Source organism: Rhincodon typus, chromosome 17, assembly GCF_021869965.1.
Source record: "Rhincodon typus isolate 14 chromosome 17, sRhiTyp1.1, whole genome shotgun sequence".
NCBI classification, from domain to species: Eukaryota; Metazoa; Chordata; class Chondrichthyes; order Orectolobiformes; family Rhincodontidae; genus Rhincodon; species Rhincodon typus.
Genome location: NC_063348.1, coordinates 59,300,202 through 59,372,290, shown reverse-complemented (window position 1 = coordinate 59,372,290; position 72,089 = coordinate 59,300,202). Strand labels below are relative to the sequence as shown.

At 42.1% G+C, this 72,089-nt stretch overlaps 2 protein-coding genes and 1 long non-coding RNA gene across 3 annotated transcripts in view; 1 reads left to right on the top strand and 2 right to left on the bottom strand.

The window, feature by feature from the left end:
* Positions 1–3,292, bottom strand: part of ano1a (anoctamin 1, calcium activated chloride channel a) — a 159,881-nt gene extending 156,589 nt beyond the window's left edge. The window contains exon 1 of the mRNA XM_048607149.1: positions 3,030–3,292. Coding sequence (XP_048463106.1) covers positions 3,030–3,039 — 10 coding nt within the window. The 5' untranslated portion in view covers positions 3,040–3,292. The remainder of the gene's footprint in view (positions 1–3,029) is intronic.
* Positions 3,293–24,023: 20,731 nt separating this feature from the next.
* Positions 24,024–36,525, bottom strand: LOC125485235. Its single transcript, XR_007263971.1, has 2 exons — positions 36,471–36,525; positions 24,024–24,234 (listed from the first exon to the last, which is right to left on the bottom strand). It is a non-coding gene; the product is annotated as an uncharacterized LOC125485235 (long non-coding RNA).
* Positions 36,526–36,580: 55 nt separating this feature from the next.
* zgc:153993 (uncharacterized protein LOC767645 homolog) lies at positions 36,581–58,571 on the top strand. The gene is made up of 6 exons (XM_020518792.2): positions 36,581–36,869; positions 45,061–45,109; positions 46,587–46,748; positions 48,721–48,856; positions 50,220–50,321; positions 56,419–58,571. Exons 1-6 carry the CDS (start codon positions 36,818–36,820, stop codon positions 56,518–56,520), a joined length of 603 nt encoding a protein of 200 aa, XP_020374381.1. The 5' UTR covers positions 36,581–36,817; the 3' UTR covers positions 56,521–58,571.
* The last annotated feature ends 13,518 nt before the right edge of the window (positions 58,572–72,089 follow it).

The following is a 72,089-nucleotide window of genomic DNA, read 5'->3' as shown; positions in this document are numbered from 1 at the left end:
TTTCTGTGGGGAGGGTTATGAGGAAGGGTCACTGGAGCCGAAACGTTAACTCTGATTTTTTTCTTCACAGATGCTGCCAGACCTGCTGAGCTTTTCCAGCAACTTCTGCTTTTGTTCCTATTTCTGTGGGGAGTGGTTTCCTTGTATAACCCTGTAAGTCAGTCCACTTCATGTACAAGCCTAGATGACTTTGAAACTTCCAGTGGAATCTGATTCCACTGCCTTTTCAGGCTGTGTTTTAGACTTTCACAGGAATGTGAAGAAAATATAACTTTCCAATTTCTCCCTTTGTTGTTTTATCAACTATTTGAAACCCTGAAATTGGGTCGCAGACTCACTTGCCAGAGGAAAGCTTTTGCCCACAATTTTGAACACCAGTCTTCATATTTTCCTTTGACCTTCTGAAAACCATCACACTTAGAATTGCACATAATGCTCCAGCTGAGACCTAATCAGTGCTTTATAAAAGATTTTAGGATGACATCCCTGTTTTACAATTCTATGCACACACAGACACAAAACCATGTATCCCATTCACTTTTTGAAAAATCCTACCAGTTTGCCTAGCCATCTTCAAAGTTCTTGTAAATACATACTTTGCTCCCACTGTCCCCTACAGCACAATGCCATTTCACTTATTCCCCATATTGTTTTTCTCAAACTGCATCACTCATTGATGTTTCATTGCATTTGCCATCTGTCTGCCCTTTCCATGAGCCGATCTCAGTCATCCATATTTTCTTCACTATTTACTATGTTGGGGTTACATCTATATGTAGTCCAAGTTTCACAGCCATATAGAAGAGTCAGAAGGATGACTATCTTATACACAAGGATCTCTGTCTCATCACAGATGCCACAGTTATTGAATAGGAGAAAATAAGGATTGCAGATGTTGGAAGCCAGAGTCATTAACATGGAACTGCACAAACACAGCAAGTCAAACAGCATCAGAGGAGCAGGAACATCAATGTTTCAGGCCAAAACTCTTCATCAGGACTGAAGACTCTCATCAGAAGATGGTACTCACAGACTGGATGAGCTGTTGAATCTCTGCATTGATGTCAAACTTAGATGAGAGTTGGCTGTCCAGGTAGGGGACTTGTTCCACAGTTGGGAGGATTTCTCTGTTGATCTTAATGAAGGGATAGACCAGAACATGACCTGGGACTTGAGTCTTCTTGAGGTTGAGGCTGAGATCAATTCTTCTGTGAAGGTGATAAGCACAGTTTGAAGATTCCTTCCTCGAGTGCGGAGATGATATTGTCATCCATATACTGAAGTTCCACAAGCGAGTTTGGTGTCATTTCCTTCTTGGGTTTCAACCGATTGACATTGGAAAGTTTCCCATTCATCCTGTCAATAATACCTCCCCTGCTGGGAAGCTTGTTGTTGACAAGATGAAGTTTGGTGGTGAGGATAATAGAGAAAAGGGTGGGGGTGATCACACATCCCTGCTTGACTCTGTCTTGACCTGAAAGGATTCTGACAGATCACTGTCAGTGAGGACCGTCACTGACATCTTGTTATGGGGGAGATGGGGGATATTGGTGAATTTTGCATCATGTTCGGCGCAACATTGTGGGCCGATGGGCCTGGTCCTATGTTGTACTGTTCTGTGTTCTATGTTCTAATTTCACCGGACAGCTAGTCCTTAACAGGATCTTTCATAGCACTTCCTGATTTACTGAGTAAAAAATGTTGGTCAGGTGGATGAAGGCCACATAGAGTGGTTGGTGTTATTCCTGGCATTTCTCTTCGAGTTACCAAGCAGTGAAAATCATATTTGTAGTTCCAATGTTTAGTTGCAAGCCACACTGACTTTCAAGAGGATTTCCTCAGACAAAAAAAACCCAAAATAACTGCGGATGCTGGAAATCAGAAACAAAAATAAAAATTGCTGGAAAATCTCAGCAGCATTTGTGGAGATAAATCAGAGTTAACATTTCGGGTTTAGCGAGCCTCCTTCAGAACCATGTCTCCAGAACATTACCTGGGTCTTGGGATTAATAGTCTCACGATAATATCAGTAGGCCATCACTTCCCCTTGGTCGTAACCCATTCACTGTTTCAGCTTCCTTTAGTAGTTAATTCTTTTGTTGTAGATAGACTTTGATTCATATTTCATATTGTCTCAGAGTATTAAAAAATTCCATCCAGAAAAGGACTCCTTGATAGATTTCACGTGTGAAATAGCTAATTCCATATGAAAGCACAATATGGGAATGTTAGGAAGCTCTGAACCAGGGCTTGTGGTATTATCTCAAACTTGCCAATATCCTGATGGAACTTCAGGTGAAGTGGCAATGCCTCTGGCAGTAGATCCTGAAGTCATTTGCATTTTCATAGCACCTTTCACGACTTGAGGGTGGCCCAAACTAGTCAACAGATAATAAAGAACAGTTGTTGATGTATCATAGGGAAATATGGCAGGGTGATCTTTGCATAGCAAATTGCCAGAAACAGGAATGGGACAAGTGACTGGATACTGGTAATCTGTTTTAATGATGTGGTTTTGGGCGGTGGGGGTTTGGGGGGGTGGGTGCGGGTGGGTTGTGGTGGTGAGGGAGTGGTAGACTCCAACAGTTTGAGAAGGCAGCTCAGCATCACTTTCTCCAGGGCATCTAAAGACAGGTAACAAATGCTGGCGAGGCAGAAATGCCCACACCCACAAATGAATTAAAAAAAAATGCTTGCCAGAGCACCAGGAGAACTCACCTACTGTTCAATTCATCTTGTGAAAATCTTTTACATTCACAGGAAAGTAGGTTTAAACTCTCATCTGAAAGGCAGCCCCTGTGACACAGTAACATTGTCCTGTGCAGCAGACTGCAGTCCTAGATCCTATAAGTATATGCAGTGAGGTGTGAAGCTGAAATCTCTGTCTCAAAGATAAGAACGCTATCATTGAGTCAAGATTTACACTGGTCAATTAATTCTTCATACAAAACCTGATGTAACCATCACTGTAAACATAACCCCTTCTCAGCTTGGAGCCTATGATCTTGCATTTCCCTAGAGGGACTTACTAATATTCATTGGCCCTTACAGGCAGTTTATGTCCATCTGGGCTCTTCGTGAACAGAGTAAGAGTGAATTTTTTCTTCAGTTGTTCTACAGATAACCAGTAGGGTTTCCTCAGATTTTTGGATGAAAGTGCCTGGCAAGGATTCGGGGATGATCTTCTCACTGATGGAGAGTAGATGGTTCCTTAAGTCCACTTTCTTGCTTTCTTGAAGACCGGTGGCCCTTGAGAAGTATCTTCAATGCTGTTTGTGATAGAATCTCTGTATCATCTGTGAGGACAGACACACAAACATCAGCATCTTTGACGTACCAATAGCTATTGAATGAGAGGAGGACAAAGAAAACAATTCAAAGTGTCCCTAAAGGCTTGACTCAAGAAATAGAGCATATATATGAATGCATGGGAGACCTTGTTCAGAAAAAACCAGCTCAGAGGAAGCACTTTTATGAAGGAACACAGTTCTTCAGGAATACCCAACAGCAAGAGGATGTATGGAAAGGGAAATGGAGAAAGGAATGCCAACGATCTCAAGTCCAAGTACCAATTGCATCTCCTGGAAACACCTGCCAAATATGTAGTGGGAGATGTGGCTCTAAGATCAGGCTCATCAACCACACAAGGACCTAGAGAACCCACGACCAGTGACACGGAATTTCCTCGGAGGACAATCGTCCTCATTTAGCAAGTGATTGCTGATGACGACTATATCAAAAAGTTCCATTTGATCATCAAACTTTGAAATCATAATACCTATACTGAAGTCTAGGTCATGTAATTATAACAAGAGTAGTAAAGGTACTAGTACCAATCCCCATGTTGTCACTCCATCCCTTTCTCCACTTGGAAAACATCTGTTCACCACTGCATTCTCCAGCCCTTAGCCAATATGTTCTCAAATTGCCACTCTCTCTTTGATATCATTTTTTTTTCTACTTCCGAGGCACATTTGATATGTGCTTAAGAGGGCTGAACAGGACATTGCTCGTGTTTGTCATGGAATCTCAGAAATGTTCCAGTGCAGAAAGAGGCTATTCAGCCCATTGTTAATGCACTGGCTCCCTGAGCATTGCAACTTAGCTGGTCTTCTATCTTTTTGCCGTACCTGCATATTGTTTGTGTCTGCAAAATCCTCCACTCCCACTACCCTCTTCAAAGCTTTGAACCTGTGTCACCACATTTCAAAGCAGTGAATTCCATACCCTAACTGTTTGCTGTGTTTAAAAAGGTTTTTCTCAAATTATATTTTCTTCTTACAACACTTTGAAATACTCTCAAAACACTTGGAAATTGTTCTAGTTCTTGATCCTTTCACGAGTGGGAATTTTTCCCTTATCCACTCTGTGTAGACCACTTTTGTATTGAAAACTTCTAATGAATCTCCTCTTAGCCTTCCCCTCCCCAGGAAAAACAGTTCCAACTCCTCCAAACTATTCTCACAATTTATAGTGGGAGGCCAAGCAGTAATCTCACTGAACTAGTAATCCAGCTCAGTCCAATGTTCTGGGGACAAGGGTTTGAATCCCACTATAATGGGTGTTGAAATTTTAATTCAATAAAAAGTCTGGAATGAAAAGCTAATCCATTGTTGACCATGTAACCACTTTCATAAAAACCCATTTGGTTCACAGATGTCCTTCAGGGAAGGAAACTACTGCCCTTATATGGCATGGCCTACATCCGACTCCAGCAATTGGATTGACTCGCAACTGTCCTCTGGGCAAATAGGGATGGGTAATAAATGTTGACCCAGCCAGTGACACCCACATCCCATAAACAAATAAAAAAAAACTGAAGTGTCCCATCCCTGGATACATTCTGATTAACGTTTTCTGCTCTCTCTCCAATGCATTCAAATCCTTTGTAAAATGTGATGTCCAGAACTGTACACAGTTAGAACAGAATCAAGAATCGTGGAATTTGACAGTACAGAAGGAGGGTATTGGATACATCATATCTCTATCGGCTCCTGACAGCTACCCAGCTAATCCTGTTCTCCAGCTCTGTCCTCACAGCCCTCTAAATTTGTCACTTTTGAATATATATCCAGCTCTCTTTTGAAACCTCCTATGGAATCCACCTTCACCACTCTCCCAGGCAGCACGTTCCAAATCTTAAAATCTCTCAGAATAAAGAGCTTTCTCCCCATCCCATTCCTAGCTCTCTTGCTGACAAGCTTGAAATTTGGCCCCTAGTCACTGACACATAGTGGAAACAGAATATCCTTCTTTACCCTGTCTACATTGTTCATAATTTTGAACACCTCATTAAGGTCACATCTTAATCTTAGAGTCACAGAGTCATAGAGTTGTCCCGCATGGAGAAAGACCCTTTGGTCCAACACATCCATATCCTAAATTAATCTAGTGCCATTTGCTAGCATTTGGTCCATATCCCTCTAAACCCTTCTTATTCATATACCCATCCAGATGCCTTTTAAATGTTGTAATTGTACCATCCTGCACCACTTCCTCTGCCAGCTCATTTCATACACACACCACCATCTGCCTGAAAAAGTTGCCCCTTAAGTCCCTTTTAAATCTTTCCCCTCTCACCTTAAACCTATGCCCTCTTGGACTCCCCAACCCTGGGGAAAAGACCTTGGCTGTTTACCCTACCCATGCCCCTCACGATTTTATAAACCTCTATAAGGTGAACCCTCAGCCTCGACGCACCAGGGAAAATAGCCCCAGCCTATTCAGCTTCTCCCCATAGCTCAAACTCTCCAACACCGGGAACATCCTTGTAAATATCTTCTGCACACTTTCAAGTTTAATACATCTTTCCTATAGGAGGGAGACCAGAATTGAATGCAGTATTTCAAAAATGGCCTAATCAATGTCCTGTACAGCTGCGACATGCCCCAAGGAGAATAAACCCAACTTCTCTAATCTTTCCCTGCATATAAAATCCCTCATTCCTGGTATCATGCTAGTAAATCTCCTTTGCATTCTCTTCAGGGTTTTAACATTCTTGTTTAAATAAGATGCACAGAACTGAACACAATACTGGTGGTCTGACCAATGATTTGTAGAAGGGTACCATCACTTCCTTGCTTTTATACTCTATGCCTCTGTTTATAAATCCAAGGGTCCTATAAGCCTTCTTAACATCTGTTTTAATTTGCCTGGCCACATTCAGAAAATTATGCACTTGAATGCCCAAGGTCCCTCCGCTTCTGTATTCCTCCTCAAAGTTGTACCATTGAGTTCTCCAGCTAAGGTCTAACCAATGTGTTATATAGGATCATCATAACCCTCTTCCTGCTCTTGTACTCTCTGCCCCTATAATAAAGCCTAGCATACTGTCTGTTTTATTAACACCTCTCTCTAGCTCTTACATCTTTAATAACTTCTGTAAAAATATTCCCAGGTCCCTCTGCTGCTGTACACCCTTGAAAATAGTAATCTTTATTTTATACTGTCTCTCCAAGCTTTTTCTACCAAATACCTCACCTGCTGCTCCTCCATACTGAACTTTATCTGCCACCTATCTGCTCACTCCTCCAATTTGTCAATGTCCTTTTGATATTATCAATTGCGCTCCTCGCAGTTTACAATTCTCCCAGGATTTGTGGCACCCACAAACTTTTAAACCGATCTCTGCATACGAAGATCTAGATCATTAATTTATCATAAAAAGTGAGGGTCTCAATACTGACTCCTGGGGAATTCCATGACAAAAAATGCCCAACAACCATTACAGTCTATTCCTCTCCCTCAGCCAATAGTGTAGCTGTGTTGCTACTATCTCTTTTATTCTACGCTCTATAATTTCCTCACAAGTCTGATGTGTGCTGCTGTATTTTTGCAAGTCCATATACACCACATCAACAGACTTTCCTTCATTAACCTTCTCTGGACCCTTTTCCAAAAATTCCACAGAGTTAGTTAAACACAATTTCCTTAGTAAATCCATGCTGACTCTCCTTATTCACTCCACATTTTTCTATGTGACTATTAACTCTATCCTGAATAATTGTTCCTGGAAGTTTCTTCACCACCAAAGTTAAATTGACTGGTCTATAATGCCTGGGCCGATCTTCACAAACTCTTTTTGAATATGGGATAACGTTTGCAATTCTTCAGTCCTCCAGCACCACCTTCAGGGAAGAATGAAATATTATTGCCACTGCCTCTGAAGTTCCCACTCCCTCTCCTTCGATCCCCTCGGATACCTCTCATCCAATCCTGGTTCTTGATCAATTTTTAGTAACAACAGTTGATCCAGTGCCTCCTCCATATTAATTTTAAACTCTTCTAGTGATTGGGTTTCCTTCTCCGTCACAAGACTTGGTCAGCTTCTGTCTTGTAGGTTAAAGCAGATGCAAAGTATTGATTTAACATCTGGACCATGTTTCTCACTCCAACTGTAAATCCTCTAAATCACCCTACTCCTCCTTTATCACTCTTGTACTATTTATATTTTCTATGAATAAAAATATAAATAATTTGTATTTACAGAAAATGTTGAGATTTCAATGAATGCCTTTCTCGTTGAACTCGACACATCCTACTATAGGAAACTCACATCTAGAAACGCTTGTCCTTTACTGGCCCTCATACTACTATGATGTCAGTCGCTATACGGGTAATTAAAGTCCCCTGTTGTAACTACTCCATCCGTGTCTACACCTCTGTGCAATTTCCTTTTCCTTGCAGACTTGTTCCTGCATATCTCTTTCATTAGCGAGTGACGTTTCCATTACACTGAGCATGGAATGGTATCTTTATTTCTTGGCTCTAGCCAAATCGATTCTGTCCTCTGAAACATCCTTTTTCTCCAGCACTCCAAAATAGTCACTCCCGATTTTATTTCCCTTTCTATCACTCCTGAGCACCTTGTAACTAGGAACATTTAACATCCAGATCCACCCTTTCTTAAGGCAGGTCTCCATTTTTCCACAATGTCATCATCCCAAAGGGCAACCTGCACCTGTAACTCCCCAGTCGTATTAACTATACTCCGTGCGTTCACATCCATGCAGTGTAACCTTGATTTAAACTTCACTGCTTACTCATTTACTCCGACTCCATCTATTAACTTACTCTTCTCTATTTTAGTGTGAATTGTCTCTCCCAGTATTGTGTGCACCCTGATTTACTTTCTAATATTCTCTCTTGGTTCTCACATCCCTGCTGAGTTGGTTTAACTCAAGCCAAGGTAACAGTTGCCCTGAATTTCTAAACCAGCACTTACATCTGGGTGGGGGTAGGTGATATTGACAACATCTTACAGTTGGCATTGATTGCCGCTTTTTGCGGGTGACATAGATTGAGAAGATTCCTCACTAACCAGATAGAAGGGATTATAAGAACCCCTACAGTGCAGAAGGAGGCCATTCAGCCCATTGCAGCCACGTTGACAATCTGAAGAGCATCCCACCCCAACCCAGCCTGCTACCATATCCCATAATCCCACAATTACTATGGCTAATCCACCTAGCCTTCACAACCCTGAACACTACAGACAATTTTCGGCATGGCTAATCCACCCTAACCTGCACATCTTTGGACTGTGGGAGGAAGCTGGGGCACTCGGATGAGCACACAGACAGTAGCCCGAGGGTGGAATTGAACCCAGGTCCCTGGTGCTGTGAGGCAGCAGTGCTAACCACTGAGCCATTGTGCTGCTCATGGAATGTGGATTTAAAAGATCCAGGCATTGTATGCACATGGATCTGGGGGTCTGATATGTCAATGGTGAGTATACAGCAACCACATGGGTATTACATTAATGTACAGTTGGTGTGTGACCATCGTCAGAAGGTCTCTATCATGGTAACAGACACAACGCACTCACACTGCACTACTCAACCTTTCCCCACCATCCTCGGTCCACCACAAAGAACCAGCTGCTGGGCGACAAAGAAAACCAGCTTCAGTCCTGCTCCATGAAACCCCTATTGACTACACGGGGACAGCCTGAGTATAGCGAGAGTTGTCTGATAACCAGACTGTCATCAAGCAAACGACTGCGATACTGGAGGAATGGTCCCAGTACCTGGGCTGCTCTGGGTAAACCCTCACTGGACTCAAAATATTAACTCTGTTTTCTCTCCACTGATGCTGTTGGACCTGCTGAGTTTCTCCAGCAATTTCTGTTTTTGTTTGTTTCAGATGTCCAGTTCTTTGTTTTATTTGCAGGTCTGTGATGTTCTACTACTCCCCCCACTACAATACAGTCATTGCCACCTGGCTACAACATTGCCTGTTTGATAGGAAACAGATGGATGATGATAAATGGGTATTTTTTTTCAGGCTGGAAGAAGCTTTATAGTGAATTTCCCCAAAGGTTGGTATTGAGACCCTTGTTTTTCTAGGTATATATGAATATTCTTGATCTTGGTGTAAAGAGGAAAATTTCAAATTTTATGGATGACATAAATCTTGGGAGAATTGTCAACTGTGGGGAGGATAGTGTAGAACATCAACTGGATATTGACAAGTTGTTGGAATGGGCAGGTAGCAGGCAGATGAGGTTCAATGCAGAGAAGTGCAGGGTAATGCATGGAGAGGCAGGATAAAATAAAGCGTACTATTCTAAGGTGTGTGCAGAAGCAGAAGCAACTGGGTATATACGTACATGAGTCACTAAATGCAGCAGGACAGGTAGAGAGAGCTGTTATAAAATAAGGCTTAATAAAGAGGGGCACTAGTTAGACTTCAACTGCAATACTGTGTACAATTCTGGGCAGCACATTTTAAGAAGGACATGAATGCATTGGTGAGACTGCAGAGGAGTGTTACGAGAATAGTTCCAGAGATGAGGCACTTCAATTATGTGGAGCATAATTGGAGCACTTGGGACTGGTTTCCTTGAAGTTGAAAGGCTAAGAGGAGATTTGATGGAAGTTTTCAAAATTGTGAGGAGTCTGGACAGGGTGGTAAGGGGGAAACTGTTCCTATTCTTAAATGGATCAAGAACCAAAGGGCACAATTTCAAAGTGTTTTGCAAAGAAAGCCAATATGAAGCGAGAAAAATCTTTTACGCCCAGCGAGTGATTAGGATCTGGAGTGCACTGCCTGACAATGTGGTGGAGGCAGGTTTGATAGAAGCATTTAAGAGGGGCATTGGATGATTATTTAAAGAGAAACAATATTCAGGATATGGGGAAAGGGCATAAAAGGCAAGTTAGACTTTTTTTTTATCTATTCATGGGATGTAGGTGTCCAGCATTTGAAGTGAACCAAGTTGATTTTTACAATAATTGGGTGTAGACAGTGGCTCAGTGGTTAGCACTTCTGCCTCACAGCACCAGGGACCGGGGTTTGATTCCACCCTCGGACGACTGTCTGTGTGGAGTTTGCACATTCTCCCCGTGTCTGCGTGGGTTTCCTCCGGGTGCTCCGGTTTTCTCCCACAGTCCAAATGTGTGCAGGTTAGGGTGGGTTGGCCATGTTAAATACTGGGTTACAGGGATAGGGTATGAAATGGGTCTGGGTCTGGGTGTGATGCTGTTTGGAGGGGTTGGTGCGGACTTAATGGGCCAAATGGCCTAGTTCCACACTGAAGGGATTCTATGACAATAATAGCACTTAAAGTCACTCTTTATAATGTGACTATATCCCTTACGAATCTTAAAATCAGATTTGTTTTATATACTGTTAGAATGTTGGCCACAGATACAAAATTATAATTGTTGTCTGTGGTAATCAAATCTGTTTGCTGAATCTTTAATAAACTTAAATATCCACATAAAACCACTGAAATGCAATGGCACATCATGTGTACTATGTTTACAATACACGAGCAGCTTGCTGGAGATCCTTTCTCTGCAAGTGTAATTTATTGAACTTACTTTTACTTTTAATGTGTTTATCTCTAGTGATCATGAGTTGGTGAGGCAAGTGAACTTAATGTCTGAATTAACATCCTGTCTGTCTTTCTTGGTCAGTAGAAAATGTTGTTCAATTCAACTTGAAGCATGACTGCTAGAAATAAGAAAAGTTTGGGAAACATGTCTGGAATCTCCTGCAAAAGACTGCTGTAAGAAGAGTGGCTAGCTGCTGTGACTATGTAAGGAGCTAAATCATGATAAGGTAACAATTTGACCAGGATATTGCCAAGAATTTATTATAACGATCGCACAAATATGATTTGACTGCAATGCAAATTAATAAAAGAAAAGATTAGGGTCTTTATTAAATTCCCAGGGTGTGTATCAAAGATGGTAGAGCAGTGTTCCTGAAACTAAAAGAAAAGGAGGGAAACCAAGTATTTGCATTAAATATAAACTACAGCAAAAAAGTTGGAGTTGGCCCATTTTCAGGCACAGGGGTCACGATGTGTGATTACACAGCACACATCACCCCCCACAGCCCCAACCAGCCAATCCAGTCCTGTGGAGGCAGGAAACACACAAACTTCATCCCAGCTCCCTGTTTTAATGATGACATGGGTAATCAGTGCAGAATGTTCTGAAGAGTCATGTTGGACTCGGAATATTAACTCAGTTTTTTGACTCTCATCAGCTGCTGCCAAACCCGCTGAATTTCTCTCGTGTTCTCTGTTTTCATTTCAGATTTCCAGCACCTGCGGTGTTTTGCTTTAATCAGAAGCTACTGCTGTCAGGTATCACATGTGATATGGAGCCGAGCACCTTGCATGGTTAATGTAACCTTTTCCTATCATGAGCAGCTTGAAGGCAGCCTGCTTCTCTAAACAAAGCTGTACACATTAAACAGAAGCTACAGCAAGGAGAAGTAGTCCAAACGCAGCAACGGGAGAGACAGGACTGCCATGTTTCCCTTTGTGGCATTGGTACAAGAGTTAGAAAGGAACAACATTAGGCTACTCAGCCCTTCAAGCTTGCTCCTCCAATCCTGTTCCACATTCTATAAGGTCATAGCTGATCTACCCGAGGCCTCAATTCCACTTTCATGCCAGTTCCTAACAGCCCTCAACAATTCAACATTTCAAAAATCTTTCTACCTCCTCTTTAAATACTTTCAATGATCGAACTCCACAACTCTCTCGAGTAGAGAATTCCAGACATTTACTATCCTCAGGGAAAAGAAATTCTTTTGCATCTCAGTTTCACATGAGTGTCAGCTAATTCTATAATGAGGTCCCCTGGTTGGAGATTCCCCTGCTGGTGGAAACAATTCTAACATGTTCAGCCTGTTCAGAATCTAATATGTTCAATAAAATAACCCTCATCCTTCTAAACTCTAATGAATAAAGGCCAAACCTGTTTAGCCATTCTTGATAAGTCAACCCTTCATTCCAGGAATCAGCCAAGTGAATCTCTTTTGAACTGCCTGCAATGCCAGTATGTCCTTTTTTAAAAACAGATACTAAAACTGTACACAGTACTACAGGCATGACCTCACCAACACCCCGTACAATTGCAATAAGACTTCTCTGTTTTAAATTCCAATCCTCTAGCAATTATAAGTCAAACATTCATTTTACCTTCTTAATTACTTGTGGCATCTGCATGCAAACTTTTGCGTTTCATGCAGCCACACACAGCCCTCTCTGTGCTGCAATTGTTCATTTCTCTCTTTATTTAAATAATATTTTGATGCATGCTACGAAAGTGTATGACCTAACACTTTCCTACATTAAACCCCAATCTGCCAAGTTTTTGTGCGCTCACTCAATCAATTTAAGACCACAAGAAATAGAAACTAGAGTAGGCCATTCAGCCCTTCAACCCTGCTCCACCATTCAACAGGATCATGGCTGATCCGACATTCCTCACAGCCACTCTCCTACCTTTTCTCCATAACCCTTGATTCCCCGACTGATCAAGAATCTATCTATCTCAGCCTTAAATATACACAAGGATTCTGTCTCCACAGCTCTTTGCGGCAACGAGTTCCAAAGACACTCAACCCTCAGATATTCCTCCTCATCTCAGTCTTAAATTGGCTCCCCTTTATTCTAAGGCAAAGACCCATGGTCCTAGACTCTCCCATGAGGGGAAACATCCTCTCAGCATTTACGCTGTCAAGCCCCTTAAGAATCCAACATGTTTCAATGAGATCACCTCTCATTCTTCTAAACTTCAGTGAGTAGGGTTCCCAACCTGTTTAGCCTTTGCTCTTAAGACAATCCCTCCATAATGGGGATCATCCTAGTGAACATTCTCTGAAATGCCTGAAATGAAACAATATTTTTCCTTAAAAAAGGGACCAAAACTGCTCACAGTACTCCAGATGTGGTCTCACCAGCACCTTGAAAGTTGCAGCAAGGAATAAAGGCAAACTTTCCATTAACCTTCCTGATTAGCTGCTGCACCTGTGTGTTAGCTCTCTGGGTTTCATACACAAATACCCAAATCCCATTTTGTTGCTGTTTTCTGCAATTTCTCTCCATTTAAATAATATTCTGTTTTTCCTTTCAAAATAAACACCACATTTTTCCACATTATACCACATTTGCCAACATTTTGCCCACCTAATTAATCTGCCAATATCTCCCTGTAAACTGTTTGTATTTTCTATATTCTATCCCTTTTGCCTTTCCACCTATTTTTGTGTCACCTGCAAATTTGGCTACAGTACATTCACTTCTTCCTCCAAGTCACAGAGTTATACAGCATGCAAACAAACCCTTTGGTCCTACTCAGCCATGCTAACCAAATATCCTAAATTAATCTAGTTCCATTTGTCAGCATTTGGCCCATATCCCTCTAAACCCTTCCTACCCATGTGCCCATCTGAATGCCTTTTAAATGTTGTGATTGTACCAGCCTCAAACACTTCCTCTGGCAGCTTATTCCATACACGTACCACCCTCTGCGTGAAAAAGTTGCCTCTTGGGTCCCTTTTATATCTTTTCCCTCTCACCTTAAACCTATGCTCTCTAGTTCTGGACTCACCCTATCCTGGGAAAAAGATCTTGGCTATTCACCCTATCCATGCCCCTCATGATGGAAGTTATGCAAATGCATCAGTACTGAAAGAGTTGCCATAAACAGCTATATAGGGTCCCTTAACATTGTGTAGAATAGATTTTATTGTGGGTGTTTATTAAGTCTGTTGACCTTGATTTTTGGAAGATATATTTGGAAAACAACGTTAGTTGGAGGAATATTAACAGTGTAATATCGTAAGTTAGTCAATAATATATATTATAAAGAGTTTTAGTCCCAGCACTGATCCCTGTAGAACCTCACTAGACAGGGGTCACCAACCTGAAAATGAACCCCTCATCTCCATTTGCTGTTTCTTGCTGTGAGCCAATTCTCTATCAATGCCAATATACTACCTCCAACACGAAAGGGTTCTTATCTCATGACTTAACCTTTGGTGAGGTACCTTGGTGAACACCTTCTGGAAGTCCAAATACAGCACATCTACTGGTTCCCCTCTACCCCTCAAAAACTCCAATAAATTAGTCAGATACAATTTCCCTTTCTTGATGCCATGCTGACTCTGCTTGATTAGATGATAATTTTTCAATGTTCTGCTATTACTTTGTTGTAGGGAGAAATATCAAAGTGGGGTCTTGAGTTCTGTGTTCAGCAGTACAAGTGACATTTATTCAGAGTTCTTTTGCTACACGTGTGGGAGAGGCCAGGGACCGATCTGCATCTGGCTCTCAAATGGGGCCGAGGTTCAGAGCTCAGTTCAGAGAGAGGTCAGCGACATTCTAACTTTCCCAGCCCAGCCAAACACAACATTTTTATACCTTTCGCGGTACAATAATTACTTTGATGTCATTGTTAGCCACGTGCCCCTAATCTATACCTCCAATCCAGTAAATGCACGAGTGACTCAGAGGGTGTCTGAGAGTAATCACAACGGAATTCAGGGAGACATCACCACAGTCATCACGACTGTACAGCAGGTCAGGCAGAACCTGGTGCCAAGGTATGGTGCCAATATTCCAAAAGTGACCTAACCAATGTGCTGTACAGCTGTAACATGACTTCCCAACTCCCGCATTGACCAATGAAAGCAACTGTACCAAATGCCTTCTTCACTACCTTGTCTACCTGTGACTGTCATCAGCATCTTTCCATTGGGAATGGGATTGTTTTATGTGGGGAACTTTTGTTGATAGCTGAGAGACTAATCTGTGAGAGACAGGTTCTACACATGAGGTAGTTCCAGGAGTCATTATGCCCTTACCCAGCACCAGAAATCTTTCTTATACATTAACAATGTTATTATTAAGAAGCACCCTGGAAAGACTAGCATTGATAACAAAGTTAAGAAATATGCAAAGTTGCAGAAGAACATTAAAATGCAAGGTGTGAAGAAGTTAGCAGAAGATAAACCAGCAACATGGGCAAGAATCACTCTGGTACTTCATTTTTGTAACCACTTGAATTTTCTTAAAGGTGGGAAGGGCCTGTTAAGCTTTCTTCATCAGTGCATACACAGCTCATGGTGGGCCAATGCTATTACGTAAATGGTACCGAAGGAAATCTGTTTCCACAAGCTAAATGTTTGTTCGCTGGTGTTTTCTACAGATCTAATCATATTCAATTCAGTTCAGCCTTGAAACAAGATCTTTCAACAGCAAACAAATATTTGAGACATTAGAAAATGGGAGTCAGCAACACTTTACAGCATCTAAGACTCACTCTTGTAAATATCCACTTGTGGACAGTAATAACATGGCATTCAGTCTGTACGACCACATAAACAGAAATCGCTGCCTTTGGGGAATTAACCCAATGTGTCTTGACAAGGTTAACATTTGTGGCTATTTCTACAGCGTTTTCAAAATCTGTAAAAATCAAAAGCCTGAAGGGAGGAAATGCTGGATCATGGAATGTGGTTCAATCCTGATCCATGAGGAAAATTCTAAGGTTGACTCAAAATGTTCAGCTTAGTTCATGTTCCTGTGTTTGTTAAAGGAATGCTGCTGTTTATATGCAAAGGAACTGACATCCCTCTGTGCATACACACTGCCATCTTCCATCTCTTGGAGCTTGTGTGTGCTGTGGCCATATGAACCATGATGCATATTTGTGGCCACTTTATGCTTTCTACCACCGTCTACCACTGCCATGTTGGATGGTAGCCAGTTAGCATACAGTGCAATTCATGCTGGCCTGGCATGAAAAATTGAATATAGCAAGGCCCCAGCAACATATTAATTTGCCTTGATGTTGTTTGTTGAAGGATGGCATTTAACTGTGGAGATGATGGCCTAGTGGTATTATCATTGGACTATTAATCCTGAGTCACTGGTAATATTCTGGGGTGTCTTGATTCAAATCCCATCGTGACAGATGATGGAATTAAAGTCTAATAATAACCAAGAAATTAGCAGGTTCACTAATGGAAATCTGGTCTCCGTGTGACTCCAGACCCACTGCAATGTGGGTGGGTAATAACTGCTGGCCTGACCAATGGCACCCAACGTCCTGTGAATGAATATATTAAACAAAATAAAATGTGGGAGAATACCATAAGCAATTGTGCCTCCACCTGACCAGATGTTTGTGACCCTGAACTAAAACCTTGTCTCGCTGTGACAATGCAGAAGTACCCTGTCTTTCTTGAGGATGAGCTCACACAATGTGCTGTCGGCCCACGCTAGGCCCAGAATCCAGGACCTTATAACTCAGGTAAAGGAGAGGTACCATCATGCCAAACTGACTTCCAGCAGAACTTTTGAAAATGGAAATACGCCTTGGCCAGTGAGCATATCTGACCACTCCCTCTTGGTCAGGGTACAAAACTGTATTTTTCAGTTTTTAGGCAGTGTGGTGGCAGGTGTCTTCGAGAGACAAGCCCTCCCTTCCTCCATGCCCCCACCAGGGCCAATGCCCATCAGATCATGTCCCAGTCAGGAAACCACCTGATGACCCATCAGGTGTCTTGGCCAGTCAGGTCTTACGTAGGCATGTCCAACAGGGATGCTGGCCAATCAGATGCCAGTGGTCATTGTAAGCTCCAACAGCTCACTGATGGTCTAAACCAGATGCGGGCAGCACTGAGCAAGGGGAGCAGAGAATGGGAGGGGGAAGGGAGGAATAGCAGGGTGGGAGTCATGAGGAGATGAGGTCTGGGGGTCAGCAGTCACCTCTGTTTCCCATCCAGGCCCCCTATTTCTCCAAAATTGTGGCAAACACAAGCCCTTCCCAACTGGATGGACAGGACACCCTATTTTCTCAGTTGAAAGGTATTAATTGGTCCAAGGCAGTTTGAGGCCTTATGAGGCCATTAATGTTCATTTCAAAAGTCTCAATTAGTGGTGATTGGTAAGGTCCTCAAGGGTCTTCTCATCCAGAACTAAACTGCTGTGTTGATAGTGAAGAGGTGGGTACTTTTCAATATTTTAAATATATGTTCAATATAGTTAACCATGTAGGCTTGAAGGGCTGAGTGGCCTTCTCTCGTTTCTTGTTCCTATGCTCATCTGTCCCTGATACTAAACCACCTGATTATTTGCCCTAAACAAAAATCCAAAGAACTGATGTTGGAAATCAGAAAAATAAATAGAAATCGCTAGAAACATTCAGTAGGTCAGAACCTGAAGATGGGTCACTGGACCTGAAATGTTAACCCTGCTTTCTGTTCATAGGCGTTGCCAGACGTGTTGAGTTTTTCCATCAATTTCTGATTATTTGCCCTTCCTTCCAGTTTCCCCACCACATCCAGAGAGGAAGAACCCCAGCTTTGAATCCATTTTTCCTGGGAAAATGGAAGGGGACGAAGTGAAAGCTATTGGCACAGTAACTTTTTAAAACAAATATGATCCATGACAGAAAGGTGTCACTGGTCATTCATTCTTCATTTACAAATCTGCTCAAACAAGAGTCTTCTGATGTTCTCAGAAAGTAAAGCCCCTTTATAAAATGATGCTTACAGAAATAACTTACATAGGAAAGTGAATAATATTTAAATTAGCCATGTTTCTGAATAATAAGCTGTTAATGTGTCTGGCTTAAGCAAACACTTTTACATTGGAAAGCTAAGGCACATTAATCTGCTCTGAAATGTGTATCCTCACGTAGAAGAGGAATAGGTATCTCTGTTTTAAAAGCTAGTCATGCTGGTAGTAATAAATCACAATGATCTTATTGAATGAAATGCTTGACCTGGGACTGATGTTCATTCATTATGAATGAGATCTCAGAAAAAGCAAGTATTGGGTCCCATATAATACTTTGCCAGAGAAAGTATATTTGTAAAACCCACACTTTTTGTTTACTTTCATTCAGAACAGAGTACAAAATATCAAACTGTGAAAAAGAAGTCAGATATACAAACTATCTCATCAGGAAGTTGATGCTAAGTAGACAGCTTTTTAAGGGAGCAATCAAGAGATGGTGGGCCGAATTGCCTCCATCATATCTGTAAAGTAACAAACTGCAATCTTTTTCAGGCATCAGGGTGTCTCTGGCTGAGAGCCTGCAGTAAGCCAGTGAAGCAGCTTTTTGAGAATGTGTTCTGAACCACACACCAGTCAGGCATTAGCGAAGCCACCCAAGTAAATCAAGACCCCGTGGGTTTGGTGGGAGGGGGAAGGGTTGGACATAAATCTCACCCACCAAGGGCTACTGGCCAACCAGAACTGGCAGCTCCTGTATTCAGCAGCGCCCCCTGGGAGGCTGAGGTTGCAGAAGGACCAGGCCCTTCAGTCCCAACATTGCAAAGTGACCCTAGGCCACAGGTGAGCAATGTGGGAGATGGATTTTGCAGTTGGGGTTGCAAGGTTATAAGTATATGACAGTAAAAAGGTGTGTGTTTGCAAACTCAACATTGTGTTCTGCAATCAGTTGATAGCATTTGATAAATGACCCATTCCTGCTGAAGGGGACAATAAGCTGGCTGCTTGGTTTTAGCTGCTATGCATGCCCCATAGTGACAGGCTGGTCTCCAGCTGGGTTACTCTCAGCAATGGTGAGCCACTCAAGAGCCTCAGGTGGCAGCAGGGCAGGGGTCATGGATCTTCCCCACCTAGCACTTAATTCCAGTGAAGGCACTGGGATTGGGTTTAACCCCATCCAGCATTGTCAGGGGTCGATCCTGCATCTAGGCTCCCTACCAGTGTCATTGAGTCAGGCAATCATAGAGATTTATAACACAGAAAAAAAAGGCCCTTCAGCCCATTGAGTCTGTGCCAGTCAATAACAATCACCTGACCATTCTAACCCAATTTTCCAGCACTTTGGCCCATGGCCTATATGCCCTGGCATCACAAGTGTGCATCTACTAAATGCTTCAATGTGATGAGGGTTTCTGCCTCTCCCACCCTTACAGGTAGTGAGTTCCAGATTCCCACCGGCCTCTGGTGAGAAAATGTTTCCTCACATCCCTTCTGAACCTCCTGCCCCTTCCTGTTCATCTTTGCCCCTAGTCATTGATCCCTCCACCAAGGGGAAATGTTTCATCCTATCTACACCATCTATGTCCCTCATAATGTTGTACACTACAATTATGTTCTCTGTCAACCTCCTCTCCTCTAAGGAAAACAACTCCAGTCTGTCCAATCTTTCTTCATAATTGAATCTCTCCATCCCAGACAACCTCCTGGTAAATCTCCTCTGCACCCTCTCCAGTGTTATCACATCCCTCCTGTAATGTGGATTCTAGAACTGCATACAATAATTGTGACGATATAGCTTTAAGAGGTGTATTTTGTCTTTTTTTAATGAAGAATAGTTGGGATGGAGGTATCATGTGGTCTGCTCAAAGTCAAAAAAGTAAACAGCTTGTGAGGCCTTGGGTTTTTGGAACAGTAGAAGCAGCCTGAATGTGTGGGGTGAAGTTACTATAGAATTGGGACTTTTAATTTTAGCTTTCAGCAGTTGATAGGGTATTGAAGCTGGATGTGGATGCTCTCATTCATCTCTCTGTAAAATCTGGGGTTCTCCTCCTGCTACTAGAATTGCATGTGACATTATCTGTTTTACTGAATTTGCCTTTGCCAAGGGTGTGTTTATGGAATGTTACTATGTTGGCACAGTTGCTGTTTAGTAGTTAAATAATTTATCATGATGTTAAGTTTTCAAATAGTGTTAAGTCATTCCCATTGTTTCTTTTATTGTATTTTAACTATGGTGTATGAATAAAGTGTGTTTTGCTTCAAATCTGATGGTTTGGCCAATCGAATTGCATCTGGAACACAATGCCTGGCACTTGTCTTTAAAATAAGAAAATGTTGGGATCTAGGCTATCTCCTTGTCATGCTTTTGAGGGGGTTTGGTCTGATCCATAACATAATCTAACTGTGGCCTAAATAACATTTTATACAGTTCCAGCGTAACCATCCTGTTCCTAACATCTGTGCCTCAGTTAACGAAGGCAAGTATTTGATGTAAAAATAGAAATTGCTGGAAAAACTCAGCAGGTCTGGCAATATCTGTGGAGAGAAATCAGAGTTAACATTTTAGGTCAAGTGACCCTTCCTCAGAACCGTTGTATTCGATATGCCTTCTTAACCAATTTAGCCACCAATCATGATACCTTAAGGGACTGGTGTACATGCACACGAAGGGGCCTCTGATCCTCAATGTTTCTCAGGGTACTCCCGTTCACCATGGATTCCCTTGCTTCAATTGTCCTGCCCAAGTGCATCACCTCACATTTATCCGGATTGAATTTCATGTGCCGCTAACCAGCCCATCTCCTATAGTCTAAGGCTATCCGCCTCACTATTTATCATCCTATCAACTTTTGTATCATCTGCAAACTTACTGATCAACCCTCCTATATTCAAGTCTAAATCATTTACGTAAAACAGAAACAGCACTGACCCCCGTTGGACCCCATTTGGCACAACTCTTCCAGTTGGAAAAACCCCCCTCAACCATTACTCTCTGCCTCCTACCACACAGCAAACTGTGGATCCAATTTGCCAAACTTTCTTGGATTGCACGGCTGTTATCATTGCTCTCAGTCTCCCATGTTGGACCTTATCAAAAGTCTTGCTGAGGTCCAAGTAAATAATGTCAAAAACATTATCCTTACCTACAGACCTAGTCACCTCATTGAAAAATTCAATCAAGTTGGTGGTGGGCAAGAATGAGTGGAAGATTCCACTCCAAGATTCAAATACTGTGCCATCTCAAAGGCTAATACAAAAAAAAACCTCAGTGGTGACATATTGGCAAGGGTAGGAGACTAACTGGACAACAGGAAACAGAGTGGTAATTTTCTGACAAAATTCAATGAGCGGTGTGTCAAAGAGATAAGTGCAGTGATTGCACATTTTTACAACTTATATGAATGGGTTGGTTGAAGGGATTGAAGGTATGTATGGTTGCAAATTTGTTGATGACAGAAAGCGTGGTAGGAAGTTAAGTTGTGAAGAGAACATATGGAGGTTACAAAGAGATATAGGTAGGTTAAGTGAGTGGGCAAAACTCTGGTAAATGGAGTACAATGTAGGAAAATGTGAAATTGTACATTTTAGCAGGAAGAATGAAAAAGCACATTAACCAAATGGTGAGAGACTGCAGGGCTCTGAGATGCAGAGGGATCTGCGTGTCCTGTGTCCTGATCTATGAATTGCAAAAGTTTAGTATGCAGGTACAGCACATCTTTAGGAAGGCAAATAGAATGTTATGGTTTATTGCAAGGGGAATTAAATACAAAAAGAATAAGGTTAACCATCAGTTCTACAGGGTATTAATGAGACCATGTCAGAAGTACTGTACACAGTATTGGTGTCCTTATTGAATAAAAGATATAAATGTTTTGGAAGCAGGTAAAGAAGATTTACTAGACTCATACCTGGAAAAGGCTGAGGGGTGTCATCTTATGAAGCAAAGGCTTATATTTGCTGGAGCTTAGAGTCGGAGGCAACTTGATTGAAGAATAGATGATCCTGAGGGTCTTGACATGGTGGATGTGGAAAGAATGTTTCCTGTTATGTGACAGTCTAGAACTGGGTGTCATTGTTTAATTTAAGACAGAGCTGAGAAAAAATTGTTTCTCACGGAGATTCATAAGTCTTTTGGAATGCTGTCCCTCAAGAATAGTGATTTTTTTTTTAATAGAAACCCTACAGTGTGGAAGCAGGCCATTCAGCCCAACAAGTCCACACCAAACCTCCAAAGAACATCCCAACCAAACCCACCCCAACCTTGTAACCTTGCATTTCCCATGGCTAACCCACCTATCCTACATATCCCTAGACACTACAGGCAATTTTCCCATGGCCAATCCACCTAACCTGCACATCTTTAGAATGTGGGAGGACGCATACATGGGAAGAATGTGCAAATTCCACACAGACAGTCACCCAAGGCTGGAATTGAACCCAGGTTGCTGGTGCTGTGAGGCAGCAGTGCTAACCACTGTGCCACCATGCCACGAAGTTGGAGGTAGATAGATTTTTGATGAACAAGGGGTGAAATGTTGTCAGAGATAGACAGAAAATTGGAATAACGTGTATATATGGCCATCATCAGTACAAATGAATAAGACTAAAATTCTTCTGAATGCATACAATGTCAAAAGGAAAAAGAATCTCCTTTCCAAAATGTTGATTATATAAACTCTATTGTATGTTGGTGTAGGTTGTGAAGCCAAGTAATCTCTTAGTATTATTAGTATCCAGATTCATGTGAGAAAAACATTACTTAATCCCATTCCAATACTTTTCCCTGTTCTCAAATTCAAGCTTCAAGTAGTTGGCTTTATTGGTAACACATCCAAATGGTCATTATTCATGTCTAAGCATTGGCAAAGCAGGAAAGGGAAGGATATGTCTGTGTCCAGCTTAATGCTTTCAACAAGAGGTACTGGACAGTGTTCAGGAGTGGAAAACCCCTTGAGTATTTTTCCCTTTCTCTGGCTGTTGTTTTCAACTATGACAACTCTCTCTCAAACTTAACAACATAGGAACAGTAACAGTTTATTTAGCCCCTTGAGTCAGTCCTACCATTCAGTGAGATGAGGGCTAATCTCTTAGCTAAATTTATTTACCAACTTTTACCCTGTATTCCTTGATAAATATGGTGAGCAAAAATCTAGAAATCTCAGCCTTAAAAGTTACAATCGATCATGTGTCAATTTGTGTTTGCAGAAAAGAGTTTTAAACTTTGACCACTTTCAGCGTTTACAAATATAACCTAAATTCACTCTTAAGAAGTCTGGCCCTAACTTTTAGAGTCTGTCCCCTTGTCCTGGACTCCACCTTTTAATCACTCTTAAATCTTCGAAATACAACCTTTGTGTGTAGAAAGATCCTTTGCAATTTAATCATTGCAGTCTAAATATTATTCTGGTAAATTTACACTGCACTCTCCCTCCAAAGAATAGATCTTTCCTGAGGTGTGGTACTTAGAACTGGTCATAGTTACTTCAGTGTGATCTAACCAGGTCTTTGTACAGTTGAAACAGAGCTGAATTCCAGAGATGAGGTGAGATCTACTCTTGACCTTATGGCAGTGTGTGACTGACTGTGGTGTCATGGAGCCTGAGAAAAACTGGAGTCAATGGGAATCAGACAAAACCCCTCCCTTTATTTGGACTCAAACCAAGTGCAAAGGAAGATGGTTGGGACTGCTGGAGGTCAGTTAGCTGAGTCCCAGGAATCCCTCAGGATAGTGTCTTTACCCCCAACATCCGTTACTTCCTCAATCACCTTTCCTCCATCATGAGGTCAGGGATTTTTTGATGGTAACTACAAGATGTTCAGCACCATTTGCAAATTCTCAAGATGTTTATGCTGTCCATGTTCAAGTCCAGCAAGAGCTGGACAACATTCAGGTTGGGGAGTGTTGACTTACATTTGCGTGACACAGCTGGCAGACAATGACCATCTTCAATTAGACAGTCTCACTGTCTCCTATTGAAACTCAATAGTGTTACCATTGCTGATGGATATCTTTGGGAGTTACCATTGACCAGAACCTGAAATGGATGAACCATATAAATACTGCAGCTACAAGAGCCAGGCAGAAACAGTGAATAATTCACTTCTTGTGACCCCTTGTAGATGTCTACCATCTACAAGGCACAAGTCAAGAGTGTAATGGGTTATTTCCTAGTTGCCTGGATAGGTACAGATGCTAATCAACAAAGTGCACATCCATTGAGTGAATAATTATTTAAATATCTTTTAACTTTAGTCAGATTTAACTTCTTTTTTAATGTTATTTCTGTATAATTGGTTTCCCATTGCTTCATGTATCTGTGAAAGATTTACACCTGAGATTCAGACGGTGATAAGGACTTTTTTGGCTGAACATCTGTACACTGCTCATTGGTGTCGTCTTTCAAACAAGATGCTTGAACTAGACATCCGTCATCTTAGGTGAATTAGAAAATGATCCCATGATACTGTTTAAAAAAGAAAAAGAAAGATTTACTTGTGGCCTGATCTAGGTTTATCTCAAAACCAGTATCTGAAACAACCAGAAGGTCATTGTTATTATTAATGGGAAACATTGTGTGCAATCTGATTCTGCATTACAGCAGTGACTGCACTTCAGAAGTATATCACTGGCTGTAAAGCACTTTGAATTGTCCTGAGATCAGGAGCAACACAATATAAATGATAGTTCCTTCATTCCAGTTCCCAGATACTGTGGACATCAAATAGGATATACATTAAGTCTGAAAATTACTGTGAAATATGTTTCTGTAAAAAAGTGAATGCAGTTGTGTTAAATTCTTCTTGCTGGCATTTTAGTAGAAGTCTAGGCAATTTAAAATGAACTGGTTAATGTCTCCATTAGGTTGGCAGTGAGAAAATTCTTCTGAGGGCATAGAATATGCAATAGTGATATTCTCAGATTCCCAAGCCACATTATTTTATAGTCAGTTATGAAGTATGAATTAATGACTTGAAGTAATATATTTAAACACACCATCTTTCTAACAAAGATATTTATGCAGAAGATACTTAAAACTGCATCCAGTGAGATGTGATTCAAAATGATCAATGCTTTTTTGATGACTTGAAAAGAAATACACTGAATGCATTGACAAAAATTTTTGGGACAACGCATATATTTTGTGGACTTATTTAACCACCGCCTTCACATTTTCTATGCATTAAAAGAAGTGGAAATAGTTTTTACTGTTAAAGTTGCTAACCCTGGTTGAATGTATTGCAGAAGATGTTCTTCACATAACTGCATCTTCCAATCATGCCACTGTGCCCCCATTGGTCACTAGCCATGTCCATCCTTGCATCTTCTCATGCCAATTGGTTAGACTCTTAGCTTTCAAGACAGAGGATTTTTGCCTGTCTGTCTAACAATGATACTCATCTGCAAATGTTTTTAGAAAATGGTGTTCAATGTCAGATAAAAAGATACTGTTTTTACAACTTGATTTCTCTGGAAGGTTAATTCTAGAAGCCATGGCACAATCTAGGAGGTTTCTTATTTCTACTCTTTTCTCTATTTTTCTTACTCCAAAACAGCTGTTGTGTTTTTACAATCTGAAATGTATAAACTGTGTATAGTTCATGTGATGGCATAAACTGGTTAAATGCTTTGGGTGACACACATTTGTTTCTTTAGCATTTAACAAAATATCAGAGCAATTCCTGTCTAAACTTTCTTTGGGTTGCTTCCACTCAAGGATGAATTCCAGAGACTATTACAGAACAATGACCAAATATTTTCATTGCATGGGAATTGTTTGCTTGAGATCTGGAGGTATTGATATAGTGGACAGGGCTCTTGGTATAAGGAGACAGTAAGGACTGCAGATGCTGGAAGCCAAAGTCAATAAACATGGAGTTGGACAAACACAGGAGGTCAGACAGCATCGGCCTGAAATGTTGACTTTCCTGCTCCTCTGATGCTGTCTGACCTGCTGTGTTTGTCCACTTCCACATTTAAAGACTCTTGGTATTTCTGGTTTACCAAACATGGGATTGTTGGTTGTATCAGAAATTCAAAACGTATGGTCAACATGAATTTTATAATGGCTCTGAGATTATTTCCTCTTGATAGGAGCATGCACAGATTTAGAGTAGAGCAGGACATTTGGGCTTTTCTGCCAAATTGTAAGTGTAGGTTTGAATATTGTTGAATAAAAGTCAAATTTATCAAAGTTTTTATTCTTGTACTCATCAGGACAAGTTGCAAGAAACACCTAAGGAGGAAGCAAAATGTATACGTATGAAAGGAGGGTGTTGATTGTTTGGCAAGTGTACTCTGATTGGTGGAGGCATTGACATGGAGAATGCATCAGTTATGATGACTGATAGTTAACAGCCAGGCTTTGTTTAAAATTTAAACCAGAGAGGTTGGCTCTGGTCGGTCAAGGGATTGCCCTGAGAAGTAAACCAGCGAATGACTGTCACCTATTTTGTTAAGTTGAGACAGGTGCAGTGTGTACATATGTCCTTTCTGTCTGTAAAGAACGGGGCCCAGTGTATTTATATATGTACCTTCTAGAATACACAAGTGTACCACACCATGAATCTGGCTAACAATCTTAAATCGGTTGTCAGCGTAATTGTCACATACTCAGGATTAGTTCACAAATGTTGTCCGATTTCATAATCACATCTAATGTTAGATACAGTGTTGAGAAGTTTGCAAGCATGGGTGGCTTGGGTATAGTCAGTACCTTGCTCACTGCAAACTGCTGGAAGTATATGTGGTTTAATATGATTTGCCAACATCTGGGACATGCAGCCTACATATCTGGCATCACAGTGGCAAAGAAATTCATACACCACATTATTCTTTTGTGTGATACAAAGATATGTTTTCAGATTGACAACAACATCCTATTAGTGGTGAACACCACTCATGTTGTTACTGCATAGTAGCAGTGTGAAACAGCCAGTTTCCTCTGTTGCTAAAAACGGAGATATCTTACCTGCCAGGGAAATCTGAGGTAGACTGGCAGGACCAGAGAGTTCATTCATCAGCTTGTGTGATGTACAACAAATTTGATCTGACCAGGGTAATTATTATCCATCAGATTGGCTTTGATGAGCCTGATTTCAGCATCAAGTTTTTATGATGAACAGATGACTTGGTTCCTGTTTAAAGGGCTGCAGAGGAGGCCAATCTGACAGCATGTGGAACTGTAGTGATTCCCAGCGTGTATGCTGACCAGTGAAGGGCAGTTGACGGTATTAGTACTCTGCTTTTAAAACTTTTATAATAGACTTTAGCATTTTCCCTACTACTGAAGTCAGCTTAACTGGTCTATAATTGCCCTTTTCTCTCTATCTCCTTTTTTAAAATAGGGGGATCACATTAACTACACTCCAATTGTAGGAACTTTTCCAGAGTGTAAAAAAATCTTGGAAGATGACCACCAAAGCATCCATTATTTCTAGGGCCAATTCCTTAAGTACTCTTGGATGTAGATTATCAAAGACTTGGGATTTGCCAGCCTTTAACCTCATCAATATCCCCAACACCATTTCTTTACCATTATTATATTCCTTCGGTGCCTCTCTCTCTCTCACTAGACCATGTGTTCCCAAACATTTCTGGGACATTATTTGTGTCCTTCATTGTGAAGACAGAACCAAAATATGCAATTAATTGGTCCCATTTTAAATTTCCATTTCTAACTGTAGGGGTCCTGCATTTGTCTTTACCAGTCTTTTTTCTCTTCCCATATCTGCAGAAGCTTTTACAGTCAGTTTGTATTTTCCCTGCAAGCTTCCACTTGTACTCTCTTTTCCTCCTCTTAATCAATCCCTTTGTCCTCCTTTGCTGAAATCTAAACTGCTCCCAATTCTCAGGTCTGCTGCTTTTTGGCCAATTTATCTGCTCCTTCCTTGGATCTAATACTATCCCTCATTTCCCTTGTTAGCCATGATTATTTTATTTGTGTGCCATGCAGGAATGAACAATTGTCGCAGTTCCTTCATGCACTCTTAAAATATTTGCCATTGCTTATCCAGTATCATCCTTTTAAATAACATTCCCCAGTTTATCATAGTCAGTTCACACCTCACCATTGGAGTTTCCTCTATTTAGATTCAGGACCCTAGTCTCAGAATCAACTATGTCACTATCCATCTTAATGAAGAATTCTATCATATTATGATCACTGTTCCCCAAGGGGCCTCAAAGCTAGATTTGTTAATTATTCCTTTCTCATTAAACAATACCTAGTTAGGTCCTCAAGATATTGATCCAGAAAAGCATCCTGTGCACACTCCAGGAATTTCGCCTTTATATTATTGTTACTGATTTGATTTGCCCAATCAATATGCAGATTAAAGTCACCCAGCTATACCTCTGTTGCTTGTGTCTCTAATTTCATGTTTAATGCCTTCCCCAATATTACCACTATAGTTTTAGGGGTCTATATATGATCGCCATTAATGTCTTCTGTCCCTTGGGGTTTCTAAGCTCTATCCATACAGATTGCACTTCACCAGAGCTAATGTCCTTCTTCTTTATTGTGTTATATCTATTGAACCAGCAATGCTACCCCACCTTCTTTTCCTCTAAATCTTCCTTCTTAAAAAGTGAATACACCTGGTTAGTCAGTTCCCATCCATTGTCAGCTTACAGACATGTCGCTGTAATCCCAACTCTATCATATCCACATATATCTATTTGTGCAATTAATTCATCCACTTTATTGTGAATGCTCTATGCATTAGACACAATTTTATGCCTCCTGAAGAAGGGTCACTGGACCCGCCTTGCTGACTCTGCTTTCTCTCCACAGATGCTGCAAGAATTGCTGAGTTTCTCCAGCAATCTGGTTTTGTTTCAGACCTTAAGTTTTGTCTGCTGAAGTTTTTTAGTCCTGTTCACATTATTAAGCACTGAGGCAAAGAATTTTAGCCAATTACTTTTCTTATTTCAATTCTGTCTTTTGTTTTTGCCATTATTTCCCTCTCAGCTGTTTCCTTGTATAAGTTCCAATCGCCCTGCCACTTCAAATCCTCCCTGACCAAACATATCATCTACATGTGTAGAAGGTTCAATCTCATTCCACTGAAGACACATTTCTCATGGAACCCAACAAAGATGTTTATGACAGCTGGGCGTAGTCAGGTTCCTAATGCCAACTTAGACACACATGGTGTTGTTGAAACTGAACAAAACTGTGTGAGTTGCTCAGTTCATATATTTAATGAAAACTGCTTCAAACAAGGGTGGTGGATCTACATCACCATGAATTGTTGCTGCAGTTAAGCTGTGGATGGCTTTGTACATTGGTGAATTGGGAACAGTGTCAAATGAGTATATGGAGGCTGTGTTGTTATCAATATAAAAATCCTGCATGGATTTTGCAAATTTGAAGAAGTCCTTCACCATGTAAGTGAAAAACTTGCTCAAAACCGGTTATAACAGTTCACCCAAACCTTTGACTAGTTCATGTTGTGCAGAACCAGTCATAAATAAGATTGGTCATAAAGGAAGAATTTGCACTACATAAATTCTGTATATATTCACTTCTCCCACACACTAATGAACATCTAAGAAACCTTCTGAAGTGTAACCATTGTACTTTGCTCACATACAACAAACCCCCAGAAACATTCAACAGACCTGGTTATCTGCTTTAGGAGATTTAGATTATATCATCTGTTTTTAATTCTTCATAAGAATAATAATTGACCTATTAAAATCATTAACTGTTTTGTTTGGCTAAATAAAAGGAATTACTTCCAGTGGTAGGTAGGTCATTATCCAGAGGATATAGACTGAAGATAATTGGCACATCAGCCAGAGGTGAGATGGGGAGAAATATTGCTACCCAATAAGTCGTCATAATCTGGAAGGATTCAGCCCCTTGATCCTTTCCAACATTCAATGAGATCATGGCTGATTTCTGGCCTATCTCCATAGACCTGCCATTGGTCCATATCCCTTAATAACAAAACTTTATCTCTCAGATTTACAAATAACAACTGATCCAACATCAACTACTATTTGTGGAAGAGAATTCCAAACCTCTACCACCCTTTGTGTGTAGAAGCGCTTCCTAATATTTCTCCTGAATGGTCTGGCCCTAATTCTCAGACTATGCCCCTCGTTCCAGAATCCCCAATCAGTGGAAATAATTTTTCTGCCACTGTCTCAATGGATGAAGGGAGCAGATTCACTTATAACTTTCAAAGAGAATTGGAGAGTTACTTGAGGGACGAAAAAGCAAACGAAAGGGGCTATGAGGAAGGGCAACAGAAGTCAGACTAATTGAATAATATTACCAGAGATGGACCAAAAGAGCCTCCTGTTGTACTGTATCATGAACCTATGACACAGATGTTGAATCTCACTTGGAGCTAAGCAAGAAATATGGCCTCCATTTAAATTTCTACCATTAAAAACAATACCTTGCAATAATGCAACAGTCCTTCAATACTGCACTGCAGTCTCATGTCCTCGAATTTGTCCAGAGTTAAATCCACTACTATCTGACTCTGGGTTACAGTGCCACCAATTGAACCAAGCTAGTACTTACCATATGGTAATAATACTAAGTTTTATATCAGCACTCTGGGAAAACCTACACAGTCGCTTCATGTTATTCCTCCTGTGTCCTACTGCACCCAACCTTGACAGTTTGGAGCCGCCACAGGATGACAAACCTACCTGCAGAAGCTTTGGCTTGTTGTCTGGGTTCTTGAGAGGTTTTCACTGGCAATTTCGCTTCAGGCTTGAACATATTCCACACCATCCAAATGGCTGCTGATCTGTGTCAAATACCCTTTCACAGTTTTTGCTGACTTTCCCATCACAGTACAAATAGCACTTTTGTTCAGCTCAGTAAGGACAGCGCAAAACTACATAAGGCACCTATTAGCATCTGAAAAAGTGTGTATGAAATCAAGCACATGATGTCTTTGTGCAGTCATCATGACCTGCCTTTAAATTGAAGAGAAAGCTAGGGATACTGGTGAGTCCAGCCACAGCTTTACCTTTCTTTTGCTGTTTTGTCTAGGGCTGTTGGTTATTCCTGGCCTTAAAGACATGGGCTTACACTGCATATTTAAGGAGTTGTTTTACTGGCTACACAAGCAGCACAAATTGGACATTTACCAAATCTCAGTTCTGAACAAGTCACTGGACTCAAAACATTAACTCTGTTTCACTCTGCACTGATGCTACCAGACCTATTGAAGTTTCTCCAGCACTTTTTTTGGTCAAATTTTGTTTGATGCTGTGAAGCACTTTGGATACTAAAGGAGGCAAATATTTGCAAATGTCTGCTATTGTTAGATGAATCTAACCTTCAACCTCTTATTATAACATCTGAAAGCACAAGCCCATTAACGTCCTACCCTTCCACTCTGCTTCACTTGGAAGACATCAGTTGGTCTTCAATTTCTGGGAGCAATGCCCTGGGTGATTATGGAGCAGTGTTGTATTAAAGTTCCCATCTGTACTTGGTTGGGGCTTTTGTATAAAGGCTGTGACTTGCTAATGCAGAAAATCTTCTTTTAAAAACTTGTCCATTGTAAGATAGCCATAGCCCTACTTACTATAGAGCTGCTCTCTCATGGGAGAGACAAAGAGACAACTGGTGGTGGCTTAATCTAAAGATCATCTTCCCTCAGTTGAGAATGACAGAGTCCTTCATGGTAACCTCAGCCAGTGCAGAGATTGAACCTACAGCGTTATGCTACTCTGCAAGTGACCCCAATCATCAATTGTTAGGCATTTTGGGTCCAGTGTTTCTTAAATAGACTACCATACCTTTTCTTGCAAAATTGATAGATTTTCTCAGGAAGCCAGGATATAAGTTGTTGATTTGGGCTGGTCTAGAACAATATTTAAGAGTGGAATTTTTATTCTTATTGAGTTTGTGAATTTGAGGGTCAGATTTAGTAAAATGAAGCAACAGTGACATATAGTGGTGATTACAAGTAATTCACAATGATTTAATTCAACAATTAGGATTACTCACTGAGCATAATATGATGTAATCCTTTCAACAATTATTAACCTGAGCACATGAACAAAAGAATTACTGATGTGTTGGAAAAAAAGATGCGTACATTTATATAATGCTTCTCTCAATCTTGATACATCCTAAAGTGCTTTACAGTGAATTAATTCTTCTCAAATTATTGCTTTCAGTACCAGGGGAATAAGAAGTCAGTGCGGGCACATACCATCAAACATATGGAGCAAACACTGAATGTGGTCAAAAAGCAGTGGAGCTGAGGGAGTGATAGGTCTCACTGGCTAGTCACTAGGCTGGGGGGGCTTGAGGGCCACATGGGTGAGACTGGTGGTGTTCCACAGTGGGGCAGTCCAGTGATGGCAGTGAAACCTAATGCCCTCTGTCCTTTTAGGGAATGTCTGTTATGAAATGCATGCACTGTCCAACTCTGGCAAAGAAGGTATCAGTGACCTGAGAGATTCAGTAGTGTGCAGTCATTCGCAAATTCCCACTAAGTTCCAAAGCTGATCTTTTGGAAGTTGTCTGAATTGAATACTTCCAAAGACCCACTGACTGTGATGACAACCAGTTGGGCTTGGCAATCAGTGCTGTGAGATGCAAGGTCTTTGCTGATGAGAATGCAGGTGTCTGTGATTGTCTGTCTAGAGAAACGCAGTCACTAACACCCACTGCGTCTCTGCCATCTCCAGGTAATTTTGATTCAAACAGTACATTCTGAGAGTTGATGGTTTAGAGTCATAGAAATGTACTGCATGGGAACAGACCCTTTGGTCCAACTTGTCCAGGCCGACCAGATATCCTAGATAAATCTAGTCCCATTTGCCAGCATTTCCTATTCATATACCCATCCAAATGCCTTTTAAATGTTGTAATTGTACCCACCACCACCACTTCCTCTGGTAGCTCGTTCCATACACGCATCACCCTCTGCTCGAAAAAGTTGCCTCTTAGTTTCCTTTTAAATCTTTCTCCTTTCACATTAAACCCATGCCTCCAGTCTTGAACTCCCCCACCCTAGTGGAAAAGATCATGTCTATTTACCCTATCTATGCTCCTCATGATTTTATAAACCTGTATAAGGTTGCCCCTCAGCCTCCAATGCTCCAGGGAAAATAGCCCCAGCCTATTCAGGCTCTCCCTATAGCTCAAACCCTCCAATGCTGGCATCATCCTTGTAAATCTTTTCTGAGCCCTTTCAAGTTTCACAACATTCTTCCTAAATCAGGGAGACCAGAACTGCACACTGTATTCCAAAAGTGGCCTAACCAATGTCCTGCACAGCTGCAACATGACCTCCCAACTCCTATACTCAATGCACTGACCAAAAAAGGCAAGCGTACCATACGCCTTCTTCACTATCCTATCTACCTGCGGTTCCACTTTCAAGGAACTATGAACTGCACTTTGAGGTTTCTTTGTTCAGCAACACCCCCCCAGAACCTTACCACTAAGTGTCTAAGTCCTGCCCTGATTTGCCTTTCCAAAATTCAGCACCTCACATTTATCTAAATTAAATTTCATCTGCCACTTCTCAGCCCATTGGCCCAACTGATCGAGGTCCCATTGTACTCTGAGAACTTTCTTTGCTGTCTACCACATCACCAATTTTGGTGTCATCTGCAAACTTACTAACCATAACTGCTATGTTCACATCCAAATTGTTTTATATAAATCACAAAAAGCACTGGACCCAGCACCAATTCTTGTGGCACATTGCTGGTCACAGGCCTCCAGTCTGAAAAGCGACCCTCCACCGCTGCCCTTCTGTCTTTTATCTTCGAGCCAGTTCTGTATCCACATGGCTGGTTCACCCTGCATTCCACATGATCTAACCTTGCTAACCAGTCTACCATTGACTTTGGTAAGACCATAAGATGTAGAAATAAAGGTTGGCCATTCAGCCCATCGAGTCTCCTTGACTATTCAATGAGTTTGTGGTTGATCTGATATTTATCAACTTCAACTTTCTGCCTTTTCTCCATAACCCTCAATTCACTTACTGATTAAAAATCTTTCTGTCTCAGCCTTGAATACACTTAATGACTCAGCCTTAAAAGCCACTGCAGTAAAGAATTCCACATAATCCTACCCTCTGAAAGAAGAAATTCCTCCTCATCTCTGTCTTAAATGTTCAATCCCTTATTCTGAAATTATTCCCTCTGGTCCTAGGCTCTCATAGAAGGGGAAACAACCTCTCTACATCTACCTTGTCATGTCCCCTACGAATCTTGTATGTTTCAACAAAGTCACCTCTCATTCTTCTAAAGTCCGATTGTGTAAACGCCCGGCCTACTCAACTTCTCGTCATAAGACAGTCCCTCCATACCTGGTATCAACTTAGTGAACTTTCTCTGGACTGCCTCCAATATCCTCAGATAAAGGGCCCAAACTGTTCATAATATTCTAGGTGTGGCCTGCCTAGTGCCTTGTATAATTTTAGCTAGACCTCCCCATCTTCTACTCCATTCCCTTTGAAATAAAGGCCAACATTCCATTTGCCTTCCCTACTACCTGCTGAACTTGGATGCTAGTTTTTTGAGATTCATGGATAAGGACTCCCAAATCTCTTTGCTCTATGGCTTTCTACCATTTCTTACTCTTCTTAAGCAAAACTAATAGTATGCTGGCCTTCATAGTGAGAGAATTTGAGTATAGGAGTAAGAATGTCTTGCTGCAGTTATACAGGGCTTTGGTGAGGCCACACCTTGAGCATTGTATGCAGTTTTGGTCTCCTAGTCTGCGGAAGGACATTCTTGCTATTGAGGGAGTCTAGTGAAGGTTCACCAGACTGATTCCAGGGATGGCAGGACTGACATATTAGGAAAGACTGGATTGACTAGGCTTGTACTCACTCAAATTTAGAAGAATGGGTGGGAGGGGGGAATCTCATAGAAACATGTAAAATCCTGATGGGACTGGTCAGGCTAGATGTGGGAAGAATGTTCCTGATGTTGGGGAAGTCCCGAACTAGGGGTCGTAGTCTAAGAATAAGGCGTAAGCCATTCAGGACTGAGATGAGGAAGAATTTCTTCACTGAGTTGTGAACCTGTGGAATTCTCTCCCACAGGAAGCTGTTGGGGCCAGTTTGTTTGATATATTCAAGAGGGAGCTGGATGTGGCCCTTGTGGATAAAAGGATGGAGGGGAACGGGAGAAACGGGAGTGGGATACTGAGATTGAATGATCTGCTGAAATGGCTAAATGTCCTTCTCCTGCACTTATTTTCTATACTGTTTCTTCCCCTCCCTCCTCCTGCTGCTTGGGGTCCACCCTTCCTGCATAGACCATTGCCCCCCCATCGCCCATGGGCCCAAAATCTGCCAGTGGTGCCCCAATGCTAGCTGCAGCCTTGCTCCTTAACCTTCTGTCCTCACAATGCTGGGCATATGGTGGCAGCTGTGGGGGGTATTTTTTGATCTATTAACCACTATCAGTAAATCACCTGTGTTTTCCAATTGATTACTTTATATGTGAAGCCCATTCGGGACAATGCAGACCAAAGATGGAGAGAGGGAGGGGCAAGCCCCTGAAACCTAGGTGACCCTTTAGATAGTCCATGCTTCCCTGGAATGAGCCCTTGACAAGATTTTTAACTCATTTGATTGGTCTCAGTCAGGAGGTTGGGGAGTGTCTAAATAACATGCCAACTGGCTTAGTTTTTGACTCCATTCCTGACTTTGGGGATAGGGTCCAAAAAACCCTCCCCCTGCAATTGCACAGCCCTCAAAGAGGAATGTTCTTTCTGTTGTAAATCACTTGGAGATAGCAAGAACTGCAGGTGCTAGAGTCAGGGACAACAGTGTGGAGATGGAGGAACACAGCAGGCCAGCCAGCATCAGGGGAACACCTAGCACCATCCCACCTACCTTTCCCCGGCCCAACCCCTCCTCCCTCTATTTATCTCCCAGCTCTCCCCACTTCTGAAGAAGGGTCCTGAACCGAAACGCCAACTTTCCTGCTCCTCTGATGCTGCCTGGCCTGTTGGGTTCCTCTAGCTCCACACTCTTGTTTCCTTTTGTTAGAGTCGTCCTAACCACGGAAGTGGAACATAAGAACTTTTAGATTTGAAAGATCTCCACCCTTTTCACTTCCTCGTTCTGTGTTCTTCCAACTTTGGCCTTTGTATATGTCCCCCTCCCTTTTCTCCACCTTTCATTGGGCCCAGGGTAACCTCGCCTGGAAACTGTGGAATCTCTCAGCCTCCAGCTCTCCTGCAATGTGCCACTCCTTAAAACCGATCATTCTCAATTACAATTCCAAGTGTTTCCTTCCTTGGCGATGTGCCAATATTTTCCGGCTGGTTACGTTGTCGGAAAACAGTCTGGGGCTGTTTCCTCTTTCAATTCAAGCCTCACTTTTTTGTCTTGGGCTGTAAAAGAATTGTCCAGTGAATTGAAGGTGTTTAGCTTCCTGGTTGCAAAAGCTTGGCGAATGAAATCAGCTCACTGTGAAGCTAGTGCTGTTTAAACACCCTTCCTGTTCGAGCTGCCTTACTCAGGTACACGAAAAACGTAAATGTTTGGACCTGAAAGATCTCCACCGTTTTTCACTTCCTCATCAGTCGTCATTGCCGGATCCTGATCTCTCCCTTGTACATTCCTTTGTCTCAATGTGTAACTGGTTCTCTCCCTCTATCTCTATCATGTGTGTGCAGACAAATACAGACATAGAGGATGACACAGAGGAAATTCCCTAAAATCAACACTCAAACCTCACCTCTCATTCGCCCTCAACGTCCAACCACCCCGCCATCAACGAAACCTTTCTGATTGACATTCCCCTTAACCAATGGGAAAGGGAGAAGATCTCTTTAGCCTGGACCTCCCCAGGGCTGCGAGCCAATGGGGGGCAGAGTGGAAGAAAACTTCTCAAGAGAGAAAGTTGGAGTGAAGTTTGGACTCGATAGAGAGAGACGGGGACTGGGTCGGAGCTGGGAACCAGGGGCCAGGAGGATAAGGAAGGAGTCCCGGCTGTGTAACCCTCGCTGCCTGTGTGTGTGTGTGTGTGTGTGTGTGTGTGTGTGTGTGGGGTTTGGGCTGAGCCCGGGGTGTACGCGCTGATACATGGCGAGCTTTAGCCGCACGGAGGACGCTGGGCATGGCGCGGCCGCTTCTGGTAAGTGCTTTACACAGTCTCCGAGATCTTGCCTTCCTCCTCTGCTTTTAGCTGTCCCCTTTTTTTTAATCGGCCTCCCTCATTCCCAAACAAATCCTCTTCCTGACCCCCTCCCGCTCTCAGACCATTCAGCCCCCCAAAGTTTCCCTGCTAGCTCTTTCCCCACTTCTTCAACCCCCCCCCATACTTTTCTCCTCCACTCTTTCAACAATGTACTCCCCATGGGGTTTTTATCTGCTTTCCCCTTTTTCTGAAGTCACTGTTTCCACCAATCTCGCATCCTTTCAGGCAGGGCATGGCACCTCTAAACAGTTGCCCATAAGCCAGTTGGCTTTTGCCTCCCAGTGGTCAGGAATTGCATCCAGGGAAGTTATTGGCCAACACAATAGCTATGCAGAGAAATAGTAGTCGTCCATCCAACAGACCAGGAAGCACTGAGGGAAGACAACTCTGCAAGAGAGCACCTGGATCAATAGCTAGTACAAGAGTGATGGGCCAAATGCCTTCATCTGTACTGTAAGTTTTGAAATAGCCAGAGGTGGTAGTGCTGGGGGGAGAGACAGCCAAAGTGTTTTTGGAAAAGAAATTGAGTCTGTCAGTCACGTAGTATTGAGAGAAGAAACAGGCATAGTGACACCCAGTCAGCAATGACTCTGCAAGTTGGGCCCAGTAAGGACTTTGTGCCTCTCGCTCACATTGCATTTATACCGCCCTCAGATACTTCAGCCAACCTCCAGCTGCAATCCCCACCCATGGTGTCTGCTGCTTTGTTATCCCTGTACTCTGCTGCTTACAGTGAGAAGCTAATGCACTCAACCCCAACGAGAACAGATTTGGAAACATTTCTCAACCTCACAGCTCGCAGCCTTTTTTCAGACAATCAATATAACTGATCCATTAGAAAGTAAGCTGCTGTATGCTTTGAAAGCTCTAATTTCTTCAGTGGCCTTGATTCCCAAGACAACTGACTTCAGGACCTTGAGTTTTCAGTCTGTGTTTCTGATTTACTGGTTGCACCAAATCTGTGTTGATCAAAATCGCCATGAATATCTCAGCTAACTGTAACATCCTACCCCTTGTAATGCTAGACACAGTTCATTCTTTTCCTTAACAAAATTGAGATGTCCATCACAAGCTGGAGAGGGTTCAGAAAAGGTTTACTGGGATGTTGCCAGGAATAGAGGGTTGAGTTATTAGGACAGGCTGGATAGGCTCTGACTTTTTTGCTGGAGTGTAGGAGATCGAGAGATGACCTTACAGAGGGCTTTAAAATCATAAGGGGTATAGATAAGATGAATGGCAGGTGTCTTTTTCCTCGGGTTGGGGATTTCAACACAAGGGGCATATTTTTAAGGTGAGAGTGAGAATAGTTTAAAAAGACATGAGGGGCAACTTTTTTTAGTGGTTCATGTGTGGAATGAACTGCCACAGGAAGTGATGGATACAGGTACAGTTAAAATGTTTAAAAGACATTCAGACAAGTTCATGAATAACATAGAACATAGAACATTACAGCGCAGTACAGGCCCTTCGGCCCTCGATGTTGCGCCGACCTGTGAAACCAATCTGAAGCCCATCTAACCTAAACTATTCCATTATCATCCATATGTTTATCCAATGACCATTTAAATGCCCTTAAAGTTGGCGAGTCTACTACTTTTGCAGGCAGGGCATTCCATGCCCTTACTACTCTCCAAGTAAAGAACCTACCTCTGACATCTGTCCTATATCTATCACCCCTCAATTTAAAGCTATGTCCCCTCGTGCTAGCCATCACCATCCGAGGAAAAAGGCTCCCACTGTCCACCCTATCTAATTCTCTGATCATCTTGTATGTCTCTATCAAGTCACCTCTTAACCTTCTTCTCTCTAACGAAAACAGCCTCAAGACCCTCAGCCTTTCCTCATAAGACCTTCCCTCCATACCAGGCAACATCCTGGTAAATCTCCTCTGCACCCTTTCCAATGTTTCCACATCCTTCCTATAATGCGGTGACCAGAGCTGTACGCAGTACTCCAAGTGCGGCCGCACCAGAGTTTTTTGTACAGCTGCAACATGACCTCATGGCTCCGAAACTCAATCCCTCTACCGATAAAACCTAACATACTGTACGCCTTCTTAACAACGCTATCAACCTGGGTGGCAACTTTCAGTGATCTATGCACATGGAATAAGAAATGGTTTGGAGGAATATGGGCCAGTTGCAGGCAGGTGGGTCTAGTTTAGTTTGGGATTATGGTCGGCATGGACTGGTTGAACTGAAGTATCTGTTTCCGTGATATATTGACTCTATGACTTAAGGGATCCCTGATTTAAGCCACTTGATCCTGCTTCTGCAGGACATGTCCTTCCCCACCCCTACTTTTGATGGTTTGCAATGTCCATAGTGGACTTTGCATGTAAACTTTGAATTGGCTGTAACTGGCAGTGGTTAACAGATAAGGCAGAAATATCACGGTGATTTCATGGTGGGAGAGTCGTTCAGTTGTGCTTAAACATTTTGGGATATAGAAGAGAAAGGAGTGTTCCTGATTACAGCCAACATAAAGGCTGCTGTCATCTTGAAGGTAGCCATCAGCTGTGTCACATTGTGTTGGATCTGAGATCAGGGTGGCCGGTTTGTACCAGAGAGGTTGCCTAGACCCTGAAGACTGTTGGAAGCTACTTTCCATTACTTCCTGTGAATGATTCACAACCGACCAGGATTCGAAAATGAAACCTTCAGTGCGTTGACTTGTCTGAAGGCTGCTATGTGCGAAGGAAGATGGAGGGAAATGTATGTGTTGTCAACACATCCTGCAGCTGACCTGTCCCACTTGGACCTGAGTATTTGGTGTTTTCCCAGCCAGCTTGTTCCCATCACTAACTTCAGCTCATCCCAGTATCTGCTATGTGTGTAGTACCATGCTCCACTTGTCCATTCCCCTTTCGCTCACTTGACATCAATGGTATTCCAGCCACTGAATATCTCAAATTTCCATTCTCCATCCTTCTGTCTGTAACCTTCTACATCCCCAATGCACCTCAGAACTTGCCGTTCCTTGAACTGTCTTGCAGTGTATTCCTCCATCCTTCTGGTGTATGGATGCACCTTCTGCCTTTCTTTATCTTCTTTTTGTTTTTGGCATTATTGTACAGCTAGCATTTGGCCAGCATCTCAAAAACCCTTGAACTGAATGGTTTTCTGGGAAATTTCAGAGGGCTGTTAAAAGTTGAATACGTTGCTGTGAATCTGGAATCGCACAAGGCCAGACCAGGTAAGAACAAGAACATAAGAGCTAGGAGCAGGAGTAGGCCGTCCGGCCCTTCGGGCTTGCTCCGCCATTCAATAAGATCATGGCTGATCTTTTCGTGGACTCAGATCCACTTACCCGCGTTCTCACCGTATCCCTTAATTCCTTTATTGTTCAAAAGAAAATCTACCTTCTCTTTAAAAACGTTTACTGAAGTAGCGTCAACTACTCACTGGGCAAGGAATTCCATAGATTAACAACCCTCTGGGTGAAGAAATTCTTTCCCAATTCAGTCCTAAATCTGCTCCCTCTAATCTTGAGGCTATGCCCTCTTGTCCTAGCTTCACCTGCCAGTGGAAACATCCTCTCTACTTCTATCTTATCTATTCCCTTCATAATTTTATATGTTTCTATAAGATCCCCCCCTCAATCTTCTGAATTCCAATGAATATAATCCCAATCTACTCAGATGGCAGATTTCCTTCCCTAAAGGACATTAGTGAGTCAGATGGGTTTTTACAATGATCAGTGACAGTTGTCATGATTACCATTTCAACTTTTATAATTCAGATCTATTAATTGAGTTTCAATTCCCAGTTGCCATGGTAGGATTTGGACTGCAGTCTCCAGATCTATAGCCTGGCCTCTGGTCCAGTGTTGTTAATAGTACACTGTCATCTTCCCATGTCCGACGACAAGTACACAATCTTACAATCTTCAATCTCTCTAAACATCTTTACCTCTATCTCTCTCTCTTCCTTTCAGCCCCTGTTTGAAATCTAGCCCTGTGATCAAGCTTCTGGTCAGCCTGTGAATATCATCTCCAGTAGCCTGGTGTCCATTTTTGTCTGACTTTTTGTCTGTGTGGAATATCTTGCTGCATTCATGTAGCAACTTTCACATAGAAACACAATTTGTTAAAGTAAATGCCATCTGATAGTGTAGTTACAGTACACAATACAGAAGAACAGAAATCCCATCCGATTTCTCACAGCTCTGGAATGTGTATTTCTTTGTGAGGTGGTGCTGGGTCATGTTGACTGGAGGTATTTCTGGAAACAAATGGCATCTGATCACATGATAACTACAACTGGTGATGCATTTGCTTTTTTATAAAGATGACAGAATGTTCTGTCTTTAAAACCGGTTCTATCCCTTCCCTTTCTCACTTGGAATTTTTCTACGTTCCTCCATTTCAAACATGTATCACATTCTCCATCAGTATTTTTAACCCCAATTCATGTGGGTAAACATCCTAAAATGTAAAAAGCAGAGGTGAAAAGGTAAATAATCTCTGGATTGGATTGTTACCTGAGCCATGAGCTAATTGGCACAGGGCCAGCAAGGATAAACAGGTAAACCAGTGGCTCAAAAATTGATGTGGAGAAACCGGTTTGAATTCATGGGACATTGGCACCAGTACTGGGGAAGGAGGGAGCTGTTCCAATGGGATGGGCACCACCCGAATCATGCTGGGACCAGGATCCCAGCGAATCATATAACTAGGGCTTTGAATAGGGCTTTAAACTAAATAGTTGGGCAGAGAGGATGCATTCAATTGCATGGGAAATTATGAAATCAAAGGTCAAGGAGAAGGTAGGATTGCTGGGGTTGATTGTTATCAGAAAACAAAATGAAGGGACAGAATGTGTGAATGTCACATAACTCCAAGGAATCATAAAAGGGAACCTCAATAATGGAACAAACTTAAAGGCCTTGCACGAAGCACTCCGAATAAGTAAGACGTACTGATGGTGTAAATTGAGACCACAAGGACGTTAAACTAGTTAAAAGGGGGTGGGCTCAGCAGAGGTGATTTAAAGTTTCTGGAGCAATTATTAGGGCAGAGGGAATGGAAAGGGTCAGGAATCTTACTTCAAGCGCAGCAGATAAAGGGACAACCATGAGAAGGTGGGCAGTCAATACAGGACTGAGGATATGAAATAAGGTAAATGAGCTTGTAGCGCAGATTGAAATTGGCAGGTACAGTGCTGTGGCTATCACCGATGTGGCTGCAAGGAGATCAGGCCTGGGAACTAAATATCCAAGAACGCACATTCTATCGAAAGGACAGGCAGATGGGCAGAAGGGGATAGGTTGCCTTGTTCGTAAGAAATGAAAATAAATTGATATCAGGAAGGGATAGAGATGGAAGGCTTAGAATCTGTGTGGGACGAGTTGAGGAACCACAAAGGAAGAAAGACCCTGATGGGAGTTGTGTACAGACCACCTAGCAGTAGTCAGGATGTGGGGAAGAAAATAAATCAGATAGAAAGGGCATGTAAGAAAGGCACTATTACAGTAATCATGGGGGACTTCAATATACAGATGGTCCGTGAAACTCCGATTGGTAGCAGATCTCAAGAAAAGGAATTCATGGAACATCTACAAGATGATTTTTGTTTTGGAGCAGCTTGTGGCAGAATCCATTAGGGAGCAGGCAGTTCTGGATTTGGTGATGTGTAACAAGGCAGACTTGATTGTGAAGGTGAAGGAACCCGTAGGGGACAGTGACAACAATATAAAATTCACCCTACAGTTTGAGGGAGAAGCTGGAATCAGATGTAACTTTATTACAATTGAGTGAAGGTAACTACAAAGTCATGAGGGAAGAGCTGGCCAGAGTTGATTGGAAGGGGAGTATAGCAGGGAAAACAGTGGTGCAGCAATTGCAGGAGTTTCTGGGGATAATTTGGGAGGCACAACAGAAATTCATCCCAAGGATGAAGAAACATACTAAGGGGAGGATGAGGCAGCCATAGCTGACAAGGGAAGTCAAGAATGCAAAAAAAAATACAATATGGTGAAGATTAGTGGGAAGCCAGAGAATTGGGAAGTAGTTGAAAAGCAGCAGAGGACAACTTTTTAAAAAAAAAGCAACAAGGGTGAGGAGATGAAATATGAGGGCCATCTAACTTTAAAGGAAAATTGCAAGAGTTTTTTTAATATTATATGACAGGTAAGAGAGAGGCAAGAATGGACACTGGACCATTGGAAAATAAGGCTGGAGAAGTAGTAATGGGGAACAAAGAAATGGCAGAGGAACTGAATAGGTACATTGCATTAGTTTTCACAGTGGACGACACTGGCAGCATACCAGAACTTCGAGAGTCAGGAGGCAGGAGTGAGAGCAGTGGCCATCATTAAGGAGAAAGTGTTGACAAATTTGTTAGAACACTTTTTTTGAGGAGATAACAAGCAAGTTAGACAAAGGGGAGTCAGTGGATGTGATCTATTTGGATTTCCAGAAGGTCTTTGACAAGCTGCCACACAGGTGATTGCTGAATAAGATAAGAGCCCATGACGTTAGGGGCAAGGTACTGGCATGGATAAAGGATTGGCTGACTGGTAGAAGGCAGAGAGTGGGGATAAAGGGGTCTTTTTCAAGATGGCAGCTGTGTACTGTTGGAGTTCTGCAGGGGTCTGTGTTGGAGCTGCAGCTGTTCATGTTATACACCAATGATCTAGACAAAGGAATTGAGGGCACTGTTGCAAAGTTTGGAGATAACACAAAGAAAGGTGGAGGGTTGGGTAGTGTCGAGGAAAGGCTGAAGAAGAGCCTGAACACGCTGGGAGAGTGGGCAAAGAAGTGGCTGGTGGAATGCAATGTGGGAAAGTGTGAGGTTATGCACTTTGGAAGGAAGAGTAGAGGTACAGACTATTTTCTAAGTGCGCAAAGCCTTCGGAAATCTGAAGCACAAAGGGACTTGGGAGGCCTAGTTCAGGATTCTCTTAAGGTTAACCTGCAGGTTCAATTGGCAGTTAGGAAGGTAAATGCAATGTTGGCATTCTTTTTGAGCAGGCTAGAGTACAAGAGCAGGAATGTACTGCTGAAGATATGAGACCACTGGCTACTTAGGAAATGGCAATGAATGCTGGCCTAGCTAGTGTTGCCCACATTCCATAAATTAATTTTTATATAAAAGTCTCTAGTCAGACTCAGTTGGAATATCATGAACAGTTTTGGGCCCTGTATCTAAGGCAGGATGTCCCAGCCTTGGAGGTTCCAGAGAAGATTCACTAGAATGAAGGGGAGGTAATGGCCTGGTGGTGTTATCGCTCAACTGTTAATCCAGAGACCCAGGTAATGTTCTGGGGATGTGGGTTCAAATCCTGCCATGGCAGATGGTGAAATTAAGGGTCTAATGGTGACTATGAATCCATTGTCAATTGTTGGAAAATCCCATCTGGTTCATTTAGTGTCCTTTAAGGAAGGAAACTGCCATCCTTACCTGGTCTGGCCTACGTATGACTCCAGTCCCACAGCAATGTAGTTGACTCTGAACTGCCATTTAGGCAACTTGGGGATGGGCAATAAATACTAGGCTTATCCTGAGAATTAATTTAAAAAAAAAAAAAAATGAAGATATGAGGAGTAATTGAGGACTTTGGTCTGTACTCGATAGCATTTAGAAGGACGTGGGAGGGAATCCAGAATATTGAGGGGCCTGGATGGAGTGGTATGGAGAAGATGTACGAGTTGGAGTGTCTAGTATCTGAGGGCACAGCCTCAGAATGAAGGGATGACCCTTTGGAACAGCGATGAAGAGGAATTCCTTCAGCCGGAGGATGGGGAATCTGTGGAACTCATTGCTGCAGAGGGCTGTGGAGGCCAAGTCATTGAGCGTATTTAAGGCAGAGATAGATATGCCGTGGATTAGTAAGGGTATTGAGAGTTACAAGGGAAAAAGCAGGAGAATGTGATGAGAAACATGATTGAGCGGCAAAGCGGACTCAATGGGCCGAATGGCCTCGTTGTGGTCCTGTGTCTTATAGCCTTGTGATGATCATGTTCAGTTCACCAATCTTTGTCCACCTTACCCCTTGATGCTTCCACTGAGAAACCTCTGGTTTTATCCCTTTGCTCCTCATTCAATTTTCTTGTATTAAACCAAGTTGACAATCAAATTAACGAACTGTTATGCTTATAATTGAACTTGAGTGTACTATTTTTCAGATTCAGTAAACAGGATTCTGGATAAACAATCTGAAGCTCTCGTGCGGAGGTTGGTGACTGCCTTAAACTTTACATTAAATGTTCTGAGCATCTTTGCTACATCAGTTGATAAAACACTTTTACAGTTACCAACTCGGAGTCGGTTGGCTCAATATGAGAGATTATAATGCAAAGTGATGTCAACAGCATGGGTTCAATTCCCGCACCAGCTGAGGTTGGCATGAAGTTTGTCTTTTCAGTCTCTCCTGTTGCCTGAGAGGTGGTGACTCTCAGTTCACCAGTCATCCCTCTATCTAATGAGGGAGCAGCTGTATGGCCCTTTGGGATTATAATGACTTTCCCTTCGTTAGCAAATTGCTCCTCCCCAAATTCCACTGGATCATAATATAGCCTGAAATTATATTTTTTAGTGGAGCAGTCTGTATGTTTGAGCTGCAAACCTCTTTGCTATCCTCAACTATCCAAAGGAGATTTAGTTTTATTTTATTTTAAGTGACAGTTGGACAACTTTTTTTTCCTTTTTTCTTTGGATGGGTGGTGTCGCTGGCTAAACATCATTTATTGCCCAGAGGACAGTTAAGAGTCAACCACATTGCTGTGGGTCTGGAGTCACATGTAGACCAGACCAGGTAAGGATGGCAGCTTCCTTCCCTGAAGGGCATGAGTGAACCAGATGGGTCTTTCTGATAATAATGGATTCACGGTCATCATCAGATTCTTAATTCCAGATATTTTATTGAAAAAAAACCTAGGTCCCCAGAACATTGTGGGTCTCTGGATTAACAGTCCAGTCATAATTCCGCAAGGCCATTGCGTCCCTGACCTGCAACAAAATCTTAAATAAAAACGGAAAGAACTGCGGATGCTGTAAATCAGGAACAAAAACAAAGTTGCTGGAAAAGCTCAGCAGGTCTGAGCAGCATCTGTGAAGGAAAAAACAGTTAACGTTTTGGGTCCGGTGACTCTTCCTCGGGTTGTTCTGAAGAAGGGTCACTGGACCCGAAACGTTAACTGTTTTTTCCTTCACAGATGCTGCCAGACCTGCTGAGCTTTTCCAGCAACTTTGTTTTTGCAACAAAACCTTGCTTTATTTTCATAATCTCGGGGCACCTCAAAATTCTTTACGGTCATGCAGAATGTTTGAACTAAGATTACTATAATCTAGGAAACAACATGAGCATCAGTTGTCATGGACAGAATGTAAGGGTTCTGTTACAGCAGTAAGTGTAGTTTATATACTGAGAGTGGTCTTGGTTTACCCTTGGACATATCTGTTACAATTAACTAATTCAGCAGTAACCTTTTGGAGTTTAAATAGGGAAGGCTATCTATTTGTGCATACTTATCTCTCATTTATTTTGAGGTTATTTCACACTGTCAAATTTGTTTCTCTCTGTCCTTTGCTCCCTCCGTGTCTCTGTCTCTCTGCCCTTCTCTCTGTATCTGCCCCTCTCCCTCCCTCCTCCCTTCCCCTACTGATTTTAGAAAAGTGTCTTTTCTAATTTTCTTTTTTAACTGTGACGTAGGTTTGTCCTGGAGACAATCCTTGAAGAAGATCCACAATCACAACTCAGTCCTGAAGATCTTGGTGGCACGAGAAAAGAGATTGATGACCCTAATGTCAAGGAGATATGCAAAAGTTTGAAGAAAATTGGAGATGAGCTGAACAGAAATGTTGAATTACAACAGTGTGTAACTGGGCAATATAGATGAATTTGTCTGTATTACTGTATAGTAAATGATTTAGCAATCATCATATTGTGGTATGTACAAACATAAAAAGTTAGGAGCAGGAGTAGGCTGCCTGGCCCCTTGAACCTGCTCCACCATTCAATAAGATCATGGCTGCTCTGATTATTCCCAATTGCATAACTATTCACCTCCCCACCCTGTATTCACTCACGTATTCTCATGCACACACAGGCACACGTACTTGGGCACCCCCACAAACATACATATGCACGTACCCGCACAGATGCACACGTGTGCGCACAGACTCACAGCTTGTCAAGAATCTATCTCCCTCTGTCTGTGCCTCCATTACTTTGTGTGGTGGAATTCCAAAGAAGTGTCATCTGAGAAATATTTCTCCTTATCTCTGTCTTAAATTAATGACTCCTTACTTTTTTTAAAAAAAAAAAGACCCCTAGCTCTAGATTTCCCCACAAGACAAACAATCCTCTTCAGTTGCATTTTTTTTAAAGACCTCTCAGGATCTTGTGTCTTCAGTCAAGTCACCTCTTAACCTTTTTAATTGTCAGTGTGAGTTTAGTCTCTCCAACCTTTCTTCATAAGATAATCCACTCATCCCAGGTTATTAGTCTGGTAAACCTTCCCTGAATTTCATCCAACGTCATTACATCCTTCCTTAAAGTGATGCGTACTCCAGGTAGGGGCTCACTAATGTATGATATTACTGAAGCATAAATTCTCTACTTTTGTCCTTGATTCCTCTTGCAACAAACAATAACAAATTATTAGCTTTCCAATTACTTGCTCACCTTTTGTGATCCATGCAATAGAACGGCCAGATGCCCCTGCAGCTCCAAGCTTTGCAATGTCTTGGTCTTTAGACGTTATGCTTTTTTACTCTTCCTGCCAAATGTGTAATTCTTTATTTTCCTACATTGCACTTCATTTTCCAGATCTTTGCCCAGTCACTTACCCGATCCATATCCTTCTGGAACCAACTTATGTTCTTTTCACATTTTCCTTTCTTCATAAGCTTTCTGTCATCAACAAATTCATAATCCATACCTTTGGTCCCTTCACCCCAAGGACTGATCCTGCGACTCTTCGCTCATTACATCTTGTAAATAGCTAAATTACTTATTTATGACTTGTTTGTTTTCTGTTAACAAGTCAATCTTTTGTCGTTTATAATATGTTACAGTTTACACAAGTTCACCACAAATGTTTTCCCTCTGACAACATTTTGCGTTCTGAAAATTGTCATGTCACCTCACTGAGGATTGAGATTGGGTTGCATGTTGGAGGGTGGTGTCTGTCTGTGAGAGTGGAACCATGTTGTTCAGAAGTGCAGAGCTCCGAGTCAGAGCCCACAGTAGCCAGTGCTCCCTTGGAACTTGTTACCCTAAATTTCCGCGCACGCCCCACCTTGTTTTGTATACAGTGTGCATTAAATACTACATCTTCACTTTCCAGTATTAATTTCCATAACACTCTGTCTGTAGGACTAATGCTGACTTTGTTAACTCCTTTTTGTTGTTAAATATCTATAGAAACTCACCGTCTGTGTTTCTTAATTCTAGCTAGTTTTCTCTCTTTACTCTGCTCATTATATTTTTAGTTATTTTGCTTTAATCACTTCACCTATGGCAACACTGTCTTCAATATCTTGGGTCCTTTTTCTTTTTGAATATCACTGCTCACTTGCAGTCACCTACTTGGATGAGGTACCAGAGAAAATTAAGGAATTTTATCCCAACATCCTTTTAGGGAAAAAAGACAAAGCAAATTGATTGTTGTTAATCTTAGTTCAATGTAGCAAGCTAGGACTGCTGTTACCTTTTTAATGTTAGTATTTTAGATACATAGAAAATCTATTCTGCACATTACCATTTTCTTAAAGAAACGATATAATATGTTTTGAACTGCAGATGATTAATTTTGTCTGTACTTGCTGTTTTCTGCTAACAGTGTAATTGAGACTGTACCTCTTGACAATATTCGAGAAGTTTTGCGCAAAGTGGCTGAAGGGATATTAGTTTCTGATGGCTTGAACTGGGGACGAATTGTAATCTTCCTGTATTTTGCCAGCAGACTTGTATTTAAGGTAAGCTGCATGACCGTGTGAATGGGCGATAGAATGTCGAACCCATCTGTAGGTAACAATCAGGTTCACTCTAACATTACACTTAGTGTTTCTTCACCCCACAATGTTCACATTGTTTTACATTACAATGTGTAAACAAAAAAGTTCATTCCATCAATTATTATTTAAATAATTCTGACAATAAATGAAAAGTGAAATATCTGCCTCAAATGAGTAGAAACAGCTGAGTGGCATTGAGCTGAGGAATTTAAAAAAAAAAAAAAAAATTTATTCACGGCATGAGGGCGTCTCTGGCTAGGGCAGCATTTATTGCTCATTCCAGAGGGCGGTTAAGAGTCAACCGCATTGCTGTGGGTCTGGAGTCACATGTAGGCCAGACCAGGTAAGGATGGCAGTTTCCTTCCCTAAAGGACATTAACGAACCAGATGGGCTTTTCCAACAATGGATTCATGGTCATCATTGGACTGTTATTTCCAGATTTTTATTGAACTCTCATTCCAACATTTTGCCACGGCAAGATTTGAACCCATTACCTGGGTCCCTGGATTGAAGTCCAGCAAAAATATCACTAGGCCATCGCCTCCCCCGAAATAATTTATTTCCTCACCCCCACCCCATCATGCTAAATGACAGCCCAGAAAGGACTTGTAGTGCTACAGTAAGTTAGTTGTGTATTTGTACACTAGCTGTTGACCACAAGTTCCCACAGGGTAATTGTCATTGTCCATTTTTGCCCTGCTGCAAAATCTATTGGATGAAAAAAAAACTGTCTGCCTCAATACGTGGCAATGTTAGCTGAGCAACCTCCATTTGAACCTTGCTGTTTTTATAATTTTAAGTGCCTGAGGTGTTTACCTGTTCAGGTGGAAGTTTACTATGTATTCTAATTGGAGCCATCATCACGATGGTGTTTGTACCCTGGTGCAATTTTAATAACCAAGTACTCGGTATCTTTGATTCGATTTTATTATTGTCATATGTACCTAGGAACAGTGAAAAGTTTTTTGTTTTGCGTGCAGTACAGGCGGATCATACCATACAAAGTGTATTCGGGTAATAGAACAGAGCGAGGAATACAATGTTACAGCTGCAGAGAAGGTGCACAGAGAGCAAGATCATCTGGTCCCGACAAAGAGGGATGTCGTAAAGGATAGTGTATTTTAGATTTTTAATGAACCTGGGATAGAGCTCCTGGTTAGCTTGCAAGCAATTGGAGTCATGCTTGTGTATCACAAGTGAGCTGTATTACTGTATCTGCACAAATTTCTCCATCTTCAGGAGAGGAGAGGGGAAAAAGGAAATTTGGTGAATGGGGTTTTACTCCTTTTTGTTACCCATGAGTAACTACCTTCCTTTTCTCAGGCACTGAAAAATCTGAGATCAATGATTCAACCTATCATTAATTGGTCTCTGGACTTGATTCGAGCCCGTGTAATTCCGTGGATTGAACAACAAGGTGGATGGGTGAGTTAACACTTATCTCTTATTTATTTGTGGGATGTGGGTGTTACTGGTAAGGTCAGAATTAGTTGCCAGTCCCTAACGGAGTAGAGTGCTAAGCCGTTTCTGAGGGTCGTTATGAGTCAATCACATTACTTTGTGTCTGGCGTCATGTAGATGTCCTTAGGTAAAGTACATTAATGAATGAGGTTTTTACAACAATCAAAGATGTTTTCATGGTCAACATCACTGAGACTGAGATTTTTGATTTACTAACTGAATTAAATTGCCCCTATTCCATACCTCCCTCTCCCCACCCCCAGAGCAAAGGTTGCATGATCTGGAGAGTTTTTCAGGCCAAGTTGTGTCTATCAGTTTGTGCCAAATTACCACGGGAGTGAAAATCACAGCCAAGCCTGACCCTCTCCTGCTGCATTGTCAGACAAGGCAACCTTTCAAATTTTTAAAAGAATTAATTCATGGGATGTGGGCATCGCAGGCTGGACCAGCATTTATTGTCCATCCCTAATTGCCCAAAGTCAACTGTAGGCCAGACCAGGTAAGGATGGCAGTTTCCTTCCCTAAAGGATATTGGTGAACCAGATGGATTTTTCTGACAATCGACAATGGATTCATGGTCATCATTAAACTCAATTCCAGATTTTTTTTAATTGAATTCAAATTCCTCTGTTTGCAGTGGCAGCATTTGAATCTGGGTCCCCAGAACATTACTTGGGTCTTGGGATTAACAGTTCACCAATAATACCAATTTGCCATCACCTCCCCTGAGATGTTAATGAAATATTAAACTGATGCATGTAAAAGATCTCGTGGCCCTTTTTGAAGACAAGCTAGGATGGTACACTTGGTGTCCTGGCTAACAGTTATCCCCAACATTCGTCACGTACAGATTATCTGATCATTGCTCTTTGAGGGAAGCTTGCTATCTGCAAACTGGCTGTCACATTGCCAAAATAACAACAGTGACAAAATGTTAAAGATACATTCCTTGCTTAATATTGTAGCTTCATTCATGAAAGAAAATGAAACAACTTTAAGTAGATCAGATTTTCCCATTAAAGCCAATGTAAAAGTTGGAGTTACGTTCCAAAACCTTTTGTTTCAACATATTAAACTGATAACATTATACCCTGTAAGTTGGAATACTCTACTGAATTGGAGAGGCAGGCAGAGATCTTGGGCTGTGCAGCAGACAGGTTTACAGTTATAGAGAGACAGAACATAGAACAGTACAGCACAGAACAGGCCTTTCGGCCCACAATGTTGTGCCGAACTTTTACCCTAAACCTAAGGTCTATCTAACCTCCTTATATGATCATCCATATGCCTATCTAATAGCTGCTTAAATGCCCCTAATGAGGTTGACTCCACTACCCTCTCTGGCAATGCGTTCCACACCCCGACCACTCTGAGTAAAGAACCTACCTCTGACGACTCCCCTACATTTACCTCCACTCACTTTAAAACTATGCCCCCTAGTAATAGCTACCTCCACCCTAGGAAAAAGTCTCTAGCTGTCCACTCTATCCATGCCTCTGATCATTTTGTACACCTCTATCAAGTCACCTCTCATCCTTCGTCGTTCTAAAGAGAAAAGCCCTAGCACTCTCAACCTTTCCTCGTAAGACCTTCCCTCCATTCCAGGCAACATCCTAGTAAATCTCCTCTGCACCTTTCCAGAACTTCCACATCTTTCCTGTAATGAGGCGACTAGAACTGGACACAATACTCCAGATGTGGCCAAACCAGGCTTTTGTATAGCTGGAGCATAACTTCACGGTTCTTGAACTCAATCCCTCTATTAATGAAAGCGAACACACCATACGCCTTCTTAACAACTCTAGCCACCTGGGTGGCAGCTTTCAGGGAACTGTGGACCTGAACCCCAAGATCCCTCTGCTCCCCCCACACTGCCCAGAATCCTTCCCTTAACCCTGCATTCTGCTTTCAAGTTTGTCCTTCCAAAATGAATCACCTCACACTTTTCAGGGTTAAAATCCATCTGCCACTTCTCAGCCCAGCTCTGCATCCTATCAATGTCCCTTTGTAACCTAGAACAGCCCTGCGCACTATCCACAACTCGACCCACCTTCGTATCATCGCGAACTTACTAATTCACCCTTCCACTCCTTCATCCAAATCATTTACAAAAATCACAAATAGAAGAGGACGCAGAACAGATCTTTGTGGTACACCACTCGTAACTGAGCACCATGTTGAATATTTTCCGTCCACTACCACCCTTTGTCTTCTAAGGCTCAGCCAATTCTGAATCCAATCTGCCACATTTTCCCCATCCCATGTCTCCTTACTTTCTGCATGAGCCTACCATGGGGAACCTTATCAAACGCCTTACTTAAATCCATGTATACCACATCCACTGCTCTACCTTCATCCACGTGTTTGGTCACCTCTTCAAAGAATTCAATAAGGTTTGTGAGGCATGATCTACCCCTCTCAAATCCATGCTGACTATCACGAATCAAACTGTGCCTTTCCAAGTGATCATAAATCCTATCTCTGAGCCCTTTCCAATAATTTGCTGACCACTGACGTAAGACTAACTGGCCTGTAATTTCTGGGGTTATCCCGATTCCCCTTTTTTTTTTTTTTTTTTGAACAAGGGATGACATTTGCGCCTCTCCAATCTTCCAGCACTATACCTGTGGACAGTGTGGACGAAAAGATCATCGCCAAAGGCACTGCGATCTCTTCCCTCGCTTTCCATAGAATCCTTGGATAAATCCCACCAGGCCCGGGGGACTTATCTATCTTCAACTTCCTCAAAATTCTAGTACATCTTCCTTACTAACATCCACCTCCTCTAGCCTATCAGCCTGTTTCACACTGTCCTCCTCTACAACTAGGTCCCTCTTAGTTGTGAATAGCGAGGGAAAGTATTCATTAAGGACCTCTCCTATCTCTTTAGGCTCCGTGCACAAATTCCCTTTACAATCCTTGATCGGCCCTACCCTTTCTCTGGTCATTCTCTTATTCCTCACGTATGTGTAAAAAGCCTTGGAGTTTTCCTTGATCCTATCTGCCAAGGTTTTCTCGTGCCCCCTTATAGCTCTCCTAAGCCCTTTCTTCAGCTCCTTCCTGGCTAACTTGTATCCCTCTCGAGCCTTTTCCGAACCTTGTTTCCTAAACCTTATATAAGCATCCTTCTTCCTCTTAACTAGTTGTTCGACCTCTCTTGAGAACCAAGGCGCTCTCACTCGACCTCATCTTCCCTGCCTGCTAGGGACAAACATATCGAGCACACGCAGTATGCATTCCTTAAACAATCTCCACATTTCTATAGTGCTCTTCCCTGACAGCATCTGTTCCCATTTTGTTATCCAGTTCTTGCCTAACTGAATTATAATTACCCTTCCCCCAATTATCAACCTTATCCTGCTGTATATACCTGTCCTTTTCCATGACTATTGTAAAAGTAACAGAGTTATGATCACTACCGCCAAAATGCTGTCCTACCAACAGGTCTAACACTTAGCCCGGTTCATTGCCGAGCACCAAATCCAAAGTGGCCTCTCCTTGTGTTGGTCTATCTACATACTGTCAGGAATCCTTCCTGAACGCACTGGACAAAATCCACTCCATCTAAACTATTATAACCAAAAAGTTTCCAATCAATATTTGGAAAGTTGAAGTGACCCATGACTACAACCCTGTGACTTCTGCACCTTTCCAGTATCTGCCTCCCAAACCGCTCCTCCACTTCTCTGCAACTATTAGGGGGTCTGTTTTTTAAAAAAAGAAAATCCCAAAGTGACTGCTCCTTTCTTGTTCCTGACCTCAACCCAAACTGACTCTGTAGACATATCATTCTTGAACTGCCTTTCAGTAGCTGCTATACTCGCCCTGACCAGCAATGCCACTCCCCTGCCTCTTTTACCACCCTCCCTATTTCTTTTAAAGCATTGAAATCCCAGAACTTCCAACAGCCATTCCTCTCCCTGAGTTACCCAAGTTTCTGTAATGGCCACAACATCGTAGTTCCAAGTACTGACCCATGCTGTAAGTTCATCTGCCTTATTTCTGATACTTCTAGCATTGAAGTATGCACACTTCAAACCATCCCTGTGTCCACAATTACGCTCCATTGACCGCATTTCTTTATAAACAACCTCACTCCCTGTTGTGTCTGTTGGAAGGCTGAATACCTCATCCTCTGAATTATAAATCCAGTTCCCCACCCCCTGCCAATCTAGTTTAAACCATCCCGTACAGCTCTAGCAAACCTCCCTCCCAGGATATTTCTGCCCTTCCGGTTCAGGTGCAACCCGTCCTTGCTGTACAGGTCCCACCTTCCCCAGAATGTGCTCCAATTATCCACATAATGGAAGCCCTCCCTCCTACACCAGCCCTGTAGCCACGTGTTTAGCTGCACTCTCTCCCTATTCCTTACCTTGTTATCATGTGGCACTGGTAGTAATCCAGAGATAACTACCCTGTTAGGTTGGAAGCTGAATTCCAGGACAAACTCCCTGTACTCGTTTTTCACATTCTCAGTCCTTTTTCTACCGATTGTCATTGGTACCGATGTGTACCTTGACTGCTGGTTCCTCACCCTCCCCCTTAAGGATCTTGAAGACACGATCCGAGATGTTGTGGACCCTAGCACCATAACATGGGAGGCAACATAGCATCCGTTCATCTCGTTCGCATTCACAGAACCGCCTGTCTGTGCCTCTTACTATTGAATCCCCCACTACAATAGCTCTCCTGTTCTCCCCCCTTCCCTTCTGTGCCACAGGCCAGGCTCAGTGCCAGAGACCTGTCTGCTATGGCCTTCCCCTGGTACACTTCTTATTATTGAGGGGAACGGCCACAGGGGATCCCTACACTGTCTGCCTATTCCCTTTCCCCTTCCTGACAGTCACCCAGTTACCTTTTTCCTGTACTTTGAATGTGACCACCTCCCTATAACTCCTCTCTATCACCCCCTCAGCCCCCCAAATGATCCGGAGTTCATCCAGCTCTAGCCCCAGTTCCCTAACGCGGTTTGTGAGGAGCTGGAGTTGGTTGCACTTCTTGCAGGTGAAGTCAGAGGGGACACCAGCAGTGACCCTTACCTCCCACATCCTGCAAGAGGAGCATGCAACTGCCCTAGCTTCCATTCCCTCTACTCTAGATTTCCAGAAGAATAAAACAAAGCCTTACCTTACCGACCCTCCACACTTTTTTTTTGTTAGAGGAGGAGGATGGGTGGGAGACACTACATGTGTAGTGTTTTGGGTTTAGCCAATGCCCAAATATATTAGTTCACTTCTCGGCTCGCGCTCGCTCCACTCCTGCCTCTGAAAGCAAGTGGGCCGCTGCTGCACAATCTCCTTTTATACAGAAAAGCTTACCTTTCCGACTGCACCCTGGCTTGCGCTCTCTCCACTCCCGCCGCTGAAAGCAAGAGATGTGAGACAACAGCGAGACCTCTGAGGAAAAATCGACCATTTTCGTAACAGAATATCTAAACAATGGTGGCTCAGTGGTTAGCACTGCTGCCTTACAGTTTCAGGGACCTGGGTTCAATTCCACCCTTGGGCGACTGTCTGTGTGGAGTTTGCACGTTCTCCCCGTGTCTGCGTGGGTTTCCTCCTGGTGCTCCAGTTTCCTCCCACAATCCAAAGATGTGTGGGTTAGGGTACATTGGCCATGCTAAGTTGTTCCATTGTGTCCAGGGATGTGCAGGCTAAGTGGGTTAGCCATGGGGAAATGTGGGGTGGTAGGATAGGGGATGGATCTGAGTATGGGATACTCTTCGAAGGGTTGGTGTGGACCTGATGGGCTGAAAGGCCTGCTTCCACCCTGATTCCGTGATTGCAATGATTGAACCCAGACAGCTCATGCGTACAGTTTATAAGCAGAGATCTAAATGATGGTTATAGACCTTTGAGCTGGGAAATGTATAGGTGTGAATAGTGAGTATATCAACAATGGCAGGTTTTCTGTTCATCTGATGTTGCTTTCATTCTAATAAACCATTTTCTTTAATTTGACCTTTTAACAAAACCCATTTACCTTCAGCAATATCTATTCTGGTGGTTTGGTAAATCCAATTAATTGCTGGTTTTACTGTTTTTTTTTTCCCCTCTTTTAGGAGACAATCTATTCTTACATTGGAACTCCAACCTGGCAGACTTTTGCAGCCTTTTCAGCGGGTCTAATTACTGGCGTTTTGGTGATAATGAGATTGACCTAACAATACTGCTCCTTTTCTCTCAGTACCTCCATTTCTGTCCACCGATTGAATCTAGTCATTTATTCTTCAACGTTTTGCACCCGAACCTACGTGAATCTTCTCCACAGATCTGTTATACGTGAAAAAGTGGGATTTCTAATCATGAACTTGTGAATATTGTTGGACAGTTTTATATTTATCCTCATTACTTGACTTTAATTTTTAAATATGTTTTAGAATTAGCATTTTTTTAATGTTGACGTGTGTTACTTTTCCAACTGGCTATTGAAGCATGCAGCAGCTGTGCCTGCTAAAACTCTTCCATAGGATACAGCAAGTGTGAAAGGTGTAGGATGAACTTTTTAATAATGGTGCCAAAGAGTGTAGCTTCTTCAATGTCAAAGCAACAATTTTTGACTAAGTTGTCTTAAAAACCAGTTAAACTTACTCTTATCTTTTGATTTATTATTGTCACATGTACCTAGGTACAGTGAGTAGTTTTATTTTGCTTGCGGTACAAGCAGGGTCTATGTTTTAATATTTCTGACAGTACAGCAGGAAAGTCATTTTTAAACAGATTTTCACTCATTTTTAAGTGACTGTGGCCCTATCCACCCTTGAACACCCAATCAGAATCAACATTGTCATATTCACAGGAATGGGAGGCAACCATTTCAGCACAGCCGCCTGTTCTGCCATTATGCTGGATCAAGGTTAACTCTAACTATGTACCTTGGTTGCGTAATGCTGAATGGCAATGTTTAACAAAATCTGTCTGGAATCTGAGAGGAATAATTAGAAGTCTCACTCATGTTCCTGATGAATAGGCAGTTCAGAAATAGCAACACAGCCTAAGGATACAGGGTAAGCCAGTTAGGACTGAGTTGAGGAGAAATTTCTTCGCCCAGAAAGCAGTGAGCCTACACCAGGATTCACTCCGACAGAAAGCTGTCGAGGCCAAAACATTGTCTGATTTCAAGGGGAGTTGGATATAACAGTTGAGGCGGGGGTGGTGGTGTTGAGGGATCAGAGAGAAGTGGGAGCAGGCTATTGAGCTGGATGATGAGCTGTGGTCATGTTGAATGGCGGAGCAGGCTCGAAGGGCTGAATGGCCTACTTCCATTATTTTCTATGAAAATTTTATTTGACCCCCCCCCCCACCCTGCACCCTGCCCAGGATCAACAACATGATGTGGTGCACAGATTTAAATTGTTGAAGAAATACTTGATGGTTTCACTTTGGAATGGCTAAGATCCAATGTTAACAGCACTTCGTTTTGCCACCTCTCTGACCACAGGAACGCCCCGCCCCTCCAAAACCCCTGTGGACAATGCTCCATTCCTCTATCCTATCAAGTCCTTTTAGTCAGTTTAAGCATCTCAATTGGATCACCTTTTAAGTTTCTGTGCTTCAGAATTTAGTTCTTTTAGCTCTGTGTAATTCTGCTCATTCTGTGTAGTGTTCTCCCAAAGTCATTGTCATTCCTCAGGCTGAATGGAATACAGCCCTGTACTGTAATAACTTCACATAACAGTAACATTACTTGCTTCTCCCTTCTGTATTTCAGCCCCCTTTGGGTAATGTTGGCCTTTTTATTTCACTCCAAAATATGTGCGGAAGCTCTGCTAGAGATCTCACCCCATAGTGCTGCAGATAAGTGGTGTAACATGACATTCCCAAACATCTCCATTGGATGGACTGCATAGCAAGATCTAATGTGGGAAATTTGTGTCATTCATAATATCTTAGCAATGCATATACTCAAAGTGAGAAGGTTGTGGGTTCACTGCATGTTTACATTTTGAATTTTAATTTATATTGGGGAGCAGCTGCAATTTGACTTGCTAATGCATTGATTTTTAGTGATTTTAAAGAGAAATCCTTTTCTCTATTTGAATTCTATGTAGAGTGCAGTATTGTAATGGAAAGGCTATTATGGCGAGGTTGTGGCATAGTGGTAATGTCACTGGATTAGTAATCTGGAACCTTGGACAAATGTTTTGGGAGCATAGATTCGAATCCCACCACACTACATGGTGAAATTTGAATTCAATAAAAGCCTGGAATTAAATGCTGGCCTAATGGTCACCATATATGCATTGCCAACGGTCATTAAAAACAAACAAAGGGCTCATGTGAAGGGTCACTGGGCTTGAAACACTAACTCTGCTTTCTCTCCATAGATGCTGCCAGACTTGCTGAGTTTCTCCAGCAATTTCTGTTTTTTAGTTTCAGATTTCTAGTATCCACAGTTCTTTGTTCTTTTTGCCATAAAAACTGATCTGGTTCACCCCTTCAGGGAAAGTAAATCTGCTATCCTGATGCAGTCTGGCCTACACATGACTCCAGGTGAAATAGGAATGCCCAATGTGTGTAACTTTGTGTCAGTGAGCTGGCTATTTAATGTATTCCCTTAACCCAGTGGGCAGAAAATTATTGTTAACCCTTCAGCATCCCAGCCACACCTAAGGCCTCAACCTTCCCCCTCCCCTCAGTTTGTCCCCACAGCATCAGGAAGCTAACCTGCATTGCACCTCTCAGAATTTCCATTTCGTTGAATCACTTTATGACTTGCAGTTTTTGCTAAATTCTGAATTGTTTAATCCGTTACTTAAGATGTATTTTGACTTGGAAGATTACATCTGTCACAACAAGGAAGCAAAATCGTCATTTTGGCCTAGAGCCCAAAAAATATGAGGAAGGAGTTTTGGTGTGTTTTCTTCACTGTAGAGTTGGCGTGGATGGACCAGGACAGATTGTTGGTGATCTTTACTCCTAGGAACATGAAACTCTCGACCACTTCCACCTCAGCACCATTGACACAGACAGGAGCCTGTCCTCACTTCACTTCCTGAAGTCGATGACCAGCTCCTTTTTGTTTTACTGACATTGAGGCAGAGTTTTCTCTAGAATTTGTAAGGTTAGGGAATGATCTTACTGAAGTCTTCAAGATATTAACAGGAAAAGACAGGATTGATAAACTATTTCCACTGGTTGGGGATTCTAGAACTGGGGGCATTTAAAACAAAAATTACTTGTGGGACCTGGGCGTTGGTGGCTAGGCCAGCATTTTATTGTCCATCCTTAGTTAGCCTTGAGATGTTAGTGGTGAGCTGCTTCTTGAACTGCTACAGTCCATGTGCAGTAGGTAGACTCACAATGCCCTCAGGGATGGCAACGTTGATTATATTTCCAAGTCAGGATGGTGAGTGTCTTGGAAACGAACATGTGGGTGGTGGTGTTCCCGTGTATCTGCTGCCCTTCTTCTTTTAGATGGAAGTGGTCAAGGGTGCCCAGGGATAGGCAATAAATGCTGGTCCAGTCACTGATGCCCACATCCCATGAGTTAATAAAAAAAGTGTCAGAATTGGTGATGTCGATTTTGAGTTGGTGCATTTCCTTGCTGTGTTTTGAAATTACACGAGTTATTTTGCTTTAATGGATGATGCAAAAGCTGTTGCCTGTAACAGTACCTCAATAAAAAGTGAGATCCTTCAAGCACAGGGGCAGGACATGGCTCACTAGGTAGCACTGCTGCCTCACAGCACCAGGGACCCGGGTTCGATTCCACCCTCAGGCGACTGTGTGGAGTTTGCACATTCTCCCTGTGTCTGCGTGGGTTTCCTCTGGGTGCTCTGGTTTCTTCCCACAGTCCAAAGATGTGCAGGTTAGGTGGATTGGCCATGCTAAATTGCCCCATAGTGTTCAGGGATGTGTAGATTAGGTGGGTTATAGGGGAATGGGTTTGGGTGGGTGCTCTGAGGGTCAGCGTTGACTTGTTGGGCCAAAGGGCCTGTTTCCACACTGTAGGGATGCTATTCTATTCTAAAGCACATGTCTGGGGTGTGCATCAAAACCTCTGGAGTAGGACCTGAATCCAAATTGATAGGTGAGGGTGTTACCAACAGAGCCTCTGCCATCATCAATGGATAAAATGTTTTTGTGGGAAGAAAAACAAAAGTGATATTTAAGAAAGCTATTGGAGATATTTTCTGATCAACCCATTCATAAACATTATCAAACACCTCTGGAGTGGGTGAGATTTGAACACAAACCTCCTGACTCAAAGGTAGTGACACTACTACTGTGCTGTTTAAAAGGAAGGCAAGTTAGGATCTCCTGGATGTTGCAGTTAAAAAGATCGTGTTCTAAAGAATAACTATAAATACACATTGCTTTTCACCTTGGTGAGAGATGTATTCAGAATTCAGCCACAGGAGGGCGCACCATCACTATCTTTAACACCAATACCAAACTTGGAATAACAAGGTGTAGAGCTGCATGAACACAGCAGGTCGAGCAGGAAACCTGACGTTTCAGACCTACACCCTTCTTCAGAAATGCTTTTTTTTAAAGAAGGGTCTAGGCCTGAAATGTCAGCCTTCCTGCTCCTCTGATGCTGCTTGGCCTGCTGTGTTCATCCAGCTCTACACCTTGTTATCTCAGATTCTCCAGCATCTGCAGTTCCTACTATCTCTGATACCAAACTTGGGTTCATTTTTCTGCTCTTGCTGCAATCCAGAAATTGGGCATAAAAAGGAAATTAAACTCGGTGGTTTTCATTAAGATTCATCTCTATACTGAAAACCTGAGATCCATTCCCCCTGTGCAAACAGCATAGCATTGTGCAATTTTATTTTTTAAAAATAAATACTCATTGTTCTGAACTCATGAGCAGCATCAATGCTGACATTCTCCTGAAGCCAGGCGTCTGTACAATTCCTCAGGGATCTCCTGATAAAGTCTCAAAGCTATGCATCGTGCCATGTTTCCTGGGGTACTCCAGCAGAGGAGACTGGGGAGAAAAGAAGACACCAGCCCTTTAGCTCACAGCACTAGCTGCTGTATTCTGCCTAGTGTGATGGTCCAGTCTGTTAGTGGGTGGGGACTAGATGACTATTTGACCCAAGACTGGGACCTGGTTGTTGGTCGCTAGGGTGTGCCCATATCACTGGGAGCCACCTCCTTGATCCCCTGCAGGTCAGCAGAAGGCCTCAGCTACCGAATTGTGGTCTATTTGTACAAGAAAACAATACAGTGGGGACCTGCTGATGTAAATGTTCTATATTGGTAGGACAGCGATTGATCATTTAACTGCACTTGTTAGTGTTTTATTGCATTAGAACAGGAGCAACGCAATAGAGTTCTTATTTAGCTGTAATGGTCTTTTGTACATCATGAATTAAAGAAATATTATAAATGTAAGTACATTCACTTCAAAGATCTGGATCATGACCTTTTAATTACCGTTTCTCAAAAAAAAGGCCTGACTTTGTCACTGAAACAAACTTCTCTGAATCATTGGTAGGGTCTGCAATATATAGTTGGTGTATTAGTAATATCTCTACACTAGTAGTCCAGATCTGTACACTAATATTCTACAGATATGGATTCAAGTCCCGTTATGGTAGATGGTAACATTTGAATGCAATAAAAATTTGGGAGGAAAATAAAAGCTGGTTGAATGGCAACCATGTAAGCACAGTCAGTTGTAAAAACCAACTGATATACTAATGTCCTCGAGGGAAGGAAACTTGCTATCTTGACCTGGTCTGGCCTACATGTGACTCTAGATCCACAACAATGTGGTTGACTCTAAACTGCCCTTTAGGAAGTAATTGTCAGCCTAGACATGTCCCATGAACAATTTTATTCCTTTCGAAGATAGTGAGCTCAGAAATGTGGCTGGAAGAATTGTTTATATACAATGTGAAAGGCTTGTCTTAATTTGTAATTCAATCGCTTATCTACACAAAAAAATTGTGTTGGCTAATTTATTGTTTCTATTTCTCTAAAACAAAGAACAGTGGATGTTGAAGATCTGAAACAAAAACAGAAATTGGTGGAGAAACTCCACAGATCTGTGGAGAGAAAGCAGAGTTAACATTTTGAAAGAATCACTAGACTTGAAATGTTAACTCTGCTTTCTTCCTGCAGATGCTACCTGATCTATTGAGTTTCTCCAGCAATTTCTGTTTCTGAATTGATTCTATTTGTTGGGAAGAAGGTTTTCGAAGAAGATACCTATCATTCTGAAACAATCAGTTGCTATTTGAGTCTGATCCTCCAGTTCAAAGAGCCTCAAGTCTCATTGTCAGACCTGCAAGCCGCTTTTGGCAATCACCAATTCTAGAATCACTTTATTACTGGTATCTCTCAGACAAGTGCACTTGCAATTAATTATTTGGAACAATGATTTGCCTGTAAAAGCTATTGATCACGACCTAAATGCTGTTGGTGAGTTGTCCTAACTGGTCCGTCATCAATATCATACCTTGACCACTAGATGGTACTCTGTACACAAAATGTCAGGTTTGTAAGAAGGTCTCTATGCTTCATTGAGAGGAAAAATTCTACCAATTCCAGCACTTCATACAGAACCAATAGCATGTACCATGTACAAGATGCATTGCAGTAACTTGTCAAAGACCTTTGGACAGTACCTTCCAAACACTGAAGAAGCTCTACATCATCCAAGACAAAGGAGCCCATTTAATTGGCATCCCATCCAGAAACACTTGTTCCCTCCATCATCGCACAACCATAAAATTTTATAGTACAGAAGAAAGCCATTTGACCCATCATGTCTGTACCAGCTCCTGAAAGAGCTACCATTCTCCAGCCCTATCTCTGTAGCCCCATAAATTCATCCTTTTCAGTCATGTATCCAGCTCTCTTTTGAAATCTCTCTCCCAGGCAGCACATTCCAAATTCTAACAGCTCTCTGAGTTAAATTTCTTCTCATCCCACTCCTAGCTCTTTTGCTGACAATATTGAAATTGTGACTCCTAATTACTGACATACCAGCTAGTGGAAACAGAATATCCTTCTTTACCCTGTCAGAATTGTTTATAATTTTGAACACCTCAAGAAGTCACCTCTTAATCTTTTCTGCTCCAAGGAGAATAAGCCCAATTTCTTTCATCTCTCCTTGTATCTAAAATCTCTCATTTCTGGTATCGTTCTTGTAAATCTCCTTAGCACTCTCTCCATTGCTTCAACATCCTTCCTTAAATAAGGTGCTCAGACTGAACACAATACTCTAAATGTGGTCTGACCAATGATTTGTAGAGGTGTAACATCATTTCCTTGCTTTTATACTCTGTGACTCTATTTATAAACCAAAGGATCCTATAAGCCTTTTCAACAATTGTTTCAACTTGGGGTGGCTCAGTGGATAGCACTGCTGCCTCACAGCGCTGGGGACCCAGGTTTGATTCCACCCTCAGGCAGCTGTCTGTGTGGAGTTTGCACATAGCCTGTCTGGGTTTCCTCTGGGTACTCTGGTTTCCTCTCCCAGTTCAAAGATGAGCAGGCTAGGTGGATTAGCAATGGGAAATGCAGGGTTATAGGGATGGGGTGAGTCTGGGTGCGATCTCTTTGGAAGGGTGGAATGGACTCGATGGGCTGATTGGCCTGCTCCCACTCCATAGGGAACTTGCCTGGCCACTTTCGGGGAATTGTACACACAAACCCCCAGATCCCTTTGCTCCTGAACTACCCTCAAAGTTGTACCATTGAGCCTGTATTGTCTCTCTCTGTTTCTTCAACCAAAATTGAAATTCATTTGCCAGGTTCTGCCCATTTCACCAACTTGGCAGTGTCCTTCTGAAGTCACTCAGGAAAAAGCGAAGGTCCTAACACCGATCCGTAGGGAGCCCCACTTTCCATTTGTCTCCAATCTGTGAAATGTCCGTCTATACCTACCTTCTGTTTTCTATCTTTTAGCCAACTTCTAATCCATGCTGCCAAGGACCCATCACTGCCAAACATTTCTAATCTGCTAACCAACGTGGCACTGTATTGAATCATTTCTAAAACTCCAAATAAACAACTTCCACAGCACTACCCTCATCCACTGCCTGTGTCACCTCATTAAAGAACTCAGTTAAATTTGTCAGACATAACTTTCCGTTGACAAAGCCATGTTGAGTGTCTATTGTTGCCTTATTCTTTTCTAAGTGTATATTTGCGTTATCCTGTATCATGGCCTCCATTAGTTTTCCATTATTAATCTCAAGCTGACAGGGTCTGTAGTTTCCTGGAGTCTCCTTTGCCCCTTTCATAAACAACGGTGTCACATTTGTAACCCTCCAGCACCACCCCCCAACCCCCACCAGGACTCATCCTGTGTTCAGAAAGGCCTAGAAAAGTTCTGTCAATGTCTCTGCAATTTGCTCCCTTTTTATTTATCCATTCATAGGATGTGGGTGTCACTGGCTAAGTCAGAATGTATTGCCCAGGGAACAGTTGAGAGTCAACCACATTGCTGGGGTCTGGGCCCTAGGCCAGGTTGACAGTTTGCTTGCCTAAAGGACATTAGTGAACCACTGTCTCAGCAATCTGGGATGCATCCTGTGCGGGCCTGTCAATTTCTCTACCTGGAGTGTTGCCAGCCTTTGTAGTAAACGCCAGAGCAGAAAAGACATTACCCTCCAAACCCATGACCGCTTCCAGCTCAAAGGACAAGGGCAGCAGATATATGGGAACACCACCCCCTGCAGGTTCCCATACAGTTGCTCACCATCCTGACTTGGAAATATATCACTGTTCCTTCACTGTCACTGGGTCAAAAGCCTGGAACTTCCTCCCTAAGAGCATTGTGGGCCCACCTACAGCACTTGGACTCTGGTGGTTCAAGAAGGCAGTTCACCACCACCTTCTTGAGGGACAACTAGGGATGGGCAATAAATGCTGGGCCCAGCCAACGACGCCTATGTCACTTGAAGGAATATTAAAGAAAAGCTTACAACAATACATCACGCACTCAGTACGAAATCAGAGTAGCTCGCTCCATTGCAGGTGATCTGATCTTTCAAGGTGTCCCCAAAAGTTTGAGCACCATCGCAGTATCAGCGCCTCCTGCTGTAATGGGTGGGAAAATGCCTCATATTTTAAAAGCTTGGATCTTGATAGGGCCATTGGTATTGGATCAGCCATTCAGCTGTTCGTATCTGTGCTGATGCATTAAAAAGATCATCAGTCCCAACCTCTAAGCTTTCCCCATGGCCCGGAAAATTGTTCCACCTAAATTGTTTTACCAATTTCTTTCCTAAAATTATTGTAAAGTCTGCTTCCACCATGCTTTGAAACAGTCATTTCAGCTTATAGTAACATGGGGTGTAAAAAATTGTCCTAATTTCTCCCTTTATTAGAAATAGGGTCAATTCTACATAAAGGAGCCTGACTAATGTGGGACATGTTTTAACTGATCTGTCCTTTCACCCACGTAGTATTTTTACAGGTGAACTGCAATGAGACAATGTTCTGAGCAACATGTACTTTGAGAAAGGTAAATGAACTTTAGTTGGCAAGCCTGTTAAAAGTTGTTATCAAAACTTTATGCAAGCAAACCAAAACAAGTAGGGATGGACAAATTCTGCTCACTAATTTACCAAATATAAAATGGTTACTTGAGTTGGGCTATAGAGTGGGGGAGGGAACCGTATACATTCCATTCAAATATGTACTGAGCTTCCTCCAATAAAATGGAACAGGGTTAATGAACAGCAATGGTATTACAAAAACTCAGTGAATGCTTCACACCCTGTAGTCATTAATACAACTGTTGTTTAGATAAGATGGGAGAGTTGGATTAATGTTATCAAATTGTAAAGCGATACGAAACATCACTGACAGCAATTGTCACTTTCGGTCACAATTATTTTTATTCATTGACAGGCCATGGATGTCACTGGTCAGGCTAATATTTATCGTCTATGTCTAATTGCCGAGAAGGCAGTTGAGAGTCAGCAACATTGCTGTGGGTATAAATTCACACGTAGACCAAAGCAGGTAAGAATGGCAGATTTCCTTCCCGAAAGGACATTAGTGTGCCAGATGGGTTTTTCCTGACAATCAGCAATAGTTTCATAGTTATTATTAGGCTCCTAATCCCAGACTTTTATTGGATTTAAATTTCATTGCAGCCAGATTGAACTTGGGCCTCTGTAAGTATAGGCTTAGTGATAATACCACTAGACTATCACCTCATAGAATCATAGTCGTAGAGATTTACAGCATGGAAATGGCTCTCCGACCCAACTTGCCCGTGCCACCCAGTTTTCACAATTTAATCAAGTCCCATTTGCCTGTGTTTGGTCCATTTCCCTTCATACCTATCCTATCCATCTACCTGCTCACATGATTTTTAAATGCCAAAACAATACCTCTGACAGCCCATTCCAGATAGTCCAGATGTGAAAAAATTGCCCTTCTGGACTCTTTTGTATCGCTACCCTCTCACCTTAAACCTATGCCCTCTAGTTTTAGAATCCACTACCATGGGGAAGCCTATCCTTCAAATCCTTCAAATTATCACCTTTCTGGGTGCAGTAATCACAAGGTATTATTGGAGTAAAACCATCAAAAATATGATTTCTATGTGTACAGTGCAGCGTTCTGAATCCATCAGTTTATTTTATGGTATGTTATAGTTGAAGGGCTAAGACCCAGCAGCAATAACCTGAAAGTGAGAATGAAGCCATTTAAGAGACTGATATCAAAGAGAATTTTGTAGGAAGGTGAGGTCTGTCCTCTTGTAAGTGAACAGGAGCAGGCTGCAGTAATTTCCAATGATTGGTCAGTAAGGAGCGTGAGCATGTTGCTGCTGTGTGGTATTGGCACTGGGCTAGTTGTCAAGTGCAAGGCCCAGGGTAGATACGTTTGTAATCCCATCACAAGCAGCTGGTCAAAGCTCAGTTCAATTTGTAAATCTGGAAACTATCATCGATTTGTTGTAACCCAATCTAGGGTGCCAATTGTGTGCAGAGCCCCTACTCCCTCCTCCCCCACCTTGGCTCCTCTCCGCCTGCTTCCCACCAGACAGCCACTAATAACTTTCCATCTTATCCTTGGCTGGATGGCAGTGGTGCTGTGGTGGTAATCTCACTGGGTTAGCAATCCTAATGGGTTCTGGCTAATGGTCTGGGCTAAATGGGTTCAAATCCCATCAGGACAAATGGTGAAATTTGATTTCAATAAAACAGTCTGTAATTAAAACGTTAACCTAATGTCGACCATATAACCACTGTCAATTGTTTTTTGAAAAAAACATCCAACTGAATAATGCCCTTTAGGGGAAGGAAATCTGCTGTTTAAATGCTCTGACCTCCATGTGACTCCAGGCCCACATTCAGATGGTTGACTCTTAACTGCCCTCTGAAATGGCTGAGCAATTCATGTGGTTCAAGGGCAATTATTTAATTTGATTTGATTTATTGTTGTCACATGTACCTAGGTACAGTGAAAAGTTTTGTGAGCAGGAGAGGCAGAGCATAAAATACAAGGACATACAGATCATAGGGTGCTTAGACAGAGCGAGACGTACAAGGTTACAGCTGCACAGGAAGTGCACAAAAGCAAGATTAACATTAAATTTGAAGTTAGGGAGTTCCATTCAGCATTCCGATAACAACAGGGAAGAAGCTGTCCTTGAACCTGTTGCTGCATGTATTCAAGCTTCTGTATTTTCTGCCTGATGGAAGACATTGGAAGAGGATGAGAAACAAATGCTGGCATTGCCAATGACACTCTTGTACAATGAAAGTAAAGGAAAATCCAGCTGTGCAGTTCTATGTGATCTAATGGCACAACGACACAGCTGCTTTTGTATATTCCTATAGAAGTATCATTAATCCCTTAGTTCTCACATTTCTTTACAATAAGGAGATCAGAATCATATGGAAATCTGAAATTCTCTCCCACAATAAGTTGTTCAGGCTTTTGAAACTAGGATGGATAGATTTTGGTTAGGTACAAGTGTCAAAGATATAGAAGCAATCTTGTAAAATGATTCAGACCAAATCATCTAACAGATAGTGGAACAGGTTTGAGTTGCTGGGTGACATCCTCCTGTGCACTAAGACCGTTTGTGAAATTACAAGCCTAGACATTACCACAAATATAATGGTCAATTTGAATGGTGCATGCCATAACGAGTGCACTTGCCAGGACAGATAGTCGTCAGGTTGTGAACAGGTTCTCTTCTGGAGTCTGTTCACAAGTTGATTTGTACACAGCTCAGAACACAATGCAGGACAATGTGAAGTAGCAGTTCTTAAGTACAGGAAATGTTTGTATGTCAGATATTTAAAATTACACCTTGTGCAAGACTATTTCTAAGCACAAGTGTTCATAAATCAGACGTTTGTAAACTGGGGACTCCCTGTTCCTTGTAGTGAGGGAGGCACCTCATTAACTCTGAATCACCAAATCTTACTGACAATAGCTATGCAAAATAGCATTTTGTCTTTAATGACTCATTTCTTTCATGAAATTGCAGTATTTGCCAATTAATTGTCTGTTAAGCTTGCCACAGATATTCCAGTGTAGTAATTGGGTGATCAATAACATCTTAACAATTGCTAATGACTAATTAACTTATTAGGCCCTAAAAGCAAACAAATTGCAGAGTCTGAGATAGTAGGAACTACAGATGCTGGAGAATCTGAGATAACAAGGTGTAGAGCTGGATGAACACAGCAGGCCGAGCAGCATCAGAGGAGCAGGAAAGCTGACGTTTCAGGCCTAGACTCTTCTTCAGAAATCTGATTCCATCTCCAATGAAATGTTTCAGCAGATTAAATGGTTTCTTTCTTCTCTTTATCTCTGAATTCAATCTTTCTTTCCATCTCTCTTTCTCCTTCTGTACCTGATTTCACAATAAATTCACCCTCCTGCAACTTAAATTCTGACTCAGTTCTTACAACATAATGAAACTGACTGTTCCATTGATACCAAGGTCTCAGATACCCTGTTGTCCTTCCTGGGCTCTTGTCAATTTGCTTTTGCAGCAATTTTATGGACAAAAAGCATTACAACCTGAACAGACAGAAACCAGTCTGAAATACAGAAATAGATACAAATACCACACACCAGCAAAATGTAGTCCAACAATACTTTTGGCGGTTGAGAGTGTCGATTGAGTAATTAAACTTTAATCAATGTTATAATTAAGTCAATCTTCCATTCCCTTTACATTCACTTTTCTCTCTCAGTTTTCCCCATTTTATGTCACCATGATGTCATCAAATTGGGGTAAACCATCATTTGGGATTTGGCAGCTGGTTTTACAGCCAATGCCCTCACTCTCACACTCAGTAACTTTAGAGCCATTAAGGCTCTCTTCATATTCTAGTAATCTGATGTTCTAACTCTACATTTATTCTAAATAGTCGATGGTTAAGTTTCAGTTATGCAGAGCACAGCTGATGTGCGCAGTATTGATCACTTTATTTAAGAAAGGATGTAAATGTTTTGCATACAGTTCAGAGAAGGTTTACCTGACTGATACCAGGATTGGAGATAACAAGGTGTAGAGCTGGATGAACACAGCAGGCCAAGCAGCATCAGAGGAGCAGGAAGGCTGATGTTTTGGGCCTAGACCCTTCTTCAGAAAAAGGATTGGGTGGGTTGCCTTATAAGGAAAGGTTGGTCAGGCTAGACTTGAGGTTTGGGAGAGTAAAAAGTGACTAGACAGAAACATGGAGAACTCTGATGGGTCTTGACAGGTTGGATGTGGAGAGGATGTTTCCATTTGTGGGAGAATCTAAAACTACAAATCACAATAAAAATAAAGGGATGCCCATTGATGATGGAGATGAGGAGAATGTCTTTCCTCATCGAGGGCCCTGAGTCATTGGAAGTGTCTTCCTCAAAAGGCAGTGGAGGCAGAGTCTATGAATATTTTTAACATATAAAAACGTATTTGCAGATATCAGTCTGTCAGTAACAGTAAGCAGAATTATTAACAAATCAAGAGGAGGATTTGAAAGAAACAGATGCTTGTTAAGCAAGGGTTAAAACATTAGTGAGGTAGGCAGGAATGTGGAATAACCAGATCAAGCATGATCAGATTGAATGATGAAGCAGGCCTGAGGGGCTGAGTGGTCTCCTGAAGCTCCTAATATGTTGTATGCAGTGTGTAATCAAATCCTATCTTTCAAAGCAGCCACTTCCTTGTAACAGGCAGGGATGTGTTTGAGTGGTGTCATTGAAAGTAGAGACAGTGACAGTTGCTTTATTGCAGTGCATCTAGGCTTGATCAAAGATGTGTGCATTTCATTTGGTGCTTTGGTTAACATTACCATTCCTGTGGTCTCCCAGCAACACATTATGGATTCAACTCCTGCTCCCCCACTGTGGATGACTGCAGTAAAATGACAGAGTTTCCAATATTTATTGACATTATCCCAACATTTAATCAGGTGGAAATAATACTGATTTTGAGAAAGGCTGGTGGGGAATTAAATCAGAAATTAAATACCTACATAACAGGGTAAACTTAATTGATACACTTTAACAAAAGTTACAATGGCTTGCCCTTAATCTTAATACAATAGTCGATAAAAGATAACAAGGTGTAGAGCTGGATGAACACAGCAGGCCAAGCAGCATCAGAGGAGCAGGAAGGCTGACGTTTCGGGCCTAGACCCTTCTTCAGAAATGAGGGAGGGGAAGGGGATTCTGAAATAAATAGGGAGAGAAGGGGAGGTGGATAGAAGATGGATAGAGGAGAAGATAGGTGGAGAGGAGACAGACAGGTCAAAGAGGTGAGGATGGAGCCAGTAAAGGTGAGTGTGATGTTCTTCAATCCAATTACTTCACTTGCATCCCAGTCATCACATTGTAGTATGACACAGGAGATTCTGGCCAGAATAGGAAAATATTACCTGAGAGGAAAAACTGGACAGCTTGGACTTCTTTTCTTTGAAATATAACTGAGGGGTGTTGAGGATATTGTTGTATAGGGTTAATATCGGAGATTGCAATTGGATCCACTCAATCTGATGATGCCTACAGTCTGAGATGGGGAAAAAGTGAAGTCCAGCTCAAGATCTCCATACATTCAGGCATGTTATCACATAGTCTTAATAATTATATGTAACCCACAAATCTAACTTTCCATTGTTGTCACACAATGAATGGTAACCTGCAGTTAACTTAAGTACCTCTTCTTGTTAAGACTCATTGGTGATTCATCCTCTACTGCTGTTAACCAAACAGACCCTCACACACTGTACAGAAACCAGGAATGGGGGAGCACTCTGCCCCGGCCATTAGCTGATCATCATTGTCATCTGCAGTATCTACAATTGAGATGCTTAAAATGATGAGGGATCTAGAGTGGAAGAAGCTGGTGTACAGTAGGATAGAGCTCATTAACCAGGGGCATAGCTTTTACACAATAATTAGAAGGTTAAGAAGGGAATTGAGAAGTTATTTTCACAGAGAGAGTGGTAAATGTCCAGAATTCCCTGCCTTTTTCCCCTGGTCAGATCAATGCATTTTTCCAAGTTACTTGAAAGAGTTCATAAAAAAAACTTACAAGGATGTTGCCAGAATTGCAGGGTTTGAGCTATAGGCAGAGGCTGACTAGGCTGGGGCTATTTTCTCTGGAGCGTCAGAGGTGGAGGGGTGACCTTTTAGAGGTTTATAAAATCATGAGGGGCACAGATAGTGTGAATAGCCAAGATCTTTTTCCCAGGGTAGGGGACTCCAAAACAAGAGGATGTTGGTTCAAGGTGAGAGGGGAAAGATTTAAAAAGGATCTGAGGGGTAACTTTTTCAAATGGTGTGTGTACGGAAT

Coding starts and splice junctions, on each gene's coding strand:
- zgc:153993 (XM_020518792.2), top strand. CDS start 36,818: ATGGCGAGCTTTAGCCGCACGGAGGACGCTGGGCATGGCGCGGCCGCT. Junction 46,749..48,720: donor AGAAATGTTGAATTACAACA/GTGTGTAACTGG, acceptor TTCTGCTAACAG/TGTAATTGAGACTGTACCTC. Junction 50,322..56,418: donor TTGAACAACAAGGTGGATGG/GTGAGTTAACAC, acceptor CCCCTCTTTTAG/GAGACAATCTATTCTTACAT.